This window comes from Amaranthus tricolor, chromosome 3 (assembly GCF_026212465.1).
Source record: "Amaranthus tricolor cultivar Red isolate AtriRed21 chromosome 3, ASM2621246v1, whole genome shotgun sequence".
NCBI lineage: Eukaryota > Viridiplantae > Streptophyta > Magnoliopsida > Caryophyllales > Amaranthaceae > Amaranthus > Amaranthus tricolor.
In genome coordinates this window covers 31033894-31103741 of record NC_080049.1, presented here as the reverse complement: position 1 = coordinate 31103741, position 69848 = coordinate 31033894, and the positions used below count along the sequence as shown (strand labels likewise).

At 34.6% G+C, this 69848-nt stretch overlaps 8 protein-coding genes across 8 annotated transcripts in view; 5 read left to right on the top strand and 3 right to left on the bottom strand.

Annotated features, from left to right (window-relative positions):
* The window catches only part of LOC130809188 (general transcription and DNA repair factor IIH helicase subunit XPD), a 13231-nt gene extending 4608 nt beyond the window's left edge, over window positions 1-8623 (top strand). The window contains exons 4-13 of the mRNA XM_057674850.1: window positions 578-660; window positions 774-1177; window positions 1411-1604; window positions 1774-1954; window positions 2265-2389; window positions 3016-3105; window positions 4754-4832; window positions 4906-4982; window positions 7402-7510; window positions 8005-8623. Of these exons, the coding sequence (XP_057530833.1) occupies window positions 578-660; window positions 774-1177; window positions 1411-1604; window positions 1774-1954; window positions 2265-2389; window positions 3016-3105; window positions 4754-4832; window positions 4906-4982; window positions 7402-7510; window positions 8005-8118 (1456 nt within the window). The 3' untranslated portion in view covers window positions 8119-8623. The remainder of the gene's footprint in view (window positions 1-577; window positions 661-773; window positions 1178-1410; window positions 1605-1773; window positions 1955-2264; window positions 2390-3015; window positions 3106-4753; window positions 4833-4905; window positions 4983-7401; window positions 7511-8004) is intronic.
* Window positions 8624-14680: 6057 nt separating this feature from the next.
* On the top strand, window positions 14681-23188 carry LOC130809187 (pre-mRNA splicing factor SR-like 1). Its single transcript, XM_057674848.1, has 5 exons — window positions 14681-14863; window positions 16670-17066; window positions 18057-18137; window positions 21316-21387; window positions 22062-23188. Exons 2-5 carry the CDS (start codon window positions 16776-16778, stop codon window positions 22881-22883), a joined length of 1266 nt encoding a protein of 421 aa, XP_057530831.1. The 5' UTR covers window positions 14681-14863; window positions 16670-16775; the 3' UTR covers window positions 22884-23188.
* A 1013-nt stretch (window positions 23189-24201) lies between these two features.
* On the top strand, window positions 24202-29947 carry LOC130809186 (prohibitin-3, mitochondrial-like). Its single transcript, XM_057674847.1, has 3 exons — window positions 24202-24787; window positions 28125-28489; window positions 29741-29947. Exons 1-2 carry the CDS (start codon window positions 24300-24302, stop codon window positions 28480-28482), a joined length of 846 nt encoding a protein of 281 aa, XP_057530830.1. The 5' UTR covers window positions 24202-24299; the 3' UTR covers window positions 28483-28489; window positions 29741-29947.
* Window positions 29948-31060: 1113 nt separating this feature from the next.
* Window positions 31061-37586, bottom strand: LOC130809185 (acetyl-coenzyme A synthetase, chloroplastic/glyoxysomal). Its single transcript, XM_057674846.1, has 18 exons — window positions 37222-37586; window positions 36927-37070; window positions 36666-36821; window positions 36276-36398; window positions 35976-36144; window positions 34894-34976; window positions 34587-34688; window positions 34339-34427; window positions 34127-34217; window positions 33526-33639; window positions 33248-33324; window positions 33091-33169; window positions 32919-32987; window positions 32651-32826; window positions 32384-32440; window positions 32196-32286; window positions 31981-32079; window positions 31061-31640 (listed from the first exon to the last, which is right to left on the bottom strand). The coding sequence occupies exons 1-18, from the start codon at window positions 37408-37410 to the stop codon at window positions 31455-31457; spliced, it is 2094 nt and encodes a 697-aa protein (XP_057530829.1). The 5' UTR covers window positions 37411-37586; the 3' UTR covers window positions 31061-31454.
* A 2591-nt stretch (window positions 37587-40177) lies between these two features.
* Window positions 40178-41648, top strand: LOC130809181 (WD repeat-containing protein LWD1-like). Its single transcript, XM_057674844.1, has one exon. The coding sequence runs from the start codon at window positions 40335-40337 to the stop codon at window positions 41406-41408; it is 1074 nt and encodes a 357-aa protein (XP_057530827.1). The 5' UTR covers window positions 40178-40334; the 3' UTR covers window positions 41409-41648.
* A 1310-nt stretch (window positions 41649-42958) lies between these two features.
* On the bottom strand, window positions 42959-50710 carry LOC130809182 (OVARIAN TUMOR DOMAIN-containing deubiquitinating enzyme 12). The gene is made up of 10 exons (XM_057674845.1): window positions 50480-50710; window positions 48116-48368; window positions 46688-46761; window positions 46158-46212; window positions 46009-46083; window positions 45126-45199; window positions 44971-45019; window positions 44275-44359; window positions 43977-44033; window positions 42959-43428 (listed from the first exon to the last, which is right to left on the bottom strand). The coding sequence occupies exons 2-10, from the start codon at window positions 48275-48277 to the stop codon at window positions 43382-43384; spliced, it is 678 nt and encodes a 225-aa protein (XP_057530828.1). The 5' UTR covers window positions 48278-48368; window positions 50480-50710; the 3' UTR covers window positions 42959-43381.
* Window positions 50711-53496: 2786 nt separating this feature from the next.
* LOC130809179 (ribonuclease TUDOR 1-like) lies at window positions 53497-60860 on the top strand. Its single transcript, XM_057674842.1, has 17 exons — window positions 53497-53696; window positions 54163-54314; window positions 54637-54711; window positions 54841-54972; window positions 55096-55191; window positions 55451-55657; window positions 55752-55961; window positions 56086-56193; window positions 56845-57015; window positions 57098-57295; window positions 57378-57746; window positions 57898-58128; window positions 58239-58427; window positions 58505-58585; window positions 58686-58880; window positions 59106-59486; window positions 60322-60860. Exons 2-17 carry the CDS (start codon window positions 54180-54182, stop codon window positions 60508-60510), a joined length of 2967 nt encoding a protein of 988 aa, XP_057530825.1. The 5' UTR covers window positions 53497-53696; window positions 54163-54179; the 3' UTR covers window positions 60511-60860.
* Window positions 60861-61361: 501 nt separating this feature from the next.
* LOC130809180 (protein SRC2 homolog) lies at window positions 61362-63308 on the bottom strand. Its single transcript, XM_057674843.1, has one exon. The coding sequence runs from the start codon at window positions 63108-63110 to the stop codon at window positions 62205-62207; it is 906 nt and encodes a 301-aa protein (XP_057530826.1). The 5' UTR covers window positions 63111-63308; the 3' UTR covers window positions 61362-62204.
* Window positions 63309-69848: the final 6540 nt, after the last annotated feature.

The window sequence follows — 69848 nt, the reverse complement described above, 5'->3', positions numbered from 1 at the left end:
TCTTCACCTTGTTGATGGGCTGGACTTGTCTTATTTGGTGATACAATTTTTTGCTTATCCATCCCTTCATGTTGTTGTGATAGTAGCGAATGTGATCCTTGTCAATGCTAGGCTGGTTCTTAGTTCTCCTTTTGTGAAAAGATGCTACCTTTTACCTCGATTAAGGTTTTTTTTAGTATTTTGTTCTGCAAGCTTTGCTGTGGAAAGTGGAAACCCATATAGTAGTCTTTTAAGGCAGTTATCAGTGTGTAGCAAGTGGTAATGAAGTTGTAAGATAGGATTAAGGGTGCATTTATTTCTGTAAATCAATCTCCTAGGCCCAGTGTAAAAGAATTCATTTAAAACTAGGCTACAGCTAATTTTTCAGAAAGTTGTTATTGCAAAGCATCATTATTTTAATGTAGTTAGATTGTCAAATGCATACTTGCGTAGTGGCTGATTCAAAAAGTTGACTGTAGGCTGATATAACTTTATTGTTTGTGTAGTTTTTAACTGATTATAGATTTTTGAATTAAAAAAAGGTTGGTTTTTGAGCTACATGAACATACTTTCTAACTTCATTTCATGTGGTAGGAAGGTTCAAAGCCACAGATGCAGGGAAACTGCGTGCAGAATACAACCGTCTTATTGAAGGGTTGGCCCAAAGGGGAAATTTACCATGTATGTCATGATTTATTGGCAATTTTCTTGAATTTCTGCTATGTTGTCATTGATGGTTGCTTATTGCAATCCATTTTGATTATTATTTCTTCTGGAATTACTTTTGATTCCAGCTGGTGATACTTGGCTCTCCAATCCTGCTCTGCCTGATGATATTCTGAAAGAGGCGGTACCTGGGAATATCCGTCGAGCAGAGCATTTTCTATCCGTTTTGCGTAGATTGGTGCAGTATCTCAATGGCCGATTGCAAACTGAAAATTTTGAAAAGGAGTCACCTGTTTCTTTTGTAGCGTCACTAAATAATCAAGCTGGACTTGACCAGAAAACCTTGAAATTTTGTTATGACCGCCTGCATTCCCTTATGTTGACCCTTGAAATAACGGATACAGATGAGTTTTTAAATATTCAGACAATTTGTGACTTTGCAACTCTGGTGGGCACTTATGCCAGGGGTTTCTCAATTATAATTGAACCCTTTGATGAGAGGATGCCTCATATTCCTGATCCTATACTGCAGGTTGGTTTAAATTAGCATACTCTTGCATGTTATATAGCTCACTGCTTATTCTAAGCATTTCTAAAGATTGTTTTCTTACCCCTGTCTTTCCTTAACCATCTTCCTTGTGAATTCTTTCAGTATTTATCAGATATTCAGATGCTCGACTTCGGACTTTATTGTTTTTCAAATTGATTTGTTTGACTTCTCATAAGTTTCATAATGATACATTTAATTTCTTGATTATGTTGCAGCTAAGCTGCCATGATGCGTCACTTGCTATAAGGCCTGTATTTGAACGTTTTCAGTCCGTTGTAATTACCTCTGGCACCCTAAGTCCTATCGATCTGTACCCACGCCTTCTTAATTTTAATCCTGTTGTCAGTCGAAGTTTTACTATGTCCTTGACAAGGGAGTGCATTTGTCCAATGGTCCTAACTCGTGGAAGGTGAAGGTTTTAACTTGAATCTTCATCTTGTCTTTTATTTGCGAATCTGATTGGATAGTTGTATAAAATGTCCATTTATAGTTTTGGTTTCTCTGTCATCGTCTTCGGCCAACTTCTCAAAATTTACAGCGTTGCTGGTGACTTAAGTTGGATTGTATGTTTATTTCAGTGATCAACTTCCTGTTAGCACCAAGTATGATATGAGAAGTGATCCGGGTGTCGCAAGGAACTATGGAAGGCTTTTACTGGAAATGGTTTCCGTTGTTCCTGATGGAGTAGTGTGTTTTTTTGTCAGCTATTCTTACATGGATGCAATTGTAAATACATGGAATGAAACAGGAATTCTAAAGGTACTGGTTCTGTTTGAGCTCAGATTTTTTCAACTATTCAGATCGCTGGTTATCTTTCTCAATCTATTGACATCGGCTGTTTGCTTAATGACTTAGTTTATCGATTTTTATTATTGTATAACAACAACAACAATGATGCTAGAGCCTTGATCCTTATTATTGGGTAGACTCTACTTATATGTCTTTGTTTTCTTCACTCCATGTTTGAGTGAAACGATACTTACTCTTCACTGCCATGTGGATAATAAAGTGTTTTACTTGAAGAAGAGGCTTCATTAAGATCAAATCAAACCTTTGCGGTTTTTTGTAGGAAATAATGCAACATAAGCTTGTATTCATTGAAACTCAAGATGTTGTAGAAACTACTTTGGCTCTAGACAACTACCGCAAGGCTTGTGATTGTGGGAGAGGTGCCGTCTTTTTCTCTGTTGCAAGGTACCTTTTAAAAACTTTATTATTAAAATTGTGTAATATATATGACAATTTTGTATGACCTTTATTTGGCTTGCGTTCAATTAATGAAATATGAATATAAAGCGCTCATGATATTGACATGTAGGAAAAGTAAAAAGGTCAAATGTGGGGAAATACTAGTTTTTCTATTTCATCTTCAAAAACAAAGAAGAGAATTCTGAACCCTAGGGAAGCAACTAGTGATGGACTCAAAATTTCATGATTGACAAAACGATTATCCAATAAAAATGAGGAGTAATCTAGAGCTATGAATATTTATGAATTAAAATGAGTCATTCAGTTCTGTTTTTACAGACCTCTTAAACAAATGAGAAACTTCATGAACCATAATTGGTTAATAAAAATACCAGTTAGTTCATCACATCAACCACAATTTAAATTGTGTCGCAGTGTGGAATAAGCTATAATTGGTTAATAAAAATACCATTTAGTTTATCTCATCAATCAAAATTTAACTAATTAAAAAGACTTAGGAGAATTTACACTTTAGTGTTTTGCTTTTCTTTTTGAAGTTTCGTTTTGATATTTATTTTTGAGATGTGTAATTTATCTTCACTCTTCACTGCCTAACGTCACGCGTAATGCAGGGGGAAGGTAGCTGAAGGTATAGATTTTGATCGGCATTATGGAAGATTGGTGATCATGTTTGGGGTTCCCTTTCAATACACATTGAGCAAGTGAGTGACTATGTGTCCTGTGTTTCCACTTGTTACCGTTAAAGTACATTTGTAAGTTCTTCCCTTGCATCAGTGCATGCTATCACAAGACTATTTAGCATGCACCGATTTTCTACAAGGTTATGCTCGAGAATAAGTGCCTAGTATTGTTGCTTGATTGCTAGAGAAAGCCGAGAATTGATAGTTCATTATTGTATGGATCTTTCATTTTTAGTATTGTGTTTGAGTGCAGTGTCTCAACTTTCAAATTTGCTGTCTAACACAATCCATTGGTCTGATTGATAAGAATACTGTTGAGGAGAGATGGCTTTTCTTGCGTGCAATGAGAAAATAATTCATTTTACTACTTTTGTACAACCATCGGTTGGTCATTCATCTTTTACATCAAAGATGTTTACTATTAGATAGTTAGGCGGTGTTCTTTTTCACCTGAAATTTGGTGATTGCATCTTAATTTATTAAGGTTTACCTATCACTCTGCTCTGATTATTAAAGTAACTAATGGAATAATTATTTGAAATGAGGAAGTTTAAGTCTTGTTTGATCTGAACTTGAGTCTCCTGATGAGATCCAAGCATGAATAGTTTCTGAAATAGGTAGAAAACAAACCATTGAGCCTCCAGCATAAGAAAAAAATATCTTTGGAAAATAAAGGGTCACTGGGTTTTTGGGTACCATAAAATCATTAGTAAAGCGGAGCTGCTATGGATTTTCATTTGTGGCCGTTTGGTTTCCTCCCTCCCTTTACTTACCTTTTCCACTTTTTCCTCAAAAGTTTGTAGTCCCCAGCCATACTGCAGTTATTTATTTTCCACATTGGGATCTTTAGCACCTCATGAGCCTACTATCCACAGTAGCCTTGGAGATTTGGCTCCACTTCTACCCCCTCTTCTGCACTGCCATACTATCTGTTATGGCCTCCAACTATGTGATCAATTACCAGCAAGAAATCCAGCTGTTCAACCCGTTCTCACCTGCTGCGGTTGTTTGTCCTTATCTATCTTGAGAGAGAGAGAGAAAGATCTGATTTTGTTTCTTCTTATTTTGTGGTTGTCTTGCCATATTACTCTGTTTTCCGGAGATGACACTATTGTGTATAGAGCCGGCCCTAAGCAAGTGCAAGTCGTGCCTACGCCTAGGGCCCCCAAAAAATTTTAGTTTTCAACTAGTGCTAAGGTTCGGACTTTTCTATGTATATATACAATAGTTTAGGAGCCCATAAATAATCTTTCACCCAGGGACCCTAGAAACCTAAGGCCGGCCCTAAGTAGGGGAATATGGTGGAAATTTTGGGATATGAGAATGCGGAACACGAGAGAGGACTGAGAAGGGTCTGGACTCTGGAGACAGTAGTGACTAAAGATAATTGTGGTGATTCCCCATCTTCCATATCTGGGACCTGATAGTTTGAAGAAATTGATATTATTTGATCTAAGCATTCAAATATCCTTTTGGATTTTGTTTCCCATATTTGTTTTGGTTGCTTTCTATTTCCTTTGAGCGAACTAAACAGATTTGTAGTTTAATTTTCTTGTACTGTTGCTATTACCAGTCATGTGTTTCTGCATTGTGGCATCTCTTCGTTTTACAGAATTCTTAATCATCATCAGAATAGATAATTCAATCTGATTGGGTCTTTGCATCACAGGATTTTGCTTGCCCGACTTGAATATTTGCGGGACACTTTTCAGATAAAAGAAGGCGATTTTCTAACTTTTGATGCGTTGGTACTACTTCTGCTCATCATTTTTTATATTTTAGTTAACTACTTTTTAGACTAATTCTGATGCTCTGAATCAGAGACAAGCTGCTCAATGTGTAGGCAGAGTTATTCGGTCAAAAGCTGATTATGGGATGATGATATTTGCTGACAAAAGGTTTGTTGGTGTGCTGTCAATTTGAAATTTGGGTTTTGCTTTGTTTAAAGATTTATAAAGTTATACATGAAGTGCATGCTATCTTTTTGAAGGCAAAAATGTTCATGCTTAATGAGGTGCTGAAGTTTGGTCTCTGTGGTACATCATATGGATTTGCAGTTGGAATTAATATGTATGATATTGTGGCTTAAAGATTACGAAATTAGTGTATTTAATTTGCTAATATTTCTTTAGCAACAACCTTAATCGTACCTTAAATGACTCTGTTGAATATGTTTCGTCAAACCGTAGATTCTAGGAATATGTTTCATAGTTGGTCTGGGTTCAAATTTCATTGAGAAACTATTGTTGCGGTATTTTAGTTTTAAACCAGCATAAAACTAGTCATTATTTATAACCAGACTCTGATTTAAAGTAATCTGGGGTGTCCACTATTTAATGACACATTGCATTTCATCCAGGTTTAGTCATAACTCTTAAGTATGCAAATGTTTCTTAATCATTGCCCAAAATTGGTGCGCTACATCGTCCGAATGTGGAGTCAAATAAGCAGGACATAACTTTCCACCTTATAAATCGTAGACCTACGTGTAGTGTAATTGTGCAAGAGTAGCTAGGTTGCTGCAAGAAGTGGCCATCACTTCTCCCAAATGCGATGTCAAATGAGCAAAGTTTATTAGATTTTAGAGATAAGAGACCAAGAAAAAAATCGATTTATGCTAGATTAATATCTTAAAATGTTGGATTTCTTTCAAGTCTTTGAATTGATAGATTTTATTTAGTAAGGTAAGACTAACATTCTTTGTATGCGCGAGACAAGATGATTAGAGAGAGACTAAAAGATTCACAAGAGATGAAAATACAAAAATTATGGTATTAGGAAAAGAAGGCAAGATAAGAAGAGAAACATAATTGATATTATGATAGATAATGGTTAGCCAAAGTTTTGGGAGATGTGTACTAAATGAGAATTATGAGGGAGAAGCTTGTACATGGAAATGAAATATACTGAGTATCACTGATGCATGTGCACTTAAGTGAAAGCCCTCAAAAGATAATTTTGTTGTTGTGGTACATGGAATCTTAACATAAGAAAAGTTGTATATTCATGGAGGTTTAGGAATGAGAAATGAGGAGGGAAGGTCTATTTTGGGTTTTGCCCATACATGATCTGTTAGTGGTCTACACAGGTATGGAAAGAGTGAAAAGCATTTGATGACTTATAGAGTTTAGCAGATGCATTCCAAATCAATAACTTCTTAAGAGATATTATTGTGAAGCCCTAAACTATAAGGTCATACTCTGGGTTAGTGTATTCACCCATCACAAATTCCTAGTTATTAATGCTTGTTTGCATTCAAGCCTGGTCTAGAACAAAACCCAAGAAGGATGAGTTAGGAACCTGAAATTAGCAACGTGGAAGAGCAACTTGAGATTTTGTGGGTGAATTTAGCAATGGATCAATGCTAAGTCAAACATGTGGAGGCAAAAACTTAGAATAAAGATTTTTCTAAGTCAGATTATATAGAATGTCGTTTTGGCATAAATAATTATAGCAGTGATGCTGTAAAGTCAGAAACAAAGGAGCTCTCTCCAAGTGAGTGTTTGATTTAAAGAATATAACTAGAACGGAGATATTAATCAAGTGGTAAAACTTAGGAATCAGTATGAATGACTCGAATGTAGAGTTGCTACCGGAATATTATGCGATTAAAGTGTACCAGTGCTAATTAGTTTAAAGGCAAAATTCTATGACTATTAGACCGACAATATTATATGAGGTAGAATGTTGGGCTTTCAAATAAGATAATCAAAGGTAGATACCATTAAGGATAGGATCCGAAATGAACATTTAAAAAAGAGACTTGGAATGGTAAATGTTAAGATAAAATGAGTGAAATTGTTTATATTTATTGAAGACCAACAAATGCATCTGTTACTAAAATGAAATGATGGAACTTTGAGGAGTTTAGAAAAGGAAGAGGTAGACCCAATATATCTTGGATAGCTAGAGTGAAGAATAACATGAAGAATTTAATTTGCAGGAGTTTATGACAATGTTTAAGAAGTCATACAGAATTTGAATACATCCAGATGATTTTATAATAGATTTTCTTAGCTATAGATTATTATTCTTTTTAATATTAGTTATAGATTAGTATTAAGTAGGGTCAAATAAATTAAATCTTTATTCTTCATTACCAACAGTATTTCACGTTGATTTCTTTTGGTTCATGTAAGCTTTGGCCTGTGGCCAACCCCATATGTTGGGACTGAAGACTTGGCATTTTTGTGGCATTGTTTATTCCCAATTGTCATCAAATTTGGCTAAATTGATATTCTAACAATAGATTATCTGATTCTCTTGCTTGATTAGATGTAAATAAATTGCTTCATTTATTTCTGGTTGCTTCTGCAGATACAGCCGGCATGATAAGCGCTCCAAGCTGCCCGGATGGATATTATCACACCTACGTGATGCCTACCTTAATTTGAGCACTGATATGGCGTTACACATAGCTAGAGAGGTGCGTCGTTTCGATTCGTATAGTATCATTTAGTTACATGAAATCTTTTCTTATATACTCCCTCTGTCCCTATTTCATTCGCACAATAATTGAGAAAACGGTGGGGATCATTGTGTGGATAAGATTAAAAGTGAGAGAAAACGAGAGATGTGTGGTTAAGAATTAAAGTAAATGGTGGGGACATCAACCAAAATAGAGATGTTGCAAAGTAAAAGGACAGACCTATGTTACTCGAACACTTCATTTTGTTTCACGTACCCGTGCCTGATACTTGATGCTCGGACATTAGTATGACACTCAGACAATTCATTTTAGGCATAAAATTGAATATTTAGACATATCCGACACTTGGACACGTACCAGTATCCGACATAGTGACAGACCAAAACAGAATTGTTGGCAAACTCATGGGAACTGAGAGAGAACCAAGTTACTGTATTGGGCTTCTAGCTAAGCTCAGTTATGACTGATAGAATTTGTTTTATTTCCTGTAGTTCCTCCGAAAGATGGCTCAACCGTATGACAAGACTGGTGCTGGGGGCAAGCGAACCCTGTTGTCTCAGGAAGACGTTGAAAAGATGAGCAGTGCAGATGACATGATGTTTTGATTGTGTAGGGGAATTTTCAATCCGCCATTGCTCATGCTCTATGTAGGACTTCATGAATGGTTGTCCTCTCCTAAGAGATAGCAAGTACTTAGCAAGATGCCAGATCTTTGAAGAGATCCATCGGGGTTTGGCCCGTCGACATTTGTTCATGCCTAGAATTTTTACTTAGCTCATCAAATTTTGTTTTAATTATTTGATTTTATGTTAAGTTGTCTACACATAAAAATTGTTCAAGATCTGCCATTAGTGAAAAAGATACGAGAAGTGGCCAAGTATACTTTTTTGCAGATATATATTTTAGGTTGAAGCAATATGTTAGGAATGAATCCAAGCTATGAGATCGATGGGGTATCAATGTAGGATTTGCGCTTTAGTCTATAACACTGGATTTTGTAAGCTGGTGTATTTTATACCCCATAGTTTCTCTCAATTAGCTCCACTTTTTATTTTATTTTGTCTCATTAATTTTCCAATTTTTAGTCTTCATCATTCATTGATACATCTATGTGTTTTTGTCTTATTCTCCAATTTAATTTCTAGAGTTGTTCAAAATAGATTTAACAATCTAGTATTAACCCGACATTGTAATCAAATTTAATCTGACTTGACTTCTAAAATAAATTTATAATTATATAGCAACAATTATGGACATAAGACTTGATTGAATCGACTAGAAATACATGAATTAACTTTGAATATGGTGCTTATTGAGAGAGATAAAAAGAGTAGGTTTTACTTCTTGAACCATATTGGGATGATTTAATGAGGATTCATACAGGAAGCATGAATGAAGAACAAAGCAATGAGTCATATGCAAGCTATGACACAGATTCAGCAACAAAAGAGGAAGAACAGAAGCTCAAAGCAACGGTACAGCAGCCTCTGATCAAAGCTAGCAAACAGCTGACCTTGTAGCCCTCTTCCAGATCAACCAGGAAAGATTCATTAGCCATTCAAGGTGGATTTGGAATCTTGGTACTTGGGACGTCACACCTTGGCCCAAGAACATTATTATACATCATTAAAAACCCATGGAAATCAATGGTGAAGGTCAGCCAGTCAACAACTAGCCCAGAACAGAACAGAGCACAACTGATGACTTCCACTGACCAGCTGACTTTGAGGACTTGTGCTAGAACGAGCCTAGACCCCTTTGGGGACTCTAAGGGTAGATTTGGAATCTTCACACTTGGATCTTCCCACCATGGTCCAATATTCTTCCTATCAATCATTAGAAGACCTCAAGATGAAAGGATGAAGGTCATCCAGTCATCACTGGTGCAAAACAGTGCAGAACTGATTTTACGACCAGCACACCTTGTGAGGCTTTGCTTCAACACATCGTCTGATCTATGGGACCACCAAGGATGTAAATGGAATCTCTACACTAGGAGCTTGCTTCCAGGACTCTTAGTAGCCATCATCTACCTTTGGAAGTGCATAAAAAGATGGGTGAAAGGTCACCTGTTCAGCAGCCTTCTGTCAGGATTATACTTAGCTTGTTTTTATGTTTTTTTTAATGAAGCACATGTTGTGCACGTGCTCCTTTATGACCGTTATTGTTAGTTAGACGTGTCATTAGCCTTCTCATTGTATTTTCCCCGTTCCCCAAGTCTATATATAGACGTCCCTAGCCTTGTAAAAGTTTAAGTTTGATTAATAAAAATTCAGAATTCACTAAGTGTTTTCCTTGCAATTGCCTAGCAATTGGGTTACTTAGGGCCAGTTTGCCCTTCACAAACGTGTAAACCCTTGATCAGTCTTCAAGGTTACACTTCATTCTATCCAAGAACGCTGAGCATTCCATTGATTGATCAAAGGAAAGCATCGGGGTTGTGTTGAGAGGAGGCCTGGCAATCCAGCTCTTGTCAATACGCTGCATATCAGCCTTGGAATATCCCCTTGTGTTTGTGTATTAAATCCCATTCGTGCGTAATTTCTTTAACCACCACGCGTACTTGGATCAATTGGTATCAGAGCACGGTTCACGAAGAGGGCAATAGCGCTTGGTTGTGGAGGCCGGAAAATCAAGAAGTCCATGTTCATCCTGATTTTGATCTTTACATTCTGTCTGGTGAGAATTTTATGCATATCTTTTTGTAGACGTAGAATTTCATCAAATCCTTTTAGAGCAATCAAGGTTAGTGTCTTAACTTTGAGTTCTTGAAAGAAAGATTGGATTTCACGTTGTGTGCAAAATTTGGCGCAAGTGTTTTCCAACCTGTAGAAACAGAAATCTTGAAATTTCAAGATTCTGTTCATGTGTTCACAGGTGGAATTTCCGCATTCTTTTTCATTTCCTTTACATTTTGATTGATTAGTATAAACAAATCAATCACAAATTATTCACAAAATTGGTGTTGAACGCTTGGGTGCTATACATTGCACACCAAGTCACAGAATACAGATTCTTAAGAATTTGATTTTCTGTGATCAGGTAATATTTCTGATTTTTTTTGCTTTGTTTGTTTGTTTGCATTTCTTTCCATATCCATCACGTGAAATAATGGTTTGCAATCACATCTCACTTAAAATCACGTGAAAATTTGTTTTCATTAAGATTGCACATTGCATAATTACCACATAAGTCAGATTTTAAGAAATTGTTCTGTTTTGATTAAGTGTTTTGTTGTCATAGTTGTGTTTCTTTTCTTTTCTACTTTTTTTTGTCTTTAATAATCATATAAAATAGAGGTTTGCAATTAATTTTCGTTTTATTCCACGTGCAACTCGATTCTTATTGAGATTGCACACTGCATTCAATCACAAAAAAATCAGAATACTAAGAAACTATTCTGTTTTAATCAAGTGTGTTGCTGTTCATTGTTTTTTTCTTTGATTTTATGCATTTGCTGTCCTTAATAATTCGATAAAATAAGCATTTACATTAGCATTTCATTTAATTCTAAGTACAAGTTGATTTTGCTGTTGTGTGCACAGAATACAGATTCTAAAGAATCTGATTTGCTGATTTTTCTGATTTGTTAGTATTGCTGCATTCCTTTCTTTCTTATACATTTGTGTATCATTTTTTTTTGCATTAAATCATCATGTATACAAAAGAGAAATTTGATGCACTAGTTAACATGGTCACTCAATTAAGCTTGGCTGTCACAGAATTGAAAAATGCTGCACCACAACAACCACAATACCTATATCAAACCCCTAACATTGAGAATGTGAGAGAGGATAAGACCATGAGGGTTGATGTGCATGAGTTTGATGGAACCTCACATGAACCTGAGGAATACATTGAATGGGAGGAAGGAGTAGAACGATACTTTGAATATAAGGATACCCACCCAGACCATCAATACAAGATTGCAAAGGTGAAACTCACCAAACTAGCTGCCACATGGTTAGAAGGAGTTCAGAGGCAGAGGCTTAGGAATGGGAAGAAAAAAGTGAATTCTTGGGAAAATCTTAAGAAAAAAATGAGGAGAAAGTATGTGCCTAGTAATTACACACAGCAATTGCCTATACAATGGAGCACACTCACTCAAGGCAACAAAACAGTAGTCTTAGCTAATGATCATGCATTACTGTTAGAGCAATATGCAAAGAAAAGAACTTCACAACCTGCTGCACAATCTATAACTAGGGACAACAATCAACCTATGAGTGAAAGGAGTGTGAGCAACACAACCTCATCATCTAGGACCAGTACCAGTGAACCTAAGAGTAAGAGTGTCACACCAATCAAGGATGTGGTTTGCTCTAAGTGTCATGGCCATGGGCATTTCAAAGTAGATTGTCCTAACAAAAGAGCTTTCACCCTAGCTGAGTGGGATGAAATTAGGAACAAGGAGAGACCTAAGACCATCCTTGATAGCATTAATGGTAGGGAGGAAGAGAGGGAAACCATTACTAATGATGATGACCCTAATAGCACCTACATTCAGAGGGATTCAGGGGTTGTTACACCTTATGTTTCTGATTTACAATCAGAAAGAGGACTTATATACCTTGAAGAGGAAGAAAAGCATGAGGGTAAGATGAAAAAATTAATTCCTTTACCCCCTCACAAAGCTGTACCTCCTTCCAAGACCAAGCAACCTATGCACTTAATAAATAGGAAAGGCTATGAGAAAGAGAAGAAACCAGCAGGTCACTTCGGGTCAGAACTGTCCAAGAAAGCTAATCCTATTATTAAGAGGTTTTCAATTGTTGCTTCTGATTTTTCACTAATTGATCTTCCTGTTTTGTATAGATATAGCACTAATGTCCATAAGCACACTGAGTACCTCCGGAAAAACCACAAACCAGTGCATAAGAAGTTGAAGAAAACAAAAGCAAGACACCAGCACAGAACAAACAGGGGACTGAAGCAAAGCAAGTTGATGCAGATTGGTGAATTTGCATGGATTCTAATTAAGCAAAGGAGGTTTTCTCACCTCAGGAAGCATAAGTTAAAGCCCAAGACTATGGGACCATTTCATATAATTATTAAATATGGGGACAACTCAATGAAATTGAAACTAAAAGAAGGATTTAGCATACCTCTTACCTTCAAAACAGGGGACTTAGCTCCTTACTTAGGGGATGCTGAATTGAGGGCAATTCCTTCTAAAGAAGGGGGAATGAACCATATTGGGATGATTTAATGAGGATTCATACAGGAAGCATGAATGAAGAACAAAGCAATGAGTCATATGCAAGCTATGACACAGATTCAGCAACAAAAGAGGAAGAACAGAAGCTCAAAGCAACGGTACAGCAACCTCTGATCAAAGCTAGCAAACAGCTGACCTTGTAGCCCTCTTCCAGATCAACCAGGAAAGATTCATTAGCCATTCAAGGTGGATTTGGAATCTTGGTACTTGGGACGTCACACCTTGGCCCAAGAACATTATTATACATCATTAAAAACCCATGGAAATTAATGGTGAAGGTCAGCCAGTCAACAACTAGCCCAGAACAGAACAGAGCACAACTGATGACTTCCACTGACCAGCTGACTTTGAGGACTTGTGCTAGAACGAGCCTAGACCCCTTTGGGGACTCTAAGGGTAGATTTGGAATCTTCACACTTGGATCTTCCCACCATGGTCCAATATTCTTCCTATCAATCATTAGAAGACCTCAAGATGAAAGGATGAAGGTCATCCAGTCATCACTGGTGCAAAACAGTGCATAACTGATTTTACGACTAGCACACCTTGTGAGGCTTGGCTTCAACACATCGTCTGATCTATGGGACCACCAAGGATGGAAATGGAATCTCTACACTAGGAGCTTGCTTCCAGGACTCTTAGTAGCCATCATCTACCTTTGGAAGTGCATAAAAAGATGGGTGAAAGGTCACCTGTTCAGCAGCCTTCTGTCAGGATTATACTTAGCTTGTTTTTATGTTTTTTTTAATGAAGCACATGTTGTGCACGTGCTCCTTTATGACCGTTATTGTTAGTTAGACGTGTCATTAGCCTTCTCATTGTATTTTCCCCGTTCCCCAAGTCTATATATAGACGTCCCTAGCCTTGTAAAAGTTTAAGTTTGATTAATAAAAATTCAGAATTCACTAAGTGTTTTCCTTGCAATTGCCTAGCAATTGGGTTACTTAGGGCCAGTTTGCCCTTCACAAACGTGTAAACCCTTGATCAGTCTTCAAGGTTACACTTCATTCTATCCAAGAACGCTGAGCATTCCATTGATTGATCAAAGGAAAGCATCGGGGTTGTGTTGAGAGGAGGCCTGGCAATCCAGCTCTTGTCAATACGCTGCATATCAGCCTTGGAATATCCCCTTGTGTTTGTGTATTAAATCCCATTCGTGCGTAATTTCTTCAACCACCACGCGTACTTGGATCACTTCTCATTTCTCATTGAGTAAACATACATTTCAATGTCTCTAAATTAAAATGAAAGTCTAATTAAGAAGAGGTATCATATCATGACACATCCACTAGCTTTAACAACAATAATAATGTCAACAACAATAATAATGTCAGAATCTTAATAAAAAGAAAAAATTACTTAGAATAATCCAATTTTTTCATGATTTTTCGATAATAATCCCACCTATTGATTGACCATAAATAATTCCAACTTTGGAAGACATTTTTCTAGAATAAACCGGGTAACCTGATGATTTGCTATAGCAAATTTTATATTTTTAACAAAAAAAGATAAATTAAAATAAAATGTAAAAAAATATTGATAAAAAGTTATAATTTTTTTAGTTATTTAGAATTTTTAATGTATATTTTTAAAAGTTTTTTCTAATTTTACATAAAATTTCAGTTTACTTTTTTGATAATTACCTATTACAACAAGTCATAGGGTTACCTAATTTTATTATAGGCAAATACGCCCTAAAATTAGAATTATTTATGGTTAATCAATAGGTGGTAGGAAAATTATAAAAATATTAGATTATTCACAGTAACTTCCCCTAATAAAAATAGGGTAAGCATTCATAAACACTTGTATTGAATCAAAATCCTGAAGTCATAAAAATTTGTAGATGCAATTTGAGAGGAGATAAGGGACAAGTTTAATGTTGAAAGGTTTGATTTTGAGCTACTATACGTCTATACCGTATCTACTATCTGGTATGGTATCTCAATAACACGACTTTAAAATAAAATAAAAAAGCTTTCTACGCTAATAATATGGCATTTTACAGTTCGTAACTATTCCTTTTATAATTTTATTCAATAATAAAAATCATAGGCCGGACTAGCTCGCTGGCTGTTGCTGCGCTGCGGTTTCTTTCTCTTCTTTTGAGTTGCTCCTCCCATAATCTGGTAATTACTTTCTCAATTTTCTTAAGATTTTCAATTGTTATGCCTAATTTATTGTTTTTATTGTTTTTTAGTTTTAAAATCTCATTTTTTTGACCTAATTCGGTTTTTGGTAATTTCTTTTCAATTAATTTGAACTGAACTAGGGTAAAAGATATTTATGCTGCGCTACTGACTTACAATCTTATTGACTTAGATTACATGTGTTAAACTGTAGGAATCGGTAGCTCAGTTGAGTATTATACTAGTTGTTCATATTATTTGCTTGATTATCTCCCTCATGATTGCCTTTTCTACTCAAAGCTCCAAACAAATAGCAAACTTGATATATTGATGGTCAGATTTTATTTGTTTATTTATTTTTTTGAGTACATATGGCAGACTGAAGGAAGGGAGGGGCTAGGTAGAATTGTTTCTTGCTCCAATTGAGACAAGATCCCATTATCTTCGGTAGTTAGATTTGATGGCAAGTAAATTGAATTAATGTATTTTAACTATATGCTACAAGTGATATGGAGTAAATTATTAATGAACACATTGAATTAGCTGTAATTCATCATTAAAAGGCAAAATTGTCAAAATAATCTTATCTATTGTTTACACGCTTAAAATAAATTCAACTATTAATTATTTTTAAATAAACCCAACTATTGTGTTAGTTTGCTTGAAGTAGACGAAGAAACTTGCAAGTAATTTACCCCCAAAAAAGGAAAATTAAAAAACTATTAAAAAAAGAAAATTAATGAACAAAACCCGTCCCTCCAACCAAACCTCTTTCCCCACCATCTCCCCCCACTCATCACCACCCTCCTCTTCCCCTTTCCCTTTCCAGTGAGTGTTGTTTTGACTTCTCCATAAAACTTTGAATTTCTTTGAGGCATTTGACGAGCAGTAGGTGTGCATATAAGTTGTCATTTTGGGGTTGACATTACGTCATTTATATGTGTAATCATTTTGTTACAAGCTTGTTAGTGTACTAGTGTGGTAAAAGGTCAATCTCAAAGATGTGCTATGGTGTTGACTAGTTGAGGGAAGTGGGAACACCAGTGAGTGCCGTGAAAAGAAAAAGTAAACATAGTTTCTGCAGATAATTGCTAAAGGCAAACTGTTTTGGGAAGAATTTAACAGTTTGGATTATTCTAGTTAAACAGTAGTCAGGATAAGTGCTATCTAATTCAGTAACGACTAATCCACTTATGTGTTTCGAACAACAACAAGAAAATTTTACTTTTTAAGCCATTGTGACCAAGCTTTGTATTTCGCGTAGCAAATATGTGGTGAATTAGGTAAATGTCAGAATTATTTTGAGAAAGGCACTAATAGTTTGGATTATTGTTATTTTTTCAACAAAATTGTACCATACCTGTATGGCACCCTGTTTTATCATAAAATTTTAGTGTTGTGTTACTGCAGTTTGTATTGTACTTGTCAAGTTATGGTCATAAAAACTTTCTTGCTGTTTGTCAAGAATATTGTTGTTTTTGTTCGTGTGATTTGTGTTTTGCCCGGCTTTCATGAAAGCGGCTTCTACTTGCATATGATGGTGTACATTACATTTTATAATCCCAATGTTATTAAGGGACTTAATGGCTTTCACCTCTCACCTAGATGGAGTTTACCTTACCCTTTTGATAACAAATATATTCTTTCAGATTGACCTTTAATAAGAAGTGTACATGATTTGATGAACCGTTTTACTATGATCCATGATAATCCAAAACAAAAAAAAAACGATAATGTTTAACCCATCGAGAATGAGCAATTGCATATGATGTTTTTTTTATTTATGAAATGATTAACTTGTTCCAGGCATGGGAGCTTGCTAGAAAGTAGAAAACTATCGTTGGGTTGTTTGGAGTGTTTTTTTCGCCGCTGTATTTTCCTGGAAAAAGGGCCTGGCTTTGTCTGACGATTCATGGGGGAGATTCAAACATCTGGAAAGCCAATTGATTCTCTACTTGAGAAGGTCTTGTGTATGAATATTCTTTCTTCAGATTATTTCAGAGACCTTTACCGTTTGAAGACTTACCATGAGGTGATCGATGAAATATACAATCAAGTTGATCACGTGGAGCCTTGGATGACTGGAAACTGCCGGGGACCTTCCACAGCATTTTGCCTTTTGTACAAGTTTTTCACCATGAAGCTCACTTCTAAGCAAATGCATGGGCTATTGAAACATCCTGATTCTCCTTACATAAGAGCTGTGAGTATTATTGATTATGTATTTTTGGCAATTATGATATTTGATTTGTATGTAAATTTGTGTGGCATCAACATGTTTCGATTTGGCGAATCACTTTTTCAGTTTAGCATCAGGAAATCTTGATTTAATGTTGTGCAGAGCTAAGCTTTTATGTTAACATGTACTCCTCTGTCGCAATGAATTTGTCCCATTGTTAAATGGCACGGAAATTAAAAGGTTGGGTATAGTGGGTTAAAGTAGTGAGGTATTTAGATATAAGAGAGAGAATATAGAGAGTAAAAGTGGGGTCATGTCCAAAAATAGAAATAGGGAAAATTAACCGCGCCAGACTAGAATTGAAAATGTGCCAAATTCATTGGAATAGAGGCGTATATTGTCTGGTGGAAGCCTCAAAGGTTTAAGATGAAAGGGTCCATTGCCCTTATTTTGTTTTTGGGCATGGTAAAGCCTAAAGGTTTCTCGATTTACTTTCTTTGTTTTGGCTTTTTTTAATCACAATATGTGCTTTCATGTGTTTTGTGTCATATAGTTTGATGAAGGACTTAGATTTGAGCAGGTATCTTGCAAACACCCGTGTCCTCTCCTTTCTAAATCCTGACTTTTAGAACTATAGGAAAGTCATAATTGGAAGTTAAAGTTTCAGCAACTGAAGAAAATAAAGAACGTACTCCCTCTATTTTATTTATTTATTTTTAATACTTGCCCTGTTTCACTATTTGATGGGAGATGCTTCAGTCCAATGGACCAACATGTTGGGCAGAGGGAGTTATTGTGTCTAAGATTCTTCTACTTCGGTAGTTTTTTCAATATGGGATATTTTACTAAATTAGCTCAAGGAATTTTGCAAATATCGTATTTTTTTATGCTTTTGAATCCAATTTCTGACATCACTGACAACACTCATAATTTTTAGTTCTGATTACAATATGCTATATCTGCCTCAAGATGTTACTTCTGGTATACAATGATTAATTAAAGTTGCTTTTGCAGATTGGATTCCTGTACCTTAGGTATGCTGCAGACCCAAAAACTTTGTGGAGCTGGTTTGAACCATATATTAAAGATGATGAGGTACTGTATCTGCACTATGCAGTTTTTTGAATAATCGAAGTCCACCCTTCCCCATGATGTTTCCTCTTTTCCTTTTTGCTGTATGTTGTGTATTGCTTAGCTTTCGACTTTTTGTGTCGTAATACTTCTCTGTAGTAGCTGATGTAGACGTGCTTTACTATATTTTTCATCTCTTTGTGTGCTGAAATCTCTTTTTTAATACCTGAAGCTTCTTTGACAATCATCTTTGACCTTGTAAATGTTTTTAGGCCAGTCTGATTGGAAATTGATCATTTGGCATTTGGCAGTTAGCTCTTGCAGCAATATAATCGGTTTTTGATGCTGTTTATGTAAATTTTTTCCTTGACCAGGCTTTGGCATAGTTGTTTTTGCATAATGTTGTGTACTTTTGGGCATTTTGGGGGGGGGGGGAGGTAATTGTTATATTTTACATCTCAGACTACTACTTGCTACACAACTTACTTTTCTATGAGAATTCAGTGTGGGTGAGGCTTATTCTTTAGGGTGAGGGAAATGAGTGGTAGAATGTAATTTGAAGTTAGTGCAGTGAAATAAGTTGTTCAATTTGCATGCCTAAATAGGTATATTGTCATTTGGGAGGAGCAACCCTGTTTAAAAGGTATTAATAACAGTGTCTTAGCTCTTAAGGCGCGAAGAATACATAATGCGTTCCTTAATTATACTGGTGGGGGCCCTAAAGAATTGGATGATAACCCTGGTAAGAAACAGGAATGCAAGGTAAGTTTGGCCTTCATTACACATTTGTAGTCCTGGACCAAGCTTTTCTTTATGGACCCACGGCGATCATCAGTGATTATAATGGTAATCAACACATGCAATTAAGTTGATTTTCCAATTCACTCTTAGCAAATACCAAATGTAATGTTGCACCTAAAATCTGAACCCTAGAGTGCTCACTTTTTTCCATGTTCTTTGGCCAAGGAACAAATTTGATTGCTTAGGGATGTGATGGACGTTCCTGGAAATAGCTAGATGAGAAACAATATAATTTGGGGGAGGAACTCCAACTGTATGTTTGAAAGTATTGGGTTGGGGTTGGGTTGAGAGTTTATTTCAACACCCTTTTCTGAGCAGGTGAGTGGGAGATGATGGGCTGCAACTGGACCATTGATGTCATTGTCATCCCTAAACATCTCTTTTCCTGAATTTTTCTTTGTTAGATGCAAATAGTTGGTTGCCTTGCCTCTTGTTCCTGTTGTTCGCCTCTGCTTCACCACGACTGTTTTTGGTTTGCTAAGACCAGTGGTTCACTGTGTCTACAAATCACATATTTCCTTTCACAAATTTTGGTCTTCTACCCTGCCCAAGAATAGGGGCCATCTTAATTTTATTTGTTAGTACCACAACCTCTTCGAGTCTTTGCTAGTAATGATGTCTTAACCACCACTGAAACCGCTAATCACTAAGATATCTTCACCTTTTTACTCCCCTAGTCACCTGACTTCTCTTTCCCACTGCATTATCTACCTTTGGCAAGCCCATTTTTCCACTAAGCCAACCATCACGCTTGCTCTGGTACTGTCTTTAAATCTCTCTTTTGTATCTTGAAAGCATCAGCAAAACCTAGTTGATTTCTTCTCCGCTACTTTGAAATTCATTCCGGATAATGCCTTGCAGTTTCCTAAGATCTAAAACCTCCGGATCTTAATTTTGCACAATTGTTGGGGCTAAGGCTTTGGTTTATCGCTGTTAAGCATACCCTAATCTTTCTTCTTTCTCCTGTTGACATATTTTTTGTGGGCATGTTTGCTTCCTTCAAAATCATCTTTCATTGCATGACATCACCACGAGATATAGTAGTTGTTTCAATTCTGCCGGTGAGTTTGTTCTACTTTGTCGAATTCTATTTTAATCAGATGTGATTAATTAGTTGAATTGGAACAATTTCTTTGTCTAGAGCCTTCTCCAAATTTTTTGTGAGTTTATTCCATTTTGCATCCCATTACCTTTTGCACTAGTGCTGAGTTAAAAATCTGGCGAACTTACTCTTGTTTCTTATGGCCGGCAGTACTCTGGTCTCCAGGGAGCCATGGACTGTAGTGGTCTGGTATCATTTGTAAGGATTGTCTTGGTTTAGAGATGATGATATGATTAAGTGGATATTAATGGAAACAGAAAATACAGAATATGCTTGTATGTTTTTTTTTTTTTTTTAGCGTTTAAGAGGCCAAAATCTCACCCATGAGCTGCAAGGTCCTACAAAAACCCTCAATAATAATCAGATGTTTTTTGTCTCTCTTCGCCTTCCATTATGGCATACTCCTCTCTTTTTTTATATATCAACTCTCTACTACTAAGTACTATCTTCTTCTACAAGTTATGTTATTGGCTGATTTATTACTGCCATCCCTATAATACTTGAATAGTTGCATAGGATTAATTTTTAAAATACTTGTGTAGCATTACAGTAATTAACATTGTCAAAATTTCACCTTGCTCAATCTAAAAAGTTGGTCTTAAGTTACATAAAAAGTAAAAAAATAGGAAGTAGTGTTAGTAGGAGTAATGTTGTAGTCTAGTGCTTGTACTTGATGTTGTTTGTTATTGAAGAATTATAGCTAATGCCAATAATCATGTAAACTAGGCTGAAAGTTCATGATTGGATGTAAATTTATAATGGAGACATTTTACTTCAACTATTATAATGTGGTCGAGTGTTCATAATCTTGGCCATAATAATACCAAATGGGTCATGAATGATGAAACTGTGATAGGGTTTGGCTTCTTGTTTAAGTTTAAATGGTTTTTCAGCTGATATATTGGTTCATGTAGCCGACCCCAATTTTTTGGGATTAAGGCTCTAGCATTGTGTGGTTTTTTCAACTTCTCAGTCTTTAGATGAATAGGAAACGTTTTTCTAGTTACTAATTATGTTTCAAAGATTTGACAGTTGCAGTTGCATCAACAATGAAGTGTTTGGGTGCATTCATCACAGGAATGATAAGGTTTTGCCATGTGCTAAGTTCAAACTCCCCCGCCCTTTGCCATGAGTGATTGTTTATTTATACTGTGTATGCTTCTTGGTTTTTTATAACAAGAGGAGTTAGTATAGGAGACATATCATTATTCTTAGTTATCTTTTTGCTGTTTTTGTTTCTATCGGATCCCTAGTTTGTTCCTTTAATTAAATTTTCAATTTAGTTTGTTTCTTGTGCAGGAGTTTTCTCCAGGATCTAATGGTAGAATGACAACTATGGGTGTGTATGTGCGAGACTTACTTCTTGGACAGGTGAATGAACTTGAGAATTATCTTTTGCATGTTAGCATTTCTTAGTAACAAGGTGGATGCTTACTTTTTGCAATGCGTGACTCATGGTATGATTCCTTTTGTTTGTGTGCTTAGATAAGGTGTTGTACTCTTGTTAGTTATAGTCGATGTTTCTAGTCTAAATGTTTTATTTGGGAACTTTGCTAGAGCCTGCATTTTAGCTATATGCTTTTATAAGTTCATATATGTTCAGTCCCTTTTGATGAATTTTTCTGCAGTTCTTTTTTCTTTCTACTGCTATCATGTTTAGGGAGAGTTGCCATTACCCTTAATCCATGGCCTTTTTAGCAATATTCTCGGTACAACATGTTGAATGGGAAGTTTGGCCTTTAGATCTGTCTGTCTCTTTGTTTCTTTGGTAAAAGTTTCATGGCGCTATTTTTTTTCCTAAAAGATTACTTTAAATCTCTGAAAACGATTGCCACTTTTGTTGTAACAGCTTGATTTTAGTTTGTTTTTCTCAGTGTTAATCTAATTGCATATCTCATTGAAAAGTGAATAACGCAATGACAAATTAAAGTGACATCAAATTGCTCTAGCTCAGTGGCTTTTGCAGTTCTTAAGCTTTTACTTTATTTCTCGAGGTATAGTTAGTTATAGTACCGACTAAACTTGCTTTCTACTGGTCTTTGCAGTATTACTTCGACACCCTTTTCCCTCGTGTACCTGTGCCTGTTGTGCGGCAGATTGTCTTGCATCTCGAAAAGATGAAGCTGCCTACAAAGTCTTCAGGTTCAATAGGAGAGAACAGTCGGATTGGATCAGAAGATACAGCACGCCGTCCTCCTTCCGTTAAGGCTGCTCTCTCTGTTTCTTTTGGCCAGCGTGCTCCTCATCGGTCATCAACTAGAGATTCGTCTCCTGTTCGTCGTAACATACCTACACCTCCCTATGACCAGGGTGGCAGTGAGGATTCTCGGAGGTCTCCAAATAGGCATCGCAGCCAAAGCCGTGATTTATCTGACAGAGAGTATTCTGGTAAGGATAGGGACAAAGAGAAGAGCCGGGATCGGGAACGAGGAAACTACCCTGACAGAGAGCTCTGGGATCGAGATAGGGACAGAGCAAGGAGCCGAGACAGAGATCGAGATTATGAAAGAGACAGAGAGCGCAGACGTGATTATGATAGAGGCAGGTATTCTGAAAGGGACAGTGGCAGAAGGGATAGAGACGATGGAAGATATAGAGAGTACCGTTCTCAAAGAAGTCGAAGTCGAAGTAGAAGCAGGAGTAGAAGCAAAAATCGGAGGTCTCCATCTCCCATTTGGAATAATTACTCGGGTACGCAATGTGATAAAAGCAAAGAGAAAGCGACAGCATCATCCAATCTGGCCAAGCTTAAAGATCTATATGGTGATTCGGGTGATCGGAAAGGCGATGCGAGCGCAGACCGAGGGTATAACAAAAATAGTGGCGCTGAAGAGGTTATTAAATTAGGGGGTGCCAGTTGGAGGTGATAGGCATGTTAAGGGGGTGCCTGTGTACTTTTCAGTCTTAATATTAATGTCTGCCTGTTTTTAGGACTGTTAGACCTGAAACAGACTTTTATATTTTTCTCTTTTCCAACATTTTGATGCAATTTTCTGTTGTATATTAGATTTTAGTCATCTCCCATTTCTAATAGAGTCAAATATTTATACTTAAAATTCATTTCTGTCTACAATGGACTATGGTCAACTGACTTTTTAAAACTGTGTGTTTATTATTTTTCACCAATTATTGTATAAGACGGTCTCATCGAGACATGCACCTTATAATTGAGTCAAATGGCCCATCTAATATAAATAGTATTAGAATATTGACTTCTTGTTTGAGGTCATAGCCACTCTTATGAGAGATCGTCTCTCGGTGGATGATCTCAAAACAAGGATCTCATATTTTATGTTGAACTATTCAATGTTTCACGAAAAGATCGTCTCACACAAAAATTTGTGCTTCCACAATTATATCATATATGATGGTTATGCACTCATGGAGAGCATGTCATTAAGCATATATACTCCATCCATGAACTTTAATAACCAAACAAACTTAAACCATAATATATAAAGAAAATCATGGCTCCATTGTAAACTCTCATTGATTACATTTACAAACTCTTCATGAATAGAAAATTGGTCAATTCAGCTTATAAACCTTATCTTACCTCAAAATGGACAAAATGGATTTGTATATTTTTTGATCGAGATACAATAAAACTAGACAATTTAGTGTATTTAGAGAATACTTGTTCGCTATTATTAATATCAAACAATGAAATATGTAGTTTAATGACTAAAAGAACAAAGTATAAAAAAGTCAATCACATTTGTTTGTTGTTACTAACAACGAACAAAGGTTTAACCCTATTTGACCACGTCTCCTTTGTCAGCTGTTAGTAATGGTGAACAAATCTGATCGACTTTTTTTACGTTCTTTGCCAAAATTGAATCCAAACCTCAGCTTTGGACTGACATATGCTTATTTTGAGAATTAAAATTTTTTAACTTATTTTGGGAATTTATTTTTAAAAACCTCTTTTTTCTAATTTCACCTAAATAAAACAAAAAAGCCCAAAAACTCAAACAGCCAGTCTTTTGAGAGACGTGTCTCAAATCCAACCTATTAAAGATTAATATTTATTTACCTTATTTTTAATGTCTACTTACATTATATTTAATGTTTACTTACCATATTCTTAATACTTACTTTTAATATCATATTTACTTACATTATTCTTAATACCTAATTACAATATTTAAAAAAAATATATAATGTACCTCTCTCACAAGAATTTGTGAAACTCAAAAGTCTTCTCTTAAACCTCAACTTCCTAATTACGGCATTTTTCATTCCCTTTAAGGCTTAAACCCTAATCCTTCCAATTTTCAGCCATGGCAGGAGGTAGTCAGCAAGCAGTCTCTTTCCTCACTAACATTGCTAAGGCTGCCTTTGGTCTTGGCCTTGGTTTAACTGCTGTCAGTTCTTCTCTCTATACTGTCGATGGGGGCGAAAAGGCTGTTCTCTTCGATCGTTTTCGCGGAGTTCTCGATGAAACTGTCGGAGAAGGAACTCATTTTCTCGTTCCATGGCTTCAGAAACCTTTCATTTTTGATATTCGTACTCGTCCTCATCAGTTTTCATCCATGTCTGGTACTAAAGATCTCCAAATGGTGAATCTTACACTTAGGGTTTTATCGCGCCCCGATGAACGACGTCTTCCGCATATTTTTCAGGTTCTTGGTTTGGAGTATGATGATAAGGTTCTTCCATCTATTGGTAATGAGGTTTTGAAGGCTGTTGTTGCTCAGTTCAATGCTGATCAGCTTCTTACTGAGCGTCCTAGGGTTTCTGCTCTTGTTAGAGACAGTTTGATCAAGAGGTATTATCATTTTATTTTTAGTATTTTCTAATTTATCATCTTTTTATGTTTGCATTTGTGTTATGATGTGTTATTGTTTGAAACAAAGATTTTGCAGCTAAAATTTGGTTGATGGTAATTTTATTGTTCCTTGAGTCCTTAGAGTTCGATTTTTCTGTCCTTCTTGCTTTCTTTCGCTAGATGTATTAGTCAAATGTGAAACTACAAAAAGTTAGAACTACAGGTCTTATACTATTGTCTGATATTAGTTTTTTCTATCGGCAGATATGCAAATTAGCTTCAAAACATTAGACTAAGGGTCAAATTGATAGATTTTCACAGTAGCATGTTAGGCCAAATGGTTCAATGAACTCTGCATTTATGCATCAAAAAATTTTACTGGATATGTTTTCTGATTATACAATTTATTAGAGACTATGAGATAAATTTGCTACTTTAAACATGCTATAGTGCAATTCATACCTCAAGCTGGGCCGCCATATGCCTGCTGCACGATGATGGCTTTCCCAAGCACGTCAGGGTGCACAAATTTGTGTCTCATGTGTTCACACTTTTGATAAAATAGTACTGCCAACTTTCCAGCTTTGAAAGGAAAAATGAGAAGAAAATAAGGGAAAAGAAGATAAACCGCATCCTGCTGGGGTGCTGTGCCAAAGGCCCTAATTTTGGTGGAGCAGAACTAAATGACCTGCAGTTTTGCATGCCCACCTTTTTATAGGAGAAGAAAGCTGGTACTATAAGAGAGTCAGTTTTGGTAGTTAGCTGTGTTGCATCATGACATTTGTGATTGTCAAACCTTAATCTTACAAAAATTTAGCTTAAGCTTTTACAGTGTTGTTTTATACTCCCTTCTCTTGTTTTGCTACTTTTGTTTCTTTTGTATGTTTCACCAGTTTCACAACACTTTACTTTTTTACCGATACCTACGTTTTCTTTCTTCCCTACTTGTTTGAGCCAAGATAATGGGAGTTTTTTCTATGGGTTGTATTTTCATCTACAAGTTAGCATGACTTTGTACATAAATTATAAATGAGAAATTAAGCTGACCCCTTTTATGTTTTTGGTTAAAGTTGTATATACTTGTGATTTAAGAATAGGTGACAGATTTGGAGAAGTTGATCAACCATTAATTTTTTTTTTTGTAAATAGTTTGGAAAAGGAATCAATGTAGACAAATGGTTCAAACTAACTCAAAGTAAGACAAAATATATGGAATGTTTTGGCATGTAGGGTCATTGCGTAGTTGTAATTTGTGAAGTTAGATACGAATAAGCTTTTCTAAATTAAGTTTTTCAAGTACCTTTGTTTAAATTTTCTCAAGAATGAAGATTTTGATAAACATGCTAAGTATAAGATTCATTTAGGTGGCTTAAATGGAAAGTTGCGATGTATCATTTAAGTTAAAGCGAAAATTCTTTTGGTATCTTATTAGACCAACACTATTGTATGGGTTAGGATGTTCGAATTTTCGCTTTCGGAGTAGGAGGGTGGAGGTAGTTGAGATGCTTTGTCGAGATGGATGAGTGGACATGCTCTAAAATATGTATCTTGAATGGAAAACATAAGAAAGGGTCTTGGATCATAGATATTGAAGACAAAATGGTGAAACCTCTTACCTTGGTTTGGTTGTATGCAATAAAACAAAAAATGCATCAAGTAGAGGGAAAGTTGTATCTTTGAGGAGTTAAAAGGAGAAAGGTTTAGCCATCTAGGTCGATAACAAGAGTAAAAATATGAGATAAGGAATTTAGGATTTATGGAAGCATATCAAAATACTTAATAATGAATGGAGAATGAGAATATATGTAGATGTTCATTGAAATTGATTTTCTCAATCACTAATAAATATTAAATTGCTGGAATTAAGTGTAATCTTTATTAAATGATTATTCGTTATGTTGGTTTGCTTTGGTTTATGTTTGTCTATTTATACTGTTTGGGAATAAGGCACTGCCACTGATGTTTGTTTGTTGTTGATCACTATTGATTGATGATTAGGTGACTCTTAAATGCTCTTTTAATAGTGTTCAATGCTTTTTAAAGTTCAATTTTTTTTTGTGTAATTTATGATTTGGTATTCTGTTTCTTTTATGATGTTCAAGTGTTTTTGAATTTTAGTTGGAGCTATATCCTCCCAACCTTTTGCTTAAATCTATGATCTTTCTCTCAACTCAATTGCTATATGCTAAAGCATTGAATTGATATTGTGGGATGCAATTGAAAACTCCTTTGTTGCAAAGAATTATTTGTCAGGGAACGAAAGTGACAGTGGACATATTTTACTGAAAAAGAAAATGTGTGATTCCACTATTTCTTAAATGATATATGGTTGAGGAATGAACAAATAAATGGAACAAAATTTGGGAGTGAAGACCTTGAATTCTTGTTGACTCAATTGGTAACCGTTGATATGAGACACAATGCAATTGCTTTATGTAATTTTGCAAGAAAATCTTATGCGGTCATGCCAATTTCTTAAGAATGACCATCTCCCAACACATGCTTTCTTTCTAAATGTGCATTGCCAACCTATACAATAGAAGTCGTAATTACCGGTAATGAAGATGTGGTAAAGAAAAAGGATATTTAGCGAAGAAGCACATCCTTGGACATTTCATGAGACTTTCCTTCTAGCTTGTAAATTCATTATTGCTGCCTGATACAACGATAATTATTTTTTATGATTCTTTTTCTTTGGGAAAGTTGCCTTTTATTAGGTAGCAATTTTGGTTCTTCTCACTAATTTAATTGTGGGTTTTTATTTGTTGAGTTGGGTCTTGTAATCTCTCTTTGACGTTGTATGTAAGGAGCATTGGCGTTGCCTTAGGTTATATGGTGAAATATCAGATGTGATTTTTTATTATGTGAAATTAATTGTATTATAGTTGCTTGATTAGACTACTAACAATTGAATATTTTTTAACTTGATGGAAATGGAACTAAAGTGAGCTGAATGAAAGTAAACCAAATTGAAAACTGAATTAAACTGAATGGATAGTGAAAATGTGAAATATGAGAGTGAAAGTGATAGCTATATAGAACTAAACTTAACTGGTTAATTAGTCCACTGAATTGATTAGTAGTCCTAGAAATAAAACTCTATTCATCTGTTGTCAATATTATAAATAGCAGTTCTGTTTCTTACAATGAATGAGAGGCTCGGCTCTAATATTGTTTTTTTTGATGGTCTCTTAGTCGATAACAAATCTGAAATGATATCTTTGTGCTAAAAACTATAATGGGAATCAAGGTTGCTCTTGTTTTCAGGGAAATAATAGAAATTTTTTAAAAATGTTCTTCCTGAGGTGAAGGTGATTTTATATTCTTATCTGTGCAGGGCAAAGGATTTCAATATTATATTGGAGGATGTTGCAATCACTCACCTCTCATACGGTGCAGAGTTCTCTAGAGCAGTTGAGCAGAAGCAGGTAGCACAACAGGAGGCTGAAAGGTCCAAGTACGTGGTTATGAAAGCTGATCAAGAGAGGCGTGCTGCAATCATAAGAGCAGAGGGAGAGAGTGAATCGGCCAAATTGATTTCTGAGGCAACTGCATCAGCTGGAATGGGTCTGATTGAGTTGAGGAAGATTGAAGCTATGAAGGAGAATGCAGCTACAATGGCAAGGTCTGCTAATGTAACATATCTTCCCAATGGAAACCAACTTCTTCTGGCAATGAACGCGCCCGGACGTTAAGAGCAAGGTGAGTTGGCTGTGAATGAATGCTAGGTTGTGAATTTGTGATTAAGATTCTGAATGTACTAAAAGTTTTGAGCGTTTACTGGCGACTTGTTTTGTTTTTGCTTTATATTTTTTTTCTGTAATCCCATTGTCCAAATTGTGATGTTAATTTTCTTGTTGGAGATAACATTGGAAGGTCCTGCTGATAATTTTAGATTCGATTGTTATTGGGTGCTTTTGCAAAAGTCCTCCAAGTTATAGACTTTTAGATTCTTCCATAGTGACTAAGATGTAAAGGAATGGAAGCTCTAAAACATCTTCTTTTGATTTGGATCACTAGAGTAATTTATTCAAGGATTGGCAGCTCTGGAATAGTATAAAAGCATTTGCAAAGTTCTTTATAAATTCCACCCTGATCTTCTTAAATTGAAATTTAAACAATTTTACTTGTCTTTCTTTGTTTTTGATGTTTGATGTTTTAGTTTTATCTTCTTTTGATTCTTTTGTGCAGTGTTCATTCCATAAGATCCTTCTAATGTCTTGATCACTTTCTTATGTGTATTGCATATTTTGCTGTTTGCTGTTTGCTGTTTGCTGTTTGCTGTTTGTGGCTTCCTGTTTGTTGTTGTCTGCTACAATCTTTTCTTTAAGTTTATAGTTGGGAAGCATGAGCTTAGTCTTGAGAAGGATTATGCTAGCCACACATTTGAATGCTCACTGTTGTATACTATAACTTTCACTTACTTCCCAGCTGTTGCTCCTGCCTCCTGGAAAACCTTTTCTTCTTGAAATGACTTTATTTTCAAATAGGAAACCAACCCTATGAACTAATGAAGATGCAGTATAAGACATAGGGATGGCAACTTAGTCCGATCCTACTCTATTTCGACTTGATTTGAGGAAAATAGTAGTCCGAGAAAATAAGTCTTACTCAGAGCAAAGCTAGAGGACGTAAAATTCGAGACGGAGGTGCAGGTGACAAAAAGTCTTTTATCTAGATCAAAGTCGAAATATGCATAATCAGACGAGTCCGACTTGTTGCCATCTCTAATTAAGACGTGCGTGTTGATATTTTTATATGTTGGCTTAGGCTTAGAACTGGTCCTTTGTAAGAACTTTTCTGCTTAAAAATGTTTTGTTCCTGTGTGGTATTTGCTGGCTTTCGACTCTAACCGACAAGCATATAGTAGTACAATTTTAGCGGCCCCTCAGAAACAGTGATAACGAGATGCAGTTTGAATGTTTGATGTTATTTGTGTGTTAATCTATGCAGGTTTGTGGATGAGAAATGAACAATGTCAACTTCAACAAACAAAAGAAAATGATGGTTCGTTCTTCTTACTGGTTAATTTGGTAGTTAGGAATACTTATAATGATACTTTCAATTCACTGGGATATGTACCAGTGAGTGAATATTATTTGAAACAGATGTATTCATTGTTTTTATTTCTACTTTCTCTATGATGGGATTTCAATATTATTGTGTTTTCCTTTTTTTTATGCTTTATGATTAGAATTTAGAGGACAACGCTACCTTCTCTTTTAATTAGTTATGGAAATTATCAATGATACTCCTAAGTTTTTGCACTTTATTAATGGTACTTCTAAGTTTTTTCTGTTATCAATGGTACACTCGTGATTGAGTGTCTTACAATGGTAAACTTTTCTAATTTTTTCCGTCTAAAATTGTTAAGTATTTTTCTTTTTTTTTATTTTTCAATTTAAAACACCAAAAAAAAATAAAAGAGAGAAAAAAAGTTAATGGTTTTGGACGGAAAAAAATAGAAAAGGTTATGGTTGTAGGACGTTCAATAACACAAGGGTATCATTGATAATCAAAAAAATTTAGGGCTACCATTGCTAATTTTCGATTAATTATTTGTTCCCATTGGAATTTCCAGAATAATTATTTTACCAAATTAAATGGAGCTAATACTTACTACTACTTCACTTCATATCTTTGTGTAGAAGCTACCCCCTACTCCGTCCACCCTCCCTTTCAGCAAAGCTTTCCCTGAATCATTATTGTGAAATCAAAACATTTACACTTTCATAAAGTTAATTGATAAGGACTATGACGTTAAAAAAATTTCCTTATAAAATTGGAATGTTTGAAGTATTCTAATATAAAAAAATTTAAATTGATAATTTCATTGTTTTAATATAAAGAATATTAAAATTGATGATTTCATTTTTTTTGTCTTTATTAAAATAAAAAGATAAAATTGATAATAGTGACATTTTTATTTGCATTTTTTGTTCCACTCAAATTGTGCTATTTGTTAACTTTATATTCTTTTTAAAATTTTCATTCACGCCTTTCTTACACCTATTTATCATGTAATAAATTATAAATTAAACTGAAAATGAAAGAAATGTAAATAATTAGATGTTTTGAAATTGAAAAGGCAACAAAACCAAAATGAGTTTTAGAATACGAGGGTATAAATCTTCTCATAAGTTATATATATTGAAGTAGTATAGATCTTTATCTATTTTTCAATTGTATTAGGGTATAAATTTACTGCTAGCTAGGTAAATGTCAAGAATACATATTATAGGATACTTGTCTCATAACAAATGACATTAATTTAAAATAATAATAATAGAACATTTATTACAATTAAAAAAATACTGGTGTCCTCAAAAATTAAAGGAAAAAAATGAAATATTCAATTTTCAATTATTGCTCAGTTTTCAAAAAAAAAAAAAGCAATTATTAGAAAACTGTGATACCAGGCAGCATACACAAATAGAACAAATGTACACGAAAATTTTGAAATACACTAAGACAACAATGGAACTGCTACACTGTGGTACATTAAGAAACAACGACGACTTACGCAACAAACCAAGCGATCACTCGCACAGGTCGAATCGAAGGGAGAACTCCCCGTTATAAAAATCTATTAATACACGTTGCAGAGGACGAGCCATGACGGAATGTATGATCGTTACAACCAAAAACGACTCAAGATATGATATTTTTATTTATCCGCAAGGGCAATAAGTTGATCAACAACAGCTGGTTCCGCCAGAGTGCTGATGTCTCCGAGCTCATCTAGTTGTTTTGAGGCGATTTTTCTCAAGATTCTTCTCATTATCTTTCCGCTCCTTGTTTTAGGGAGGCCAGGTGCCCAATGAATCTTATCGGGAGCTGCAAATGCTCCGATCTGCATATACACACGGTTTAAGAATTTGCACACGATGGATTGGACACTTAAAGTCTCGATCATTTAGATTTTAGCAAAAACCGAAAAAGGTCACAAATCATCGGAGGGGTCTATGAGGGTGTGCGAGGTGATTGACCGCACAGGGCCTCCTATTTCTCCCGTATATGAAAAGGTTAAATAAAAAAAGATATGTTAAGTTTATTAATAAAACAAAATATTTACTATAAATAAGACGCAAAATAAAAGTTTTGCACAGGGCCCAAATTTGATTATTGTCTTCAATGTACTACTACGTGTGCAAAAACAAGTCATGCGGGTGAATGGTGATCACGAAACTAACCTGATTTCGGACAGTCATTACAAGACTTTTACGAAGTTCATCACTGTAAGAAACACCCTCGATCAGGGTAACAAATGCATAAATACCTTGCCCTTTAACCTGAACAAGATATAAAAGTTGTAAAGATGGAAGAGAGGCGTAATATATCTTGTACAATCAAAGCAAACGCAAAAAAACGAGTTGCACGAATGTGCGATAAGAGTCCCCGTAATTACCTCATGCTCAACTCCGACTACAGCAGCCTCAGCACATTGAGGGTGTGAAACTAGGGCAGATTCCACTTCAGCTGTGCCGATACGATGACCACTGTGCAGAACACAAAAATTCGCGACAAATTGTCATTTGATGTGCTACTTTACGCTATAGATCCTTTAATTCGGGGCAATATGATAACAGGAGATACCTCACATTGATGACATCATCCACTCTCCCGGTGAGCCAGTAATAGCCGTCTTTATCCCTGGGACATACAAGCGAAGACTTCAGCAAATGAAAATGAAGAAACAAGATCCAGTCGTTCAATATGCCAGTGTCGCATATCATCATCATCATCATCCCAATGAGTCCCACTCAATGCCAATGTTGCGTAATTAGTGATTATATTCATAATATGTCTTCTACGGAATAATATAAACGCTTACTACACTCATCGAAGAGAAAAGATTATTACCTGCTACAGCCATCACCGGTAAAGTAATAACCAGGGAATGGCTTGAAATAAGTGGTTTCGTATCTTTCATGATCGCCGTAGAGTGTACGGAAGGCGGATGGCCATGAGTGCTTTACACACAAGTATCCGCTACATTGACCTTCTATCTCATTGCCCTTCTCATCTACAATGACAGGCTGTACGAGGAACAGTGCGAAAATGAGAATATAGGAGCGTAAATGATGAATATGAGGGATTAAACAGCGGAAAAATGAATTTTGCAATCAACCTGAACACCAAAAAAAGGATAAGTGGCAGAACCGGGCTTCTGTGCCCAGGCACCTGGTAAAGGAGTTATCTGTCGGAAGCCAAAGTCAATAACATATTAAACTGTGCTAAAATTAGTCCATAAACAGTCATTGGGTATCAAAAAAAATTAGGGGAAAGAGTATTTCACCCACCATGAAACCGCCAGTTTCGGTCTGCCACCAAGTGTCAGAGATGGGACACCTGGATTCTCCAACAACATTGTAAAACCACCTGAAAGAAAGCACATTCAAGGTTAATACGGGCGATCATCATAAAAGGTCCAGAGGATGAGGGAGTGAGATTGAGGACCTCCATGCGCTAGGATTGATTGGCTCCCCCACACTTCCTAAAACTCTTAAGGATTTGCGTGAGTACCGAGTAACATGCTGCATAACAAAATGAGCAAATTCAGTAACAAATTGAATGCCCGCACATTAAAAATCTATACTTCATCAATATATAAAGACTACAAGAAAAACCCGACACATGAACATATAATGTACTAAACGTTAGGTAACTTCCGAGATTTGTTATGATGTTATAATTTCTAAATTTTGTGGAGTGTGAGTCTTTATGTATATATATACCTCGGTGCCCTCGCGCATAAGAGATCTGATCAGTGTAGGAGCAGTGTAGAATATTGTCACTTTGTATTTATCAACAATGTCCCAACAGCGTCCAGCATCTGGGTAAGTTGGAGTCTATAACACAATCAAGCAAGAATACGTAAATAATCGGATACTTTAACGTTAACTACGCACACATTTGCGGTTCCCTAACCAGATTAAAACAAGAGTTCAATGACAGCAATGACTAATTTCAGACGTTAAACAGTATTTCAATTGAACACTTCATCCCCCTTTTCTAAAAGATAAAGATTAAAGATCTCAATATATATCCAGATACTTAGCACATGTATCCTACAAATAGCTTATATGCAGACTGGATATAAAACTAACATTTAAAAAACTGGGATGTTTATTCATCTAAACAGAGCTATTCATTCGGTTCATCGAGTTGATTTCGGGCTAGATGTTTCAGATCGGTTTGAAATCGGGTTTTGTGCCCATATTTTTTTACATAATTATAGATCATTTTTGGAGTCGGGTCAAATTGGATTCGGTTACAACGAATCTGTTTCGAACATTTCTACATCTAAAAGACTCAAGGAAGAGGCAGCATAGTTACCCCTTCGAAGACAAGACAACTAGCTCCGTTCAGCAAAGGGCCATATGTGACATAACTGTGTCCAGTGATCCAACCACAATCAGCTGTGCACCTATATATCACATGCAAGAAGAAATCAAGAACAATTCTACAAATGTTCTCATAAGCACATAAAAAACGGTAAGAAGAAAAATATATAATATAAACAAATTGATTATAGTATATATCAATACCAGTATATATCGGAGGGCTTGTATTCAAAGGCATACTTAAATGTTGTCGCAGTGTACACCATGTATCCTCCAGTAGTGTGCAGGACACCCTACACGTAATTAAGCGTGTTAAGAATTCAAAAGTTAAACAACAAAGTTGATCAGCAACAATGGCAAAGCCTTAATCCCGACAATATACGGTAGAAAGTTGATCAATTTTGAATATTCAAAAGCGTTGATTACATAGAAAGCATAGTCACCCATTATACCTTGGGTTTCCCGGTGCTTCCACTTGTATAAAGCAAGAATAGAGGATCCTCTGCGTCAACCCATTCAACATCACAGGTACAAGGGTACTTTGGCACAACATCCTGAAGAGCAAATCACAAATTTAATTCCCTTTAAATAATCATTTCAAACTTACTTAAACAATTAATAACTAGACACAGATTGTCTATTGCCATCATACCGAGTCATAACAGACAACCGATTATGTAAGAAGACCAAAATGACTATAAAGGGAATTGACGCATGCCCATCAATGTCGTATAAACATCGCTGGAAAATCATACTGACCTGCCACCAAATGTCTCGTCCTTCAGTCCATTTGGTGTTCTCTCTTTTCATAGCTGACTGGTTTTCATATGTTAAGCATACATCTGTTCAAATAATTAAAAAAAATTATATTTTTACTTCAGATTCTTAAGCTTATAGGGAAAATTTTCAGATTACACGACACAAATGCAACTAGCACCCAGTAAGAACACAAATGCTCCGAATTGAAAACAATTAGAGTATTAAGTATTGTTGATCAGGGTAGCTTCCACAACTCATCAAATTGCATCTTCTTTTATGGAAAGACGGCAATGAACATTCATAATCATACTTGTCAAGCTTCGTTTTGTGGGGACAACAATGAATCAGAGAATTTCATCTCAACTTATGTAATAAATGCACCATTTAGAAAAGCGGAAATTTGGAATTTCGAGAAGGTTAGAAAAGGAAGAGATATGCCAAAGTTGACCTCAATACCGACAGTGAAAAATGATATACAAAATTGGGACATATGACATCAGATCAGAATAAATGAAAGAGTAGAATATGAATGGATCCTGGATGATCATTGAAACTGATTATCTTATTTGTAGATTTGGATTAGATAGGCTGAATAATTACCATACTTTTTTTACCAACCATCTCTCACATTGACTTGTTTCGGTTCATGTCGCTGATCCCATGTGTTGGGATCAAGGTTTTGGCATTTCTGTTATCAGCAATGAATTCCATATAATCAGAAATTGAACATTATGTAAAAACAAAATTTTACATCAAAGAATACAAGCGAATCATGGTCATACAAATCATATCCTTTCCTTTTCATTCAATCAGGTCGCCAACTAGAAACACAAGTATTGATTATTCATCAGGCAATTTGACTTCCATGGACCAAAATTTGTCCATTGCATATGTATCTGTTTAATTGTCTTTCAACTTAGCTACCAAAAAACCATTAAACACAAACACAAAACATTTGGGCATTCAGCTGCTCCTAGACTTAAATATTAGCAAACTCTATTGTAGGTCCCTCCCTCATTGGTAGGATTTTGGACGGGAAAACAGGCAGTACGACTAAAAAAAAAATTTAGCCTAGTGTGTACCTACAGAAACGCCGTCTTTAGCTGACTGAACGATAGCAGCATCTACAATGTCTTTGAGTCCAATAACCTTTGCTCCTCTTTTGACGGCATTGCAAGTGAGGACAACTTTTGGCTTGCAATCAGTGATCCTTTGCGCAAGTGATTCGGCAGAGAATCCAGCAAAGACAACCTAAACAAACACCCATATCAGAAAGAAGTGATGATAGCCATAATAAGAAGCGGATTAGTTAAAATTTGAAATTTTAGATAGCTATTGAATTCGTTCAAGAGAAGCACATAAGCAAAAGGTTTGAGAAGTACCGAGTGAATAGCACCAATTCGAGCACACGCAAGCATTGCAATTGGAAGTTCCATGAGCATAGGAAGATAGATGATGATGGAATCACCCTTCTTAACACCAACATCTTTCAAGTAGTTTGCTAGCTGTTGAAAACACCCAAATCATCACACCTAACAAGTCAACTTAGCACAACTTTTCCATCACTTAAAATCAAACTAATAGTCTAGATCAGCATCACATGATTTCTAATCTTCTAGCGAATCGCGAATAAAAATAGCAAATTATGGTGGTTTTAGTCTTTTTTGGGCCATTTTGTTCGAATCACGAATTCAAAAAGCAATCAAATACTAAATTATGTTACACTAGTCTAGATCCAAACCAAAAAGAGAAGAAACAACTAAAACATTTACCTGACAGACTTTCTCCAAAAGCTGGCTAAAAGTCAACTTATCATCCAAACCAAGATCATTCCCTTCCCAGTATAATGCAATTTTATCACCATTTCCACTCTCAACATGTCTATCCAAACAATTATAGCAAATGTTGGTGATCCCACCTTTGAACCACTGCTCAGATCACAACAAAATAAGTGATTAACCACATTCCTTCAAAAGTTAAGATTTTTCCAATAAAATGATCAAAATCATGATTTTTGAAAACAAATAACCCACCTCAATATTTATAGTTCCATTTCTCACATCAAGATTTTCTGAACAAACTTGCTCTCCCCATTTCTTCTTCCAGTAAAACTCTGAAGCAATATCAGACCAAAACCCTGCTGGATCCTCTACTGACCTTTTATACATCTCCAAATACTTCAAAAAAAAAAATTTCAAAATATAGCGAATTCCAACAAATCAATAACAGTATAACAAATTTGATAAAACCATCAAACCCAACTACCATATTCTATAAATAGCAAATATTTAACACCCAAAAAAACCCAATAAAAAGCAGAAAAATCACCTCTGAAGGAGAAGAAATAAGTGCATTGCTCGAAAAATCTTTGCTAGGAAAAACATAATCATTTTCTTCAGAAGCAAGAGCTTCACCAAGAATCACAGCATTCAAACTAGGTATATTTCCAGCCCCAGATGGGAAAACTGGCAAAGATTCAACATGTCTGAGGTGATTTTCCGTCGTCAAATTCTTCATTTCCAGCGATCGAAGATGAAATCACAACGACCCGTTTAATAAAATTGACTAAAAACAGGACCCAGATCGCAAAACAGATGATTCCTTTTGATATTTGTTGATGCAAGTTGTTGGGTATTTCTTGTATTAATGCTGCCACTATATAATAATCTGGCTTGACCAGTCCAGTAGGGGAAGAGAGAGATTGCATCATTTTCCATAGGGTATTTGACTTTTTTTTTTTTTTTTAATTCCTCTGATTTGAAATAATCACATCTGATTTTGACATGTTGTGTAAAAATATATCATTATAATAACAATTATTATAAATCGAATGTGAAAAAATCAACAAAATTTATACTGCTTTATTAGTTTTTCTTATTAAAAGTTCTGAAACGATAAGTAATTAAATGTCAGTTTCAACTTTCAACACATTTTTATTGGACTAAAAACAAGACGTGTAGATCTCATTGGCGCCTAATGATAGTTTAATTAATTAGTTAATTAGGCTAATAGATCAAATTATTGTAGTAAGTAGTGCTAATGGAATGATAAAAGGAATAGAAAGCATGTTGAAAGAATTCCAAAGTTTGAAAAGTTTGACTAATAAAAATGGAACAACTAATTAAGCGCAAGAATTATGGGTAAGTTTATTGATCGTCTGTTTTTCAAGATTTGATTTTCATCACTTACGAATAGAATTAAGGAAAAATTGATATTAATAATTTAATTTTTTACATATTCGCTGTGAATAATCTCACTTTTGAATTATTTTTTAATAATTCAACCTCTGCCCTTGGTTTACTATCAGTTGCCATTTTATTTAATAATAATAATCCAACTTTTGCCCTTAGTTTGCTGTTAACATACCCTTTTAATATGCTGACAGCAAACTAAAAGCAAAAGTTGAATTATTAAAAAATAATCCAAAGTTGAAATTATTCACGGCGAATAAGAAAAAGGTTGGATTATTAATTTTAATTTTTCCTAAAATTAATTATTTATTTTCTGTTTGCTTGTATAGATTCTCTTAGACTATCCGAAACAAAAAAATAACTAAGTAGTAAGCCAACAAATTGAGAAATATGATGAGATGAAATTGAGAAAGAGATAGTCTTTGGAGGAAACTTGAATGGGTGAATGGTGATTTATAGAGAGTTACTAAAAGGGGAAGGAAAGTGCATGCAATGAAGTCTTGTTGATTTTGTCTTGTATGTATAAATAGGAGTAAAGAGAGATGGAGATGTTGGTGTGATGGCTTCACAATGTGAAGTTCACATCATTAGAGCATTGGGGAGAAAATTCAACTAAACCAAAAAAAAAAAGGAAGAAGAAAGTTTGCTCATAAAAATTAAGTAATTCCTCCATTCTATATAATTGAAGTTAAACCGAAACATTTAATTATATTAATTTAATGACTAGAATAAACACTTCTAAATAGAAAAATATGGTAAAATTTCATGATGTTTTTTATTGACTGTAAATGAGTTGCTTTATAGAACTTAGACATTGAAATGGAATTAGAATATATTGTAATGATTAATTAATATTAAATATATTAATGGAAAAATTTGTAAATTTTATTATTGTAATTACCTTTTTGGATTCTCAAATTATTATTTGTGTTTTGTAATTTTAATTCAAGATTATTAGATACTATCCTTGATTGTTAATATTTGCTATATTTTTTTATTTTACACTATCGAATGCACTATAATATCCATAGTTACACATGACAAAATGATTATTAAAAGATATATTATGAAAATATATATTTAGATGAATTGAATATGATCCATGTAACTATGTTTGTTCGTACAATTAGACTTTGCTCGATAGTTATTGACTATTGTTATAAATTGTAGTCATGGGCGCGTTTAGGCGGGTAGCGGATCAGGTTTTGCCCTTACAAACCTACATGTGAACCTAAAATTTCAAAAGCTCATCCACTTTAGCGGGTTTGCTTTGTTTGCCGCTACATGCCCTCTTTTTTAGCGGGTTTAGTTTGTTTGCCCCTACATGCCCTCTTTCTTAGCGGGTGGAACCCGAGGGTAAATGAGTTTTTTTTTTATTTTATAATTAAGTAAATAACTATATTTTTATATTCTTATTGTTGGTTCATAACTTATGTCGGGTATAAGTAAATAACTAAATTGAGTGAGACAAAGAAATTGAGTACTAAATACTAATATTAACTCCCTTCAGCACATGAGTCCCATTTTTTATTTAATTATCTATAATTTATATTTTGTTCTTAAAATAGGGTATAAGTTTAAATATAGTTAGGGGAGACTTTGTCTTCGATTCAATGTAAAATTTATTAAAATTAATTTTTAAATACTTTTTTGTTGGATTATTGGGTAGGCTAAAAAGAGAAATAACTAGGTGTGAATATTAAAAAGAAAAAATTGTTCTAAATAATTTTACATATTGTCCATCTACTGTGAATAATCCTTACTAATAATTAAATCTAAATGATTCAACCTTTGTATATTTTTTGCTGATAACATTCATTTTCTCATTTTAACCGACTACTATAGTCTATAGATACGTACTAGTCGTTGCACTCACTTTTTTTTCCTCCTTATGCTTCTTCGTTGGTCTAATTATACTCTTCTTTGATTGTAGGTATCTACAAAAATCGGTTAAAATAGGACAAGGGGTAATATTAGCGAAAAATATAAAAAAATTAAAATCTTTAGAAATAATTAATAATTGAATTATTTACAACAGATGAACAATTAAATGGAGTTATTTAGGATAAATTTCCCTTGCATTTGTTAATCGATAGTACGGAGGAACAAATCTATCGTCAACTTCCGCAACGTCCATTGTCCACCTCCAAACCGGCCATAACCCAATCATCCGTTCACAAGTCTGAAAAGTGAAAACCCCCAAATCATTTTCTAATCCTAACCCAAGAAACCCTAATCGAAGCCTTAACAATGGGAGCAACCGCACCAACTGATCCCTCTAAAGAAGCAAACCAAGATCCATCACCAGACGAACAACAAAAACAACGTTCTGAAATCTACACTTACGAAGCACCATGGCATATCTACGCCATGAATTGGAGTGTTCGTCGCGACAAAAAGTACCGACTCGCTATTGCTTCCCTTACTGAACATGCACAAAATCGAGTCGAAATCGTTCAACTCGATGATTCTACTGGTGAAATCAAATCTGACCCTTCTCTCTCCTTTGACCATCCTTACCCACCCACTAAAGCAATTTTCATTCCTGATAAAGATTGTTCTAAATCTGACCTTCTAGCAACGTCATCCGATTATCTTCGAATTTGGCATATAAACTCGGATTCTTCTAATTCGTCTAAAGTTGAGCTTAAATCTTTCCTTAATGGCAACAAAAACTCAGAATATTGTGGCCCATTGACTTCTTTTGATTGGAATGAGGCTGAACCGCGTCGCATTGGGACTTCTTCAATTGATACGACTTGTACAATTTGGGATATTGAGCGAGAAACTGTGGATACTCAATTGATTGCTCATGATAAAGAGGTTTATGATATTGCTTGGGGAGGTGCTGGGGTTTTTGCGTCTGTTTCTGCAGATGGTTCTGTTAGGGTTTTTGATTTAAGAGATAAAGAACATTCAACTATTATCTATGAGAGTTCTGAACCTGATACTCCTTTGGTTAGATTAGGGTGGAATAAACAAGATCCAAGATATATGGCTACAATTATCATGGATAATCCGAAAGTTGTAGTTTTGGATATCCGTTTTCCGACACTTCCTGTCGTTGAATTGCAAAGGCATCAAGCTAGTGTTAATGCCATTGCTTGGGCTCCTCATAGCTCTTGTCATATCTGTACTGCTGGGGATGATATGCAAGCTTTGATTTGGGATTTGTCTTCCATGGGTCAGCCTGTGGAAGGTGGGTTAGACCCGATTTTGGCTTACACTGCAGGAGCTGAGATCGAGCAGCTTCAATGGTCGTCGTCTCAGCCTGATTGGGTAGCTATTGCTTTCTCTAATAAGCTTCAGATTTTAAGGGTTTGAACTGGATTTTGTTTGTTGGGGGAAGTGGGTGGTGTTGATTGAATGATTGTAGCATATCTGTCTATTAATAGAAGGTGAAATTTCTATCTATTCTACTGAGTAGTGTTTGTTGCATTGGTTTACTCCATTTGTATGAAATCTGGTTTTATTCTATGTCCTTTCAAAGAAAGTGATGCAATTAGTAATTTGTATTGAAATGATGCTTTTTACAATTCAAGGTGATCTTATGATTGTGTTTGAGTTGTTTTAGTTAATGTGGTGAAAGAAGTTTTACACTTGTTATGTGAAGTTCTGAATGAAATTTGTGGTGGTCATGTTGAAGAATGTAAATGTTGAAATTTGTGGTGATTATGTTGAAGAATAATGAGTGATAGGATCACCTAAATAGAAGTTAAAAGATTGTATGGTGAAGCTTAGAATAAAGAATCATGTATGATTCAGAACCAGAATCTTGTTTCTCAGCCATTTTAAAGATTTGACACCCTCGCACCCCTTTCGATCTGATACACAACATCAGAAGCTCTAGCTTCGATTTGCGTTATGTAGCAAATTTAAAGGGATTCAAAGGGATGTAGAGCCATAGAGGTGTGTTCATTTTGCTGTTCTGCCTATTGACTTGCTGTTCTAGCTTAATGGGGAGGAGTTTTGTCCTGTTATTCGGTTGCTGCGAACTTTTGAGTCCGGATTTATGATGGGTGTTTCCACGGATTATGATAATGCGGAATACTAAGACCTGCTAAAATGTATACCCTTATCATATCATTCCCTGCATCAGTGATTTGGCCTTGATCCTAGATATTCTCGTGTTCTTGCAGTCGATCTACTTGATATTTAATCTGTGTAGTTTTCTACCAGAAATACTTGCCTAATGGTGGTAGGAGATGTATTAACATTCTACTATGGGTTGAAGTTTAAGGAGATCTTAAAAGTCGTTGAGTTTCAATTTGATGTTGATTACTTCTGGTCTCACTTATTTTGCATCATTTAGAATTCTAATTTGAGTATTTATTGCATAACAATTGGCAAGCATGGATGCCGAATGATAAATGCTTTCAATCATTTGTTTTTCACGTCTTTCATTTCCTTTTGTTCCTTCCACTCTTTTTTCGCAGATTTTATATAAACTTACAACTCAAATAATTATAATTGTGGACTTTTAAATTTAAAAATTATAAAAGGTTTATATTTTAAAAATGTATAATTGGATAATTGCATTAAGATATTATATTTTTTATATAACTCTTATTGGTAATTATCAAAATTTGTTACTCTGAAGTCTGAACTTTGAAGAATGTCGTATGAAATAATATAATAGTAAGGTTGCCTACATCTAACTTTTCTAGCCTCTTATAAATCTATCATAAATGAAAATTATTTAATAACATTAGAGTAATAAAAAATTAAACCATATACAATGTAGTATTTCATGGTATAAAAATACTTGCATTGTGAACAATCTGACTTTAAGAATGTGCCTTACTAAACTACTACTGGCTACAAAAATGTCTCAATGTTCATAAGAGAATTTTCTAAAATAGTTCTACATCAAATAAATCAGCAAAAATTGATAGTATATAATACGCAATCGTTGACAAATCGAAATGAGCAAAAACCATTCTATGAATCACAATCCCATCGAGTTTGCAACAGCCTATGCATAAAGCTCACATAGATAAGACCGGATTGTTTACTGTTTACAAACGAAATTGGATAACGCCAAACGGACATCTATTTACATCAAAAAGAAACAAGGGATTAAAAATCGAAAATCGTGAATCGAATGTTAGTATGGTATAGTTTCACAGCCTTGCATACTCAATCCCTCAAGTGAGACTAATGAAAAAATTGAAAAAAAAAAAATAAATCCTTAAACTAAATAACTCAATAGTGTTTATGGCTGTGGATATCAACTTTTAGGCAATAATGTACAACAGACTTATTTCTGATCAACCAACTTCAAAGATCACTGGCATCTAAAACAACCAGTGCTTCTTCTTCGGTTTCGATGGCGGCGGCATCGCTGCAAGAAAATACCCGGAAATGATTAAAATAATTTTAATACAACAGAAAACTAAAGCCCTGTTTACTTCAACTTAAAAGAAAATAAGCAATAAAAATCAATTTTAATCAACAAAAATAAGTTACATTAAGTAAAAGTAAGTTATAAGCAGTAAAAATAATTATAGTTTATAACTAAAATTAGTTCCAAACAGTAAAAGTCAGTTTCAACCTGTAAGAATTAGTTTCAATCCCTAAATTTCAGTTACAATCAGCATAAATCAGTTTTGATCGGATCTGTAAAAATCAAATGAACTAAACAGGGCCTAAATTGAAAAGAGTATTCATCTCTTCAGAAAATTTCCTTCAAAATTAAACAACACTTATTGTCCTCCATTCGCGTTTCCAACATCTCGATTTCTTCCTTCTAATCTTAATCGAGAAAATTAACTATAAATTTATTATTTGCATTTTTAAAAGAAATGTAGGCTCTTACTTCAAACTATACATCCCTGTAGTGAGAACAAAAAAGGATAAGATGATAGCAAACGAGTTGGTAAAAGCACAAACCTCGGAGTTCATACAGGGAATTATAATGAACCTCTGACCAGAAACTTAACCACAGCTCTGCATCATAGAAGATATGGATATCAGTAAGAGCAGCACGTCCGACAATGAGACTCGCATCATTTAAGATATCACTATCAATATCAATATTCAACCCGAGAAAATTCCTTTACTACAATCATTTTATGTATAACTTCACATTTTTTTAATGAGACATAAAATGTAATGACCGCAATCACAATCATGAGAAAAATGAATCGATAAGAATATTGAGTACAATGCATGATGAGATCATGGATACCTCGTTTAGGTGCCTGGTCTTGTGGAACAATTTCAATAAAGCATGTGTCTCGGAAGGAAGTCAAAAGGCATATCTTCGCAGCAAACTACACATAACGAAGCACCAACATGCATGTCAACATAGATGAAATGATGGACCATCAAGCAGAGTACCCACACTATGATATTTGATAGCATGATGGAAATACACCACATTATGTTTGTTAATGCTTCCATATTGCTTTCGTTACAATTGACCCAAATAGTTATACTTGAAACAAAATGGCTCATTAAATCATGTGCAGTTTTTATTTACGTGAAGTTGCACTTTATATTTGCTTACAAGGGTCAATCGGAAACAGCCTCTTCGTTGGTTAGTGTTGTCACTAGCAAGGGTAAGGTTGCATACACCCGACCACTCTAAACTAGACCCTAGGTGGGAGCCACTGAATGACATTGAGGTAATAAAATGTTGTTATAGTAGTTATACTTGAAATTTTCCTTGGGCTCGTTGGATTTTAGATTCCGTTACAAATAGTATACATACAAAAATGACACATTCTCCTATGATTTTCCAATTTTCATCTTACTTATTGTTGATAATGGAAAATTAAACATAGTATCAGTCTGGCTTATCAATTCTCACAAACAAGAATGGAACATTAGAATATGTAACAATTTTACTACAAAGAAAGATGCATAATTAAAAAGCCCGGACCTTATCAGCTGCTGCTTGAAGAGTTAGGTGGTCTCCCCATTCCCCATTTCTGCATCAAACGTGAAATCGAACCGTGGACAAGTAAATAAGCATTGCAACAAATTTTACAACCGTCAAGGGAAAGATAGAACAAGGTTGGAAATAACAGAGCATACTTTGACATTTTCTTGTAGTAATGCTTGTATTTCATTGGAACATAACTTTCATATAGAGACTTGTGCTCCTTTAGCTGAAAAAAGAAACGTATCTTTTTATGCACAAATCAAAAGCTTTTATGTCAAAGATTAAAATTGGGACTAGAACTGAAAACTAAGATATTTCGCAGCCTCCAAGTGCAAGAATAGTTTTCCTCCTCGAATCACTTCAAATTTCATGCCAAGTAGCAATATAAATTATATGTTCCGCTTGCATTAGAATTTGGAGCAAATGTGGGTCAAATTTTCATGCCAGTGTCTACTAGAAACAAAAAATTGATACACATGATAGTCTCTGACCCTTGGAGCCCTGAGCTTAAACTAAAACATTCTAAAACCATAGTTACATGGAACGTGGAACGTAGTCATGCTCTGCGATCCGGGAAAATGCAACCCAAATCGCTCCAGATGACGTCCCGGTGCAGAAGACCTTTTTTAAAAGATATTTTAGCCTTCATTTACAAATTAAAGAAAAAAAGGGAGAAAAAACGAGATAAAACCTTGAAAACTAAAATATTCCACTTGAAAATAATTTCTTAAAGCAAAAAGATCATTTTAAATTAATTGTTTTCAAATATATATTTTATTCATAATGTATCTCATACCCAATTGTTCCTGAGTCAATCTAGGTTGCGTTCCTTGTTTCCGTTTCCATTCCCCGTTCTAAACCGAATGTCGTTCTAGGTAACAATGGTCAAAACTATTAGCAAATGTTAGAATTTCAGGTTTAAATAAATAAACTATAATTTAAAATTTTGCGCTTTCCTCTCGTCTCTCTCAACCCCTTAAATTTTTATCCAATTTTCCGACAGCAGCTAACTAATTCTCATCAAAACAAAGTTACCTGTTTAACCACTTCTTTGCGTACGACTTTGTGATAATCTGGTGACTTGAACATCTGGTCTGAGAGTGCACGAAACTGCAGCAAATGAGAAAATTCAGTAAGCCGGATGAATCAACCAACATTGACATATTTTGTACAGTTCAACTCACCTGACAATTTCCATCACCGGAAACTTTGACTTCGAAAAGACCATAAACTTGTAGTCTGAGAATAACTAAAACATGTAAGAAAACATGCGCCAAAACATGAACAGTAACAGATTGTAAACAAAAGGTTAATTCAATATCTCATTCTTAACCGCAAAATTCATAGTGCAAAAAAAAGGCTGCATCCCATCAACCATGATGCAAAGGTATTTAAACACACCACCAACTATTTCTCGCATTGTAATTTGTGAAAGTGTTGTGTTAAAAAGACGCGTATTGGGCAATTTCGAGGGATATCTCACGTTTTGGCCGATATTTGGTGTTAAGATAACTGCATTACAGCGTCTATTACCGCAATTGTGAATTTTACCGCATTTTTTGCACTATGCGACAAATTATATATCATGTATGTAAAAAGAGGTAATGAGCCATGCTTAAGAGCTATACCACCACTTGACAGAAAAAAAAAAAAAAAAAAAAAAAAAAAAAAAAAAAAAAAACCAATTACTTCAGCAATTCAGCATGAGACAAACCTCTGAAGAAGCCTCTGGTGATCCAAGTTAGCATCACTCAAGGTAGGAATATAGGAATTTATCCTTGGGACAACCTGCAATTTACCAATACAGAGAAAGCATTTAATCAGAACCTCAAGTACAAACAAAATTATAAACTCCAGTTGCTTTAACAGTATTATCATAAATCAAGTTGTTTAAGTCATCAACACAAGAAAAAGAAAGCAAGAAACCTACAGGCAGCAGCCTACTATAAATGTTAATAACATAACCATATAATTAAATAGAAAAATCATTTTACCTCATATTCAAGGACAACGGACTTCAATGCTCCAAATCACGGTACAAAAATACAAGTGAAAAAATTGAAACAGGCCTACTAAAGTTAAACAAGAAAAAAAAAAGGAAAACAAATTTCAGTTTCCGAGAGACACCCAGTTCTACTATGATTTTAAATTATCCTCATTCTGCCCAAAAGAAAAAAATAAATTAACGAGAGGTACTGACTAAGTGATGATCCAGAACCAGTAATATTTTAAATCACTAAAAGTAAACAGGGAAAACCATTTAACTTAGGCAATGAGAGAAGGTGAAGAAAACTCTGTCTCTATTATAACTTGTAAAATTGACATAGCAAACATTCAATAGTCTCAGCAATTGTTTGTTCCTACTTACTCACCATATATAATAGGAAAAAGGATTGAAATAGTATTGTTCCGACTCATTTTCCTTCTCTTAAAGGGGAAAGTTAGTACAATATGCCACTATTCATTTATAGCAGGAATGAACTGATAATTACTCCGAAATCCTCCGAAAAAATATTAGGGAGAAACATGACTATAAATCTGTTATAGAATAAACAAGAGAACTCACCCAAAAGACTAGCCTAATAGGTGAAAGAGCCATTTACTCTATAAACCCCACATTAGTTGCACATACAACCAATTTGGGACAAAGTTCCATAACATTGTAATGGGCTCAAATCCATTCCATTACAAAATCCATCGTTCAGATGTAACTTGAAAGATCACCCATTTTGACTAGATTCATAAATTAAAAGAGAGTAACAGCTAGCAGACTCAAAACTTAAGCAAGAAAACTATGAAAACAATGAACAAAACAGGCATAACAACGATGAGATATGAGAATATAGTCACCAAATATATGCAAGTATTCAAGTACATTGTAACAGTTGTACCGTGTCTTTTTACCAATGAATACTTGTTAGGATTCATTGCACACATATTGACTGCTTAAAGAAAGAACTCAGTTGATGAAAAATTTAACAGAAAAATCTCATATTCAGTAGGGGGAACCGGGAAGATCATTAAAGGGAAAATGTTCAAGGGACTTGGCAGTCTCTCAAGCTAGCACAAGCTAAAGATCTTTAATTACATAAGAAATTATATTTTTTAAAAGCAGAGTAAAGGGAAGAGAAATTTATCTTACAGGAATAGGAGCAAGGTTAGAAAGACGTCGACCAACAGCACCGTCAAGCTTAGAGTATTCTTCTGTTAAAACAAGTGCTATCATCCTATCATCCTCTGTATCAGGCTGACTACTCCATGAAGTCGAGCTAGAACTTCCACTATGGAACTCATTTGTCACCATGTTACAATTGAAATCTTTTACTACCAACACACTCAGACAGACTCGACTCTACAGAGGCTTGATAAATCAGTACAAAACAGGCAAAGTAATCCTGCAAAAGAAGACATTTATCAAAAAAACTACTCGGTAAATACTAGAATATGAAAACAAAAAAGTTTCATTTACGATCAGTGTGTTATCGTGCTGCAGAAGTCAACAAAATTCGTAGAATCCATAAAAACGTTACTATAGGCATAGTGCAAAAATAAGGCCACATAGCCATATTGTAACCGTACATCTTAAAGGTTTTTGCGACTAAAATATAGGTCAAGATTACTGCAAAACCATCCATGTTGACTACAAATCCCATTTTGCAACCGTCACAAGACTGTGACCAAAATCATATTTTTGCACTATAACTAAAGGTGATTTTCAGATGAGACAAGACGACTAAAAACAAAAAAACGTCGACTGATCAAAGGCCACCAACACTAAAAAAACATGATGCATTCTGGGAAAAAGGTTCTATATCCCTTCTTTACAAATTGAGCTATTCAGGAAATTGCCTCATTTTAAGGAAAAAGGGAACCCAAAAAAAGCTTTTGGGAACATTGCTTGAAGCAGCAAGACAGCAACAAAAGCATCAAGCAACTAAATTCATCCAAAGAGGTCAGAAACTTAAGAGGAAAAATACCCTGACAACACGCATCAAAAGGTGCAAAGAATCCAATACAATGAAAAACAAAAACACAATCTTTCCCACAATTGACATATGTTTATATATAGCATCACAATTTAGATTCAATTTATTATTAATTTGAGGAAATGAGACAAAACTGCATTACCTAGTCTGCAACTCCTAAAATCAGATAGACTTGTACTCCTTAGCACTTTTAAGTCAAATGGAATGATTAAAATTGGAACCCACCCCCTTTCTTTTCAGAAAAACACACCCAAAAAGGATAAAAGGGAAAGGAAAAATTGTTGAGATACGTTTTCCTTGTGAATAACCCTTACTTTTGATCATTCATGAATAATCCGAACTTTCACCTTATTTGCTTACAACACCCCTTCGAAAATGTAACCGGCTACAGCAGGTGATAGAGCCGTTTCTAACCTGTTCTCTTCCTTCTTATTGCCGCCATCTTCTTCCTCCTTACTCCATTTCTCCATGGTTAAACCCAAATTTAGGAGAGTGAAAATTCAATTCATCCCTTTACTTTGTTTTTTTCTCTCTTTTTTTTGCAAAAATGAGTTCTCATTCGAAAAATGATGAACCCAAATTTGAAAATAAAGATGAAGAACAGCAGCATACACAAGGCTAAAAGAACAACACCATTTCTTAATTATGATGAAGAACAACATGAATTCGAAAAATTTAGGGATTACATTCGAAAATTAAACAGAAATTCGCAATTTAAACTAGCAGAAATTCGCACATTTAACCAGAAATTCGCACATTTAACCAGAAATTCGCAAATACTAATACCGAAACCTCCGTGAGAATAGTAGCTTACCATTTTTATGAAAAACAACAACAAAAACAACTAGATTCAACCTTCCTTCTTTGAATTTGGGGTGAAATGATGAACCCTATAATTGGGGAAATGCAAATTAGGGGTTTTTGGATGAACCCTAGAATTTTGGGTGAAATGAATTGGGATGTAATTCAAATTGGCATGGAATTGAATGTTGAAGAAGGTTATTTTGGTGCAGATATTAAACTCAGCTTTTCGACTTGTCTGTAGCCGGTCACAATTTCGGTGGGGTGCTGCGAGCAACTAAGCAACTAAGGTGAAAAGTTCGGATTTTTTATGAATAATCAAAAGTATTCACAACAAAACGTAAAAAATAGGGATTATTCTCAATAATTTTCGCAAAGGGAAAAGGGGGTTCATAAGAGACAAAATTGCATGATAAATCAATCATTGGTCTCTTTAAAATCATGAAAGAATTCAACTTTAAAATTGTATCATCATATAAAAATACAAAAACGAAAATACCCAGATCACAATTCTTCAAACATTATTCAAAATTCCATCATTGAAAAACTCAGGAAATTAAATACACATCAAGAGACAGTTACCCAGAAAAAAATACAAAAAATAAAAAGAAAAAAAAGGAAATAGATTGAAATCAAATCAACAAGTAAAAAACAAGGGAAATCAGCAAAATCAAGGACTAAAAAACGAGGAAGGAATTACTTGGATGTAGTAAGATTACCTAATAACAAAAATTCTTTAACAATTAGGGGAAAATTAGAAAAAAGAATTGACTCCGTCTCGTTCTGTTCTTCGTAGATGATTAAAATTGTCGGCTTACAGATATTTTGGGTTGATTTGAAATTGAAATGAAGACGTGCGAGTTTCACAATGGATGTTGTTGGTGAGGGTTGGAGCGGAAATGGAGGAATTTTTCTTCATTTTTATTTCCTTTTAAATATTTTTAGAATTTATTATGCGGAGTAAATTTTTATATTTTATTTTTATTTTTGATTTTGTTAGTACGCGTTAAGCACAAAAAGATGAGCTGCATACAGATTACAGTTACAGTTCGGTGCTCATTGGCAGATGCACACGGATTTTTAGAGACTAATTAGATTCAAGACTGTTTGACAATTAATTTTTTTTTTATTATTAACTTTTTAATTGGTTAAATTTTTTAAAAATATTATATTTATATAAATTTGCACCACTATCTTTGTATTAGTTCGTTTTATTTATTTGCGCTAGAATCTCATTCACCAATTTATTATTTTTAATGATCTTAACTACTACGTTTTATCATTTACTTATTTTTTGTCTTATTCTCCAATTCAATTCCTCTTTTTATTAAATTTCACTTAAAAAGTTTTGGTTCATTTTCATAAGAACCAATAGTTACTTTTAAGTCAAAATTATAACGTTTTTAGCTTTTGGCTTACTCTTGCTCTAATAAACACCTAATATGTAACAGCCATCAAATAATTTTTACCAAATATTTTTTTAAAATAGTCTTAAAATTGACCTTAAAATAACTTTAAAATGAATCAAGGTGCTACTTTGTTCCGCTTACTTTCTATTGTAACTAATTCAAATGATTTTGATTCATTTCATTATTTGAAAATGAATCATTTTTGCATTTTCTTCCTTTTTTTAAAGGAGTTTATTTGTTAAAAAATTGATACTTGTGAGTTTGCGTGAATTGTGGATTTGTTTTAGGACATGTGACCTTACACTAAGTCCTTAAGGAGCATAATGTATATTTGAAAAGGCTTATGGTCTAATTTTTTTTTTAATGTAGGTCACAAGTGTAAGTTTAATAAAAAAAAAAAAAAAAAAAAACTTGTAATAAAAAAAAATTATTAGAACAGTTAATTATTTTATAATTTACCATATTAACGAGTGCTCTGATTGAAAACCAAAACTTCACATTAGTGGAGTGATGAGAATGATAAGGGAAAACTTATATTCAAGTCTCAATTGATTTTAGTAGTATATATGATTTCTTAGAATTTTTATAGCTAAGAACGCAATAACTAAGTTGAAAATACAATAAACTCTAATTGTAATTTAGCATATTTTCTAGTATCATTCTTATTGGGTTAGAATCCTAAAAAAAAATATAATTTTGAATTACAAAGACACATACCAATTTGAAAATGATACTCCTTATAAGATGGAAACGATGTGTTATGTTGTTAAATAGTGTACACAAAATTGAAAACCTCATCCATTAAAAAAATTTAAAACATCTCAAACACCTTTAATTATATCAAGTACATGTGAAATTTAAATACCCCTAAAATCTCCCATATTTTACTTCTTATCAAAATTCTTCCAAGCTCTTACCCCTCTTAAAAAAATCCCAATTATTAAAACGATGCAAAATCTCCCTAACGATGCATAATCTCCTATTTCGGTAATGAAACGAGGAAGTGCAAAAAATAGTTAAAATACCTGAAAATAAAGTGTAATTGGGGACAATTGTCAGTATGCTGAAAGTGCTTATGATTCTTCCATTGATGAGACCTCAAATCTTGCAATACAACATTAGTCTTGTCCGGAGTGGTTTCCCGGAAAACTCCTTCGACGCTCAAGTCAGATCGGAAAACAGAAAGTAATGAATATATTATATATGATAATTAATGAATGCAAGATTAACGGATTATAGGATGAGTTCAGATCAATTAAAGGATATTTGGTTAAGTATAGATTGTAAGTAGGAGGGCGGTGTATTTTTGTGGAGTAGCAATAGGAATATAAAAGCTTTCCCTCAAAGTAAATTGTTGAAGGAAGTATTTTTGGTAAAATAAATTGAGTATATAAGAGTAGAATTGTGTACCATTTTATGTAGTTTTATGAAATATTTATAATAATCTATTTTAGGGACTTTAGAGGTGGTTCCTAAATCATGGGATGATCATGGAGATAAATAATATTTATAGACGTGGGAATAATGGAGAGTTATTTTACGAAGTGAGTAAGAGTGGTGATAGTAGGGGTACTAGGGGACAAAAGAATAGTTAGGGTTTGACTAACTATGTTATTATTGACCTCATAACACCTATCTATGCCCTTAAGATAATTTTTTTTGAAAATGAATTGACATGTACTAATTCAAAATGAGTTGTTACCCATCAAAATAAGGTATAATCCTAAATGAAAATACAGCCCTTTAGTTTAAGTATAATAAATAAAAATTGTAAATGTCATTTATCTTCAAAATTACTTTATATATATATATATATATATATATATATATATATATATATATATATATATATATATATATATATATATATATAATCTAATCAGGTCTAATCTAAAATTTTCCGAGTTTAAATCGGGCTGAAAACCAAAAATAAATAATAATTAAGACCTAAAATCCGAACCGAATACAATCAATTTGGTTCAATTTCAACCGATTTCAATCCAGATTGTCGGTTCGATCTCATTAAAAAAAACCCATAATTTCATAGAACCATACCCATGTTGACTACCTTTAATAGTACTCTCATGTTTATAGACTCCTACCCTTAAAGATTACTACATTTTTCAAGTTAACTTTACTTTTCTTTTTATTTTTTTTGAAATAAGTCAACTTTACTTTATTTAGAATACAACAAAAATCAACCAATATCTTTAACAAAAAAATCCAAAAAGTCAAAAAAAAGAGGAGCAATAAAAATAGGAGTAACAAGTAACAACCAAGTTGAAAAAGAAAAAAAAAAAAAAGAAAACCTAAACCCAAAACCCACTTCCTCTTCATTGCCATCAATATCATTTATCTCCCCTGTTTTTTTCCTTCTTTACAAAATACTTCTATAAATAAATACTTGATTTCTCTCTCTTATTTCTGCAGATCTCACTCTTTCTTTCTCCACTTTTCGTTATTCCTATCCATCCTTCTGAGATCGGATTTTTCTACTGCTGCTGATTTCACCTCCATCGCTTTTCAGGTTAATGTCTTTTGTTTAACGATCTGCATACTGTTTATTTTTTGTTTTGATTGTTTGTTTCTATTCTCTATTATTTGAAATTGATAAGTATTTTTTGATTTGGATAACTGAATTTGTCAGAATTGTTTGATGATGTCAGTTTATGTTGGTGATTTTTTAAATTTGTATTATGGATCTGGCGATATTAATTTGTTGTGCTCACATTTTTTTTTATTACTAGTGCATATATATTTCTCAATTACTTGATTTTTCAGCAATGAATTTGATCGTTTGATTCAAATTCTTATTATTTAAATTGAAGAGCTGAAAATTTTTGATGTCGCTTTGTGAATTTGAGTTCATTTTGATTTATTTGGTAATGCATGAAATTTTAGTGTTCGATCTGCTAATTTCAATGTTAATTTGCTATTAGACAGGCTGAATTTCGTTAATTGATGGTAAATTATTTGATTTTTGTTGAATGTAGATCCAACTGACTTGGTGATGGCGGCCGAAGTGAGGGGTAGAGTAAAAGCTGTTCCTTCAGGGGACACCTTGGTGATCATGAGGATCATCCAAGGAGATGCCGTTCCACAGGAAAAGATGGTCACTTTATCTTATATCATGGCTCCTAAGCTGGTCCGTATATTTTCTGTTTTGTAATTTTGGCTATTTTTAATCTGAAATGCTACTTTTCGCCTCATGAAAACTGCATTTCGCTCTATCATTTTTCGTATATTGAATTTCATTCACGCGTGTCAGAACATTATATATTTGATTCTCAAATTCAGCTCAAAATGACAAAATAGCCCAAAACCAAATCATAATTGTTTTTTTTTTTCGTGAGGAAATTAGCTTGCGTGTGACACTATATAGAATGTCTTCAAAAAGTTGTGTCTATATGTAAATCAAGTGATGATGAGCCTTTTGATGAGCACTACTAATAATCATCTTATACCAGGCTCGTAGAGATACTTATGATGAACCCTTTGCATGGGAGAGCAGAGAATACTTGAGGAAACTCTGCGTTGGACAGGTTTGGGTTCTTTTTTTTTAATTAAATATATTTTTGTTTGATGATCATTAAGGAACTAAGGTAGGTTGATTATGATGCTCTTTCATTGAATCTAAATTCTAAAATACAAGTTCCTATATTTGACTGTAGGTAGTATCTTTTAAAAGAAAAAAGGAGGATATTCCCTCCTTAATGACAGGGACCGGGGCAAGAGAGTTTGGTTCTGTATTACTTGATGGAAAAGATTTAGCAAAGATGGTGGTTTCAAATGGTTGGGCAAAGGTGTGTTTAATGTTATGAATTCTCTTTTAATGAGTGTTGGCTGTTGTGTAATTTAATTCAAAGTCTTGAGACCTAAGTGTATAACTTCTTTATGAGATTGCTCTTGTTGGCTTTGCCAATCAGGTAAAAGAATTGAAAGGTGATGTAAGTCCAGAGTATCAAGAGTTGTTGCAACTTGAGGAACAAGCCAAGCAGCAAGGCTTAGGCAAATGGAGTAAGGTAGATGTCAAAACTCTGTTTTCTGATGCGTTGTTACCATAAATAATAGTTTGCTTGATTTGCATCAAAGAGGCTGTGATGTTGTGGACTTATATATTTCCACCGAAGCCCAGACATGAATTGCTATGAAAGTGGGAAGTATTCAATGTGTTTATGCAATTTTTACTGGTTTATGTCCTGTAAGTCGAATTGTTTTGGACTTAAAAGTAAATTTCTTGAATTTATTTGAATCCTGATAAGCACTGTTCTTCTTGTCCAGACACCAGGTGCATCAGAGGCTGCCATCAGAAATTTGCCGCCTTCTGCCATTGGTGCATCGAATAACTTTGATACTGAGACATTTTTATCTGAAAACAAAGGAAGGTCTTTGCATGCAATTGTGGAGCAGGTTCGTGATGGAAGTACAGTGCGAGTCTACTTGCTTCCTAAGTTTCAATATCTACAGGTTTTTCTGACTGGGATCCAGGTAGGAAAATTGAGATAACTAGTGTCTTTTAACGTGTTACTGAATTTGGAGGCTAGGGTTTTTGGTCTAATATTGTCCTTTTTATGGTCCCTAGTCTCCTTCAATGGGAAGGAGACCAGCGCCGGATAGAGCACTTGAAGCTGAAATTAATACAAATCAATCGAATGGAAAAACTGTTGCTGAAACTCATGCCCCCTTGACCTCAGCTGCAGTAGTTGCAGCAGCATCAGGTGTGGAGACAGCTCCAGATCCCTTTGGAAGGGAAGCAAAGCACTTCACAGAGACACGCACTTTGCATAGAGATGTATATCAGTCAGCCTTTCTTATGTTTCTCAGTGGTTTATGTAATAACATGGGTACATAATGTACCTGGTGTGAGGTTGTTTCGAGTTGAATTCTTAATTTATCTCCTTCATCTCCACATACAGGTACGCATTGTCCCTGAAGCCCGTGACAGTTTTGGAAATTTGGTTGGTTCACTCTATTATGATGCTGATGGTATAGCCAAGAATCTTGCCATGGAATTGGTGAAAAATGTAAGTGGATTTTCCTGTAGAAACTTTAATGAAAACGTTTTGCTAGGATGTTATTAATTATTGGGAAGATTATGCCATGACCATCTTTGCTGACCTAGTTTTCATCGTTATTGTTTGTAGAAAATTATTAGTGATGATTGATGAATCTATTTGGCTTAAACCTTTTTGTTATTGTTTCATGTACTTTCTGCTTCTGGGTATATGACCTGAGCTTGATAGTTGACATGTTCTTGCATTTTTTTTTTATCTTGTACGTACAGTAAGATCTATTTAGCATTCTGTTGATTCCAAATGCTAAATTTGAGTCAAAGTTGTGATTTTGTATTCAGATGCTTCTTTGCTATAAGCTGTTTTAACAGTTGGATTTGTTGATGTGAAATTAGCCATTAGTGTTCATGGTACATCCAATCGTTTATCGTTTCCTACTTTCCACTTTATTTTTGCCGCTTTTCTCTTCTTATCCTGACGTAGGAACTGCAATACTTTTGGTCCGTAGGTTGCTGAGGAGGTTGGTTCTCACTGCTTAATTAAGAACTTAATATTGTTATTAATGCAACATGACTTTATTTGGTTGTTTACCGTGCTTCCTTACATATATGTACTGTCAATATCTGTTGAAATTTCTGACAACCTATATTTCTAACAATGAAGGGCTTGGCCAAGTATCTTGACTGGAGTGCAAAATATTTGGAAGACAAGGATCGAATGGAATTGAAAGCAGCGGAGCTTGAGGCGAAGAAGCAGAGATTGAGGATGTGGACAAACTATGTGCCTCCTGTTACAAATTCAAAAGCAATTCATGACCAGAATTTTACTGGAAAGGTAGTAGGTTAATAGTCCTACCTTGATAGGCTATCTTTTCCAATTACTTGTATGCAATTCTCTAACTCTTCTGTGATATTAGGTGGTTGAGGTTGTTAGTGGAGACTGTATTATTGTTGCTGATGATGCTGTGCCATTGGGTAATCCATTAGCAGAGAGAAGAGTCAATCTCTCTAGCATAAAAGCTAATAAACTGGGTAATCCACGGAGGAATGATGTAGTAGAGCCATATGCACGTGAGGCAAAAGAGTTCCTTCGCCAAAAGCTCATTGGTCGTCAGGTATCCCTTGGTTTTAGCTATTGTCTTTAAGTAGTTAGATCAAAAAAGCAAAGTCTAATGATGACGTTCTTTGTAAATTCAGGTGAATGTTTCCATGGAATACTCGAGAAAAGTCAGCATTGGAGGTGGTATCGAAAATGTAGGTGCCTCAACGGATTTCAGGGTCATGGACTTTGGATCAGTGTTCCTTCCCCCTCAATCCAAGGGTCAAGGGGCTGATGTTACATCTGTTCAATCTACGGCTGGTGGTCAGCCAGCTGGATATAATGTTGCTGAAATGTTGCTTAGCCGTGGACTTGCTAAAGTAGTACAGCACAGAGATTTTGAAGAAAGATCAAATTACTATGATGCTCTTTTGGCTGCTGAGTCCAAACCAAAAGCAAGCAGGAAAGGGGTACATGCTGATAGTAGTGCTAATACACCCGCATACCACATTCAAGACCTCACCAATGTGAGTCTTTACTACATGATCATCACGCTTGTAACTTCAATAAAGCTGTTGCTTAACCCTGCTCCCAAGTCCTACTTTTCATATTTGATATGTTGCTCTTGAAATATTATGATGCAGAACAATATTCATTTTTTAAGCTAAAAATTTTCAGGCCCCAGCAAAGAAAGCCAAGGACTTCTTGCACTTTTTTCAACGAAGCAGGAGGCTTCCAGCCATTGTTGAATATGTACTCAGTGGCCATCGGTTCAAGCTTCTCATTCCCAAGGAAACTTGCAGTATAGCATTTGCTTTCTCAGGGGTGAGGTGTCCTGGACGAGGTGAACCTTATTCGGAAGAGGCAATTGCATTCATGAGAAGAAAAATAATGCAAAGAGAAGTTGAGGTGATTTCTTTTCTTTATGAGGCTCTCCTTAACCAACAAAGAGAAAAAAAAAAGATCATTTTTTCTTATAGTCAACATTTTAAATCCATTCTTGTACCTCAAAATTTCAGATTGAAGTGGAAACTGTGGATAGAACGGGCACTTTTTTGGGGTCTCTTTGGGAATCTAAGACAAATATGGCTGCTGTGTTACTGGAGGCTGGGCTTGCTAAGTTTCAGGCTTCTTTTGGTATGGATCGAATAGCAGATGCGCATCTACTTGCTCAGGCTGAAGAGTCTGCCAAACGCCAGAAGTTGAAGGTTGGCAACGTTTAAATAATTCATTTTTCTTATATAAACTTAGAAGTCCCCATAAACCAACCTTTAGTTCATTGCAGATATGGGAAAAATATGTGGAAGGACAGGAAGTTTCAAATGGGTCATCAGTCCCTGAAAACCAACAGAAGGAAGTCCTGAAGGTTGTTTTTGAAATACGTACATTGTTGCATATAATTATAGTATGTGTTCTGTTGGCTAGAAGTTGAATTTGTATCTTAACCAACTTCTACTTATAAATAGGTAGTGGTTACCGAAGTCCTCGGTGGAGGTAAGTTCTATGTTCAAACAGTTGGTGACCAGATGGTAGCTTCTATTCAGCAGCAACTTGCTTCCTTGGACATTGTGGAAGCTCCTGTGATTGGCAGCTTTAACCCCAAGAAGGGTGATCTAGTTCTTGCTCAATTTAGTGCGGATAATTCATGGAACCGTGCTACGGTAAGAAAAGCAATGTATATATTTTTCAGTAATTAGTTGACTATGTAATACCATATCATGCCTTCAGTACTCAGTACTTATATTTGACTTTAGATTCAGTAACTTTTTATCTAATATTTTATTCATTATACTCTTGTTGCTTTGCGAGTAATTGTTTTTGTGTCACATGGTGGTATACTGGTATTGTCTAATCAAATTTAACATTTGGCTTTCATTTTCTAACAGATAGTGAATGTGCCCCGTGGTGGCCTTGTTCAATCCCCAAAGGACACATTTGAAGTTTTCTATATTGATTATGGTAATCAAGAAGTACTCCCCTACAGTCATCTACGCCCGATACCTTCTTCAGTTCATTCTGTACCTGGATTAGCCCAACTCTGCAGTCTTGCATTCATCAAGGTTCCAAGCTTGGAGGAGGACTATGGACATGAAGCTGCTGAGTATCTGAGTGAGTTAACTCTTAACAGTTCCAGGGAATTTAGGGCCATGATTGAGGAAAAGGATACATCAGGTGGAAAATCAAAAGGTCAAGGAAGTGGCACAGTGCTTTTAGTGACCTTGGTTGATGTGGAAGCCAGTTCAAGCATCAATGCTGCAATGTTGAAGGTATTTTTATACTTTGCTAACACCTTTTTGATTCAATTCTTTTAAAATTTTAAACTTTGCTGTTTTGCTCTGAATCGTGCTATTCTTGATCTCATGCATCAGTTTTGTTGGTGGACATTATGGATTGATTCTCTACATGGTTTCTTGGGTTAATGATTTGGTAAATGAGGCCTAGGGGTGGATTTGGACTTTATAATTTGGGTCAACCAGTCAATAATTTTTTTTAAAAATATTTATGGCGAAAAATTGGAAAATGCCCACAATATTTTTAAAAAGAATATTGGGGAAGTTTGTTCAAGGCTTCAAGCTAGAAAAGGAAGCAGGCACAAATCTTTAATGCTTCTTTAAGGAGAAAATAATTAACATCACACAACTGTTTGTTACTAATGACAATGACTTCCTTTTTATAGTTGCGACATTTTTACTTTAGAATTTGCCTATGTACAACTTGACCATCGATGTTTGATAAGAACAAAGTGGTTTTTCTAAAAGATCGCCTTACTGCTTCACATAAATTAGACGCCCAGGAAAAATGGACTTTGGGCTATTTCTTAAAAAGGAGAGTGAGATGAATCACTAAATTCAGATGTGGATTTCTTTTGGATAGCGACGAGCCAACGAGCTTGGAATCTGTGTTTGTCTGCCCGAATGATGCTTAACTTATTCATGCTCTAATAAGTCGATCTCTTATGTTGAAAATTCATCTTTTCTGGCTTGTGGTCCTGCATATCCTTGCCCGCTCCACCCAGATAAATTTGCAGTTAGAGTAGTGTTTTTCTAGGACTGTTTGCTAAAGCAAGATTCTTCGGAAACTGATTTTTTTGAAATGTTGCAGGCTGGACTTGCTAGATTAGAAAAACAAAAAAAATGGGACACCAAGGAAAGGAAGTCCGCCATTGATAACCTGGAAGAATTCCAGCAGGAGGCGAAGAAGAGCCGAAGTGGGATGTGGGAGTATGGAGATATACAGTCTGACGACGATGAATCTGCTCCTCCTGCAAGGAAACCTGCCGGTAAGCGTTGAGCACTAACAATGACTAGCAACGGCAGTATGTGATACTTATAGTTTAGCTGTAGGCCGGGACTGCACCTTTCAACTCCAAGAGATCGATAAGAGGAAAAGGAGATGTCTTTAAAGTTATACTAATCAGTTAATCTTATAGCAAGTTGACAATTTTGTTATTTATTTCTATTTTAAATCTCAAATTTTGTAAACTTACGGGAAAATTAGTGAACACTGATACTTGAATAAAACTGTTACGCTTATAGTGCGCCCGCCTCTGACAGGTGACGCTAACAATTTTGGCTGTAGAAATGGTTAATTTTGTACCAATCTTTTATAGTAATTATAACATATCTTGTTTCACTTCTTTAGTGATGGCGATTTTGAAGGTTGAGAACTTGTTTACTTGTTCTATCGATCGACAGACTTGTATCGGAATAATAGAGTAGCTGCCCGATTCTTTTCGCTGAGAAATCACGAATGATTACTTGGGACATACCGTTATCTTGTAAAATTGCTTTTTTGCTTGTGTTGTTGATCAAGACAAATTTTACTTTTGACAATTATTAAGAATGAATATCTTATATATTGGGTATTCGATGATTTTCGTACCATTGCTAAATGATTCAACTATAAGATTCTTTGCGTCAACCAAAGAGGGTTGAACAATGAGGATGAGATACATTTTGGGTATGTTGTTCCACTTATTAGACGATTTTAAATATATATGCAAAATCAATCAGAAATTTAACTTTCTCAACAGAAAAAATTAAAGGAATAAGAAATTAAGAAACAAGAATTGGCAGGCAGGAAAAGTTAGAAGAATTTGTAATAAAGCAAAGGGAAGAAAAAGCAAATCTAGAAGAAGAAGATAAACGAATAAAAGTAGCTGAATTTGGTATACCATTTCATTAGCTCAAATGCTAAGGGGTTTGTAAATTGCCTCATAAAAAAATATATCCTAAGTAAAAAAAAAAAAGAAAATAAATAAGTTAATTGAGAATCAAATTCAAAACAGTTCCTGAAAGTGATATTTACTCTCTCCTGATATAAGATCCGATTCTCACAACACACTTTATGTCGGTCTTAGCTCATATGACGCTCATCCAATATGCTGGCATGTAGCTTGGGGCAATGACCTATAGTAAACTGCCATTATTCATTTAACACCACACTTCAACAACGTCGTATGGAATGAAACTTATTGAACTTTACAAAAATTTCTCATCTGAATGTAAAAAGCTAATAAAGTAATCATCAAACTTAATTGGTATGAACAAAATATAACCACACAAAGCCAACCCCTTTGGACTGGACCATAACAAATTTAATTTTGATGCCAATATTCACCCTTATGATTCCCTTTTCTTCCCAATTCCCTTCATTTTCAATCAACATTGATTCAATTTCCCAATAAATCAACCTTTCTTCAGTAATTTAACCCATATCAAAAACGCTAGCGAATTCAAGATACTAACATAGAATATGCCGAACTCTCAGCATGCTGAATTAACTCTGGCTACCATCAATGTTGATAGATTTTTTAATCAGATTGACCCGGACAATGCTTCTGCACATTTGTCAAAAAACACAACTCAAAAAACTGGAATAGAAAGAAAGGACACAATGTTCCATCACCAATCTTTAATTTCCCTTTCCAACCATGTGAAAAAATGTAAACCTCAACTCCAAAATATGTTCCAACACATTTTGATTCATGCCCACTGATGATACCCAGATGAATTGTGACATCCCCAATGTGGGTCTCCATATGGTTGCGTTGGCGGAGGAGGTGGTGGATAAACATCAAGATGTGGTTGCGGAGGTGGCGGATAAAGTGCCGGAGAAGGTAGAGCCCACGTTTGTGGTGGAGCTGGTGGTGGGTACAGAGATGGAGTAGAAGGATGACAATGGTTTGTAGTCATTGATGTGAATGATGATGATGATAATGTATCATATGAATACAATGATGAATATGAATTGGGAGGATAAACTAATGGTGGAACTGAATCTGTCGAATTGTAATCAAGTTTTGGATACTGAATTTTTTCTGAATCAGCTACTAATCCAGATGTATAATGATCATTATGATCTAATTGCTCATGATGATGGTGATGATGATGATGATGATGATGATGGTAACCAGTGATATGAACATCAGAAATAGGGCTAAAATTAGGGTTATTACCAATCACTTTATAAGAAAATTCAAGAATCCCATTACTCTTAACATCTGGATTACGCACTTGATAACTAACAAATCTGGTTACTCCTGCACCAACAGATTGAATCAAATCCTTCAATGGAACACAAACTTCACCAATAATTTTATCCCCAAAAAACTGACCAGGATTTCGAATTTCGAATCGAACAGAATAAGTACTGAAATTTGAATTCATGGAATTAAGAAGGCGTAAATCGAATTTAATTGTATGATTCCATTCCGGATTACCTTCCCCATTATGATCCTCAGGAGTTTTCTGTTCTTGTTTCTGATCTTGGGTGAGTTTTAGGTTATCATCTTTAGAAATTAACGAAACACATACAAAAAGTGTGAGTTTCTGGAAGAAATTGAATGCTGTTAAGCCTTTGCACCATCTTACTGTGATTTCTAATTCCATTTTTTGGTTCAAACTTCTGATCTGATGATCATAGAGAAGGTTTGATTGATTAGGTTAGGTTAATTGTTGAGTTCTTGTTTGTGTATGTGTGTTGATGAGAAGATCTCAACGGTCAATTACATTGTGATTTGTGAATGACACGTTTAAGAAACCGGAGTATGAGATCATGGTTCTATCCACCAATTATTTTATAGCGTGAAGTGTTAATTGATGATTAGTTGATAAATAATTAAATATATTTTTGATAGATAGTTGATGATTGATAAATGTATATTGTATTTATATCTTTCATATTGTCTTAGGTGAGTTAACTACCAGCAAGTGTTGCCAGAGATCATCTTATGGTGAAACAGGTCATATAAGAGTAGTCTAATAGGCTTAATTTTAATTTTTTTTAAAACTAATTTTTTTACAATACACTATCATTAAATTGTTCAATTTACATATAATTGGTACCATTAAGGTCAAAATCAATGCTTTTAAAAATTATAATTGATCATTTATAATTTATTACTTCAAAGTTAGAATTAACCACTTTAAGATTGTTAATAATTCATTTAAGATTATAAATTTATAGGATCCCTTTAAAATTATAAATTATAAATTATAAATTGAAAACATTATAAGAAACTATCTAATCTATATGCTCTTTTTCAAAATACTACATTATCTAACTTTTTTTTGCAAAAAACTACCTAATATAACACAAAAGTCTGCAAATGACTACCAGTTAACGGTTGTCGTATATTGACTGTTAACATTACATTTTGACCAACACGTGGAGTATCACGTGATTACTTAAAACACACTTCTTCTTCAATTGAACACACGATTTCAGAATCATAAATTAAAGACCCCTAATTTCTCCCATCAAACCCATGTTTTTCCCTTTTCTCCTTGATTTCTCTAATTCAATCCTTCAAAGAATCCTAATTTCTCCAATAATTATTCCGCCATTAAATAGTAATGTATTCTCGTCCTTCAACAGCAAATTCGAAACTTGAAAAATGTGGGTGTGGAGTTCCCTTTGCAAAGAGAGTTTCATGGACCAAGGAAAATCCTGGAAGAAGGTTTAAAACTTGCGTTTTTTATGATCCTGATACAAATTGGAAGGGATGTAAAAAGTTTAAATGGATTGATGAACCTAAAATGGCTGATTGGCAAAGAGAAGTGACGAACACACTTGTGGAGGAGAAGTGACAATTAGCAACAGAAATCAAGATTTTGACTTCAAGGATTTGTTGCTTGGAACTTGAAAAGGAACAAGCAATTTCAGAACTTAAAAGAATTAAGAAGAAATTGATGAATGAGAGGAAGCATGGAAGTCAGATGTCAAGCTTTGTATTAGGGTTTTTCTTTTGTTTTTTGTTGGTGTTGGTTGTACTAATCAAGGCTAGTAAATGAAGTGTATGAATTATTTTAAGAATTTGTATTAGTGATTTGGGTATGCAATGGAAGGATGATTTCTTTTGTAACATTACTAAGATGAATGAAATGGGTTTTTATTTTGTCTATTTAATTTCTTTTTTGGTATTGCTTGTTGCATCTTCAATCACATACACTGTTGCATCCAAATTCAGAACATAAGCAGTAGGGTTGATTGTTTCAAGACTGATACACTGATTGCTTGCTGATAAACTGATTGTTTCAAAGACTGATACACTGCATCCAAATTCAATCACATACACTGCTGCATCTTCAATCACATACAAACAACAACACACTAATTCAAGACTAATACACAATTTAACATGAACATGAAATGGATTTCAAGACTGATACACTGATTGCTTGCACTAGTGAAAAAAACGTCAAGTGCTGCGATTTTTTGGCCCTTATATGCTGCGGTTTTGACCCCAAGCATTTGTGTTAGCAGTAGATAGGCAATAATAAATGCCGCGGTTCAAAACCGCAGCAAAAGAAAACCATTTGACCCCAAGCATTTGTGTTAGCAGTAAGAGATCGTCCATAAATTTGAGAGTGTAGTAACCACAATCAATACTATTATCTTGTCGAAAGCACTAAAAGATAATAGATGTTAGTGCCAAAAAATCTTTAAAAACCTTAATGCGTGAAAGTGTTGTGTGTCAACCATTTCAACACAATAATATATGCAATATAGTGTTGTGTGCCAAGTTTCACGCAAAACAAACCAAGTTTGAAGTACTTTATGCATGAAAGTGCCAAAAACGCTTTAAAAACCTTAAAAACGCAACTTATCACGTAATTTCAAGCATATGACTATGATTTTAAATTCTTACCATTTCAAATAAATAATATATACCAAATAGTGTTGTGTAAAGTTTCATGCAAAACAAACCAAGTTTGAACTACTTTATGCGTGAAAGAGCCAAAAAAACCTTTAAAAACCTTAAAAACGCAACTTAACATGTAATTTCAAGCATATGACTATTGTTTTCAATTCTAACCATTTCAACACAATAATATATACTAAAAAGTACTGTGTGTCAAGTTTCATGCAAAACAAACCAAGTTTGAACTACTTTATGCGAGAAAGTGCCAAAAATGCTTTAAAAACCTTAAAAGTGCAACTTAGCACTTAATTTCAAGCAAATGACTAAGATTTTCGATTCTAACCATTTCAACACAATAATATATACCAAATAGTATTGTGTGTCAAGTTTCATGTAAAACAAACCAAGTTTGAACTACTTTATGCGAGAAAGTGCCAAAAACGCTTTAAAAACCTTAAAAGTGCAACTTAGCATGTAATTTCAAGCATATGACTATTGTTTTCAATTTTAACCATTTCAACACAATAATATATATCAAATAGTGTTGTGGGACAAGTTTCATGCAAAACAAACCAAGTTTGAACTACTTTATGCGAGAAAGTGCCAAAAACGCTTTAAAAACCTTAAAAACGCAACTTAGCACGTAATTTCAAGCATGTGACTATTGTTTTCAATTCTAACCATTTTAACACAATAATATATATCAAATAGTGTTGTGTGCCAAGTGAATCGGACTCAAGCATGTGGCCATGTGACAAAACTACCTTGGGCGTCTGATAGTTTCTCAAGCGTCCATTCTGGCATTGGAACCGGGAGTGAGAAATCATTAAACCCCTTTATAATAGTTTCTACGGTCACACTTATGTGGCCACCTGTAACAGGTATGAAATGCACTGTTTGGCCCTCTTTAGTTGGTTGTGCCACACCATATGCAACCTTAGTTAAGTCGCACCACTGACAACACCTAACTGAGGCAGCAAAAGAGAACAAGGAGTCGCTTCCTGAAAATTGTGTCGTTTAATATAATTAGCATCATAATAAAAATATTAAAACATGTTGCAATTTAAATTAATATGTGATTATATATTTAAAAACTATGTACCTTTACCACAGGCTCGGGTGTTGGCTCAGGATTTTGAGCAACAGAGTTCACGGTCTCCGGTGTAGGATTTTGAGCTTCGGGGGTAGTAATGGGCTAGAGTGTTGGATTTTAAGCTACGGGAGTAATGGACTCGGGTGTTCGCTCGATCGAAACCTTAGGATCCCCATGTTGACTTTGCTGATCCTCGACAATCATATTTGCCAAGTCTACAGTGGGTGCTCCCATCATCTGCAAAATGAATGCAACTCTATCGAGAACGTCCTTCGTAATTTCGTTTCTGAGGGTCGCTACTTCTTTAGGTGGCATCGTTCTGGATTGAGTAGCGACACACTCTTTGCCGAAGGCCTGCTTTAACCCCACGCGGAACCCTCTTTTTCTGACTACCCGCCCTTTATGGTCTTTCCCGTTGCTTCTTTTTCCTTCCAGCCCATCTGTTCAAATACAAAGTGACATATATAACAATTAGTTTAAGTAAATCAAAGCCAAAAAATACAAAACAAATCAAGCATATAATTAATAATTTCAAAACTCACCACAACATCAGCAACCTTCTTCGTTCCCGGATCAGTAATGGTAAATTTACCACTTGAATCTCGGGAATGAAGTCCGCAGTACCAATCTCGCACCCGATCTCCAGCAGGAGTATTCACGGATGTAGAGGTAGCCGTAGATGAGGTCGTGGGACTCTGATTGGGGTATAAACTCGCACCCACCAACTCTTTTCGGGCCTTATCATACGTTTTTGGGCCCAAGCGATGGTAAAAGTTCCTTTTGCTTGCTAATTCAGAATCTTTACCACGCTTTTCCTAATTAATCAATAGAAATCAAATGTCATATATTAGTTTAATGATTGAATCAAAAGAAGTAAAATTAAATCAAAAGCCATAATATAATGGAATACTTACAACTTCGGTGGGAGTTGCTTTTTTGGCAACAAACGCTTCCCATTCATTCTTTGATATATGACCCCATATTTTATAGGCATCTTTGCAGGTGCTTGGTCTCGACCTTCGTTTCCCGTTTTGACCTTCTTGGTCTTACAGGAACTTTTTTTGTGATCCAGTCAGTTACAAGCTTGAATTTGAAATCTCTGAATCTTTCAGCAACAGCTGAAAGAAAAACATTCTTCTTCTCTTCATCATTCTCAATGTGAAAAACATTTTACAAAAAATAAAAATTATATTTATTAGTTTCAATTAAATTAATTTTAAAATGAAACTAAATGAATAAAAATAGTAAAGTTGCTTACCACAGTATCATCCCATAGAGAGTTCTTCAAACCTCGTTTCATGCGTACAATATGGAAATCTTACGGATACATATGTCGATTTGTTTTGCATATTGCCTACGCCATTTGCCACATGGTTGACCCAATCCATTGTATTCCAAGTGCATGGGTTCCGTGACTTTGAAACTTGTCGTAGAACCTCGTCCATTTCTCTTCTTAGAACCAACGCTAGTTGTGGTAGTGGGAACATCCGTTGGTACTATCTCTATCTCCGAGGGATATGGTGGGGTGTTTTCAGCCATATTCTCGTGTCTAACGTAGGGGTCATCATTCTCTTTGCCACCCCTCTCTTCGGAGTCATGATCATCATCAATTATGTCCTTCTCCATCTCCGGATCATAGTCCTTATCTGACTCACTATGATGCTCATTATCAGAAGTCTCAATCTCGGGGACAATTTCATCTCTGAAAAGGTGCATTGTAGATGAGTACCTAAATGAATATGAATAAAAATATATTAGAACAACACAGGAACGTAATTTCAATTCTAACCATTTCAACTCAATAGTATTTACCAAATAGTGTTGTGTGCTAAGTTTCATGCAAAACAAACCAAGTTTGAACTACTTTATACGAGAAAGTGCCAAAAACGCTTTAAAAATCTTAAAAATGCAACTTAGCATGTAATTCAAGCATATGACTATGAATTTCGATTCTAACCTTTTCAACACAATAATATATACCAAATAGTGTTGTGTGTCAAGTTTCATGCAAAACAAACCAAGTTTGAATTACTTTATGCAAGAAAATGCCAAAAAAGCTTTAAAAACCTTAAAAACGTAACTTAGCACGTAATTTGAAGCATTTGATTATTGTTTTCAATTCTAACCATTTCAATACAATAATATACATCAAATACGCAATACTACAAAATTCTAATACGCCATCAATAAATTCTGACGATTCAATGTTTCTATACATCCAAGAACGATCTTTTGTCATCCTAAGTGTGATTAATTAATTTAAAACAAAATTAATAATCATTTTTAAACATATATACTAATTTATACCAAACGTATTTAACCTTAAAAATATATACTTATTTATTATGAACATATTTAACCCTAAATATATACTTTATATTTTAATTCTATATAAGCACTACATTGTATGCTAAAATAAAATCATTTAAAATAATTAACATTGTATACTTCATACTTCATATTCTAATTCTATATTACCAAAGATATTCTAATTCTATACTTCACACATCAATATTAAGCCTAAAAATAAATCATTTAACCCTAAAAATATGTACATTCTATCTAATTCTAATAATTAAAACATATGTACAACAAAAAACCACATTAACAAAATACACAAATAATTAACAAAAAAATAACATAAACTTGAAAATGTCAAACTCACAAATAATTGATATCTTTAGCACTAAATTACAAGTAAAACAATAAAAATATGAACTTGCAAGTTAAATAATAAATAAAATTACCTTTATTTCTTGGGGTTAAGTAATCTACAATGAAAAACAAAAATAAAATTAGTATAAAAAAATTAGCCCTAAATTTCGTGGGTTTCGAATAGCTAGCAAAACTTAAGGGTTTAATATATTGAAAAGAGAAATTATATCTCAATTTCGTGGATTTTGAAGATGAACAAGAACAATGCTTTGAACAAGAAGATGAAGAATTTGTGGGTTTTTCAAATAGCTGTTCATGGGTTTTGAAGAACACAGTAGTTTAGATTTTGTTTCGTAGGTTTAGCAGCTGTTCGTAGGTTGAAGAACGAGAAAGATGAAGAATTCAAGAGCAACAGTAGTGGTTTGTCGTGGGTTTTAGAAGGGTTTAGCTAGGTTTTGTTAACGTTATAATAAAACAGTAGTTTAGCTTATTGAACAAGAAGGATACATGAGATGCGCATTTTTTTTTTTAAAATATAATTTTCATTATATGATGCGGTTCTTCAAAAACCGCAACATATAATGTAATTTTCATTTTTTTAAAAAAAAAATTAGACTATATGCTGCGGTTTTTGTGGAACCACAGCATATAACCTAATTTTTTTCCCCCGTCTTTCCATCCTATTTTATGCTGCGTAATTGAAAAACCGCAATATATGTCACGCAACAAATAAGA

What these genes read in the sequence shown, in the direction of transcription:
- LOC130809187 (XM_057674848.1), top strand. Translation starts at nt 16,776, where the DNA reads ATGGGGGAGATTCAAACATCTGGAAAGCCAATTGATTCTCTACTTGAG. An exon ending in ATTCTCCTTACATAAGAGCT is followed by an intron (nt 17,067 to 18,056) that starts GTGAGTATTATT and finishes TTGCTTTTGCAG; the next exon opens with ATTGGATTCCTGTACCTTAG. An exon ending in GAGACTTACTTCTTGGACAG is followed by an intron (nt 21,388 to 22,061) that starts GTGAATGAACTT and finishes TGGTCTTTGCAG; the next exon opens with TATTACTTCGACACCCTTTT.
- LOC130809186 (XM_057674847.1), top strand. Translation starts at nt 24,300, where the DNA reads ATGGCAGGAGGTAGTCAGCAAGCAGTCTCTTTCCTCACTAACATTGCT. An exon ending in AGAGACAGTTTGATCAAGAG is followed by an intron (nt 24,788 to 28,124) that starts GTATTATCATTT and finishes TTATCTGTGCAG; the next exon opens with GGCAAAGGATTTCAATATTA.
- LOC130809185 (XM_057674846.1), bottom strand. Translation starts at nt 37,410, where the DNA reads ATGAAGAATTTGACGACGGAAAATCACCTCAGACATGTTGAATCTTTG. An exon ending in TTATTTCTTCTCCTTCAGAG is followed by an intron (nt 37,071 to 37,221) that starts GTGATTTTTCTG and finishes TTTTTTTTGAAG; the next exon opens with TATTTGGAGATGTATAAAAG. An exon ending in CCGAAACTGGCGGTTTCATG is followed by an intron (nt 32,988 to 33,090) that starts GTGGGTGAAATA and finishes GGCTTCCGACAG; the next exon opens with ATAACTCCTTTACCAGGTGC.
- LOC130809181 (XM_057674844.1), top strand. Translation starts at nt 40,335, where the DNA reads ATGGGAGCAACCGCACCAACTGATCCCTCTAAAGAAGCAAACCAAGAT.
- LOC130809182 (XM_057674845.1), bottom strand. Translation starts at nt 48,277, where the DNA reads ATGGTGACAAATGAGTTCCATAGTGGAAGTTCTAGCTCGACTTCATGG. An exon ending in TACTACAAGAAAATGTCAAA is followed by an intron (nt 45,020 to 45,125) that starts GTATGCTCTGTT and finishes CGTTTGATGCAG; the next exon opens with AAATGGGGAATGGGGAGACC. An exon ending in AGACCAGGCACCTAAACGAG is followed by an intron (nt 44,034 to 44,274) that starts GTATCCATGATC and finishes TCTATGATGCAG; the next exon opens with AGCTGTGGTTAAGTTTCTGG.
- LOC130809179 (XM_057674842.1), top strand. Translation starts at nt 54,180, where the DNA reads ATGGCGGCCGAAGTGAGGGGTAGAGTAAAAGCTGTTCCTTCAGGGGAC. An exon ending in TTTCAAATGGTTGGGCAAAG is followed by an intron (nt 54,973 to 55,095) that starts GTGTGTTTAATG and finishes TTTGCCAATCAG; the next exon opens with GTAAAAGAATTGAAAGGTGA. An exon ending in CCATGGAATTGGTGAAAAAT is followed by an intron (nt 56,194 to 56,844) that starts GTAAGTGGATTT and finishes CTAACAATGAAG; the next exon opens with GGCTTGGCCAAGTATCTTGA.
- LOC130809180 (XM_057674843.1), bottom strand. Translation starts at nt 63,110, where the DNA reads ATGGAATTAGAAATCACAGTAAGATGGTGCAAAGGCTTAACAGCATTC.